This window comes from Dromaius novaehollandiae, chromosome 3, assembly GCF_036370855.1.
Source record: "Dromaius novaehollandiae isolate bDroNov1 chromosome 3, bDroNov1.hap1, whole genome shotgun sequence".
Lineage (NCBI taxonomy): Eukaryota > Metazoa > Chordata > Aves > Casuariiformes > Dromaiidae > Dromaius > Dromaius novaehollandiae.
Genome location: NC_088100.1, coordinates 97803547 through 97875253, shown reverse-complemented (window position 1 = coordinate 97875253; position 71707 = coordinate 97803547). Strand labels below are relative to the sequence as shown.

General features: G+C 39.2%; 3 protein-coding genes across 4 annotated transcripts; 2 read left to right on the top strand and 1 right to left on the bottom strand.

The window, feature by feature from the left end:
* The first annotated feature begins 12114 nt into the window (after positions 1 to 12114).
* RHOQ (ras homolog family member Q) lies at positions 12115 to 38691 on the top strand. Of its 2 annotated transcripts, none has more exons than XM_064509564.1 (5): positions 12115 to 12463; positions 12742 to 12800; positions 29308 to 29472; positions 30299 to 30394; positions 31081 to 38691. In XM_064509564.1, the coding sequence occupies exons 1-5, from the start codon at positions 12322 to 12324 to the stop codon at positions 31111 to 31113; spliced, it is 495 nt and encodes a 164-aa protein (XP_064365634.1). In that variant the 5' UTR covers positions 12115 to 12321; the 3' UTR covers positions 31114 to 38691. The 2 variants fall into 2 exon arrangements, with proteins under 2 accessions (XP_064365634.1, XP_064365633.1); XM_064509563.1 differs by having other exon boundaries at positions 31077 to 38691.
* Positions 31414 to 55709, bottom strand: PIGF (phosphatidylinositol glycan anchor biosynthesis class F). The gene is made up of 6 exons (XM_026121195.2): positions 55638 to 55709; positions 54990 to 55240; positions 53306 to 53397; positions 52380 to 52496; positions 43775 to 43883; positions 31414 to 31796 (listed from the first exon to the last, which is right to left on the bottom strand). Exons 2-6 carry the CDS (start codon positions 55215 to 55217, stop codon positions 31683 to 31685), a joined length of 660 nt encoding a protein of 219 aa, XP_025976980.1. The 5' UTR covers positions 55218 to 55240; positions 55638 to 55709; the 3' UTR covers positions 31414 to 31682.
* CRIPT (CXXC repeat containing interactor of PDZ3 domain) lies at positions 55682 to 62403 on the top strand. The gene is made up of 5 exons (XM_026121194.2): positions 55682 to 55752; positions 55978 to 56043; positions 56476 to 56530; positions 57238 to 57341; positions 60051 to 62403. Exons 1-5 carry the CDS (start codon positions 55737 to 55739, stop codon positions 60113 to 60115), a joined length of 306 nt encoding a protein of 101 aa, XP_025976979.1. The 5' UTR covers positions 55682 to 55736; the 3' UTR covers positions 60116 to 62403.
* The last annotated feature ends 9304 nt before the right edge of the window (positions 62404 to 71707 follow it).

Sequence of the window (71707 nt, the reverse complement as noted above, 5' to 3'; positions counted from 1 at the left end):
GAACATGTGAGAAGACTTCCACTTTCAATTTTGCAGTTTGTGAAATCAAAAACAAGTCCATTTTGACTCAGGAGAAAAACAGCTCTCTAAAAAAGCATTTTGCTTGGTTCCAACACACTTAATCACTGGTTGCTGCAGACATTTTTCTGAGGGGGAGTGTGGGAGCTGTCTGTGCCTGAAATCCTTTTGTCCCTCTCTTACACTGCTGAACAGCACAAAGGTTGTGTAAAATTTATTTGTAAAGTGAGATCTGCTTTGCTTGGATTCCTCCACAGACCAAATACAGACATCACAAAAGCTGATACAGCTGGGCTGACTCATGCCACCTCTGATTTTTTTCCGAGGTCTGTGACATAAGGTAAGGTCTACCTCGGTTTTATCTCCTTGAGCTCTTGTTATTGCCCAGTGTTGACTCTCACTTTTTTATGATGGTTTCATGGGTGTAAGAAGCAGTGAATTTGGTAGCAGTGCACTTTTGCATATTCATCTGCAAGTGAAACAACTGCATTCATGAATTTATGAACTGCTGAGGTATTTCAGCATTCATAATTTGGCATGAAATATCAGTTTTCCAATGGAAACTGTATTTTCCTGTTATTCTTTAAAAATTTTGTTTTAAATGCTTGAACTGATCTTTAAAAATTCTTTTCTTTGCCTACATCACCACATCATTTTCCAGGCATGCTGGGGGGATGTTTATCAGGTTATGAAAGTGAAAGGTTAAGAGGGTTACAACCACCATTAAGAGACCAGCTATGGTATATAGTTTACCTCACAAGATGGGACAGAGTGAGAGGCATGCATCTACTGTTTTCACAGGCACCACTGATTTTTCACCCCTATTATCCTGTCAACATTACTGAGATGCCACAGCATTTCCATCCTATTTTGGAGATGTAGGACTAAAAAATTAAGTGATAAGTTCATGCCTCGGTTTTGACATACCTTGAACTAAAGGATTAGATTATCCATAGTCCTAGATCAAAACTTCAGCTTCACCCTGTCTTTCATCCACACACAGTTGGGATCATAGTTTTAAAGAATAGTCATGTACCACTCAAAGAGCCCACGTAGATACTTCTGAAAATGCAGGTGTAAAATATGACAGTGAGATCTTCTGAGTATTTTGGGAGAATTATCCTTCCTTTTCTAAGGACATAAATAAAAGCTGGGCTCTGTTGTAAACTGCTGCTGGGTTTGAGGCTTCAGACAGTTATACATACATTTTCAAAAGCTAGTTACTTTCTCTATGTATATCTGCTAAAGAATTCTGCTTTTCCTTAGTGCAGTGTTTTCTGACTGTCATTTAAAACAGAATCTGTAAGAGCACTAAAGATAACAGCAAAATGGTGGTGAATCCCACCCCATTTGAAAGAACCAGTCAGCAGGAAACCACTTTCTGTGCCAAAAAAGTAACCTACCATCTCCTCATGCATCTATTTCATACTAGAAACCTCAGGACTCAGTAGTTCAAGTTTTCTCTCTCATCCTGAACCATGAACCAACACATTGCAAAGATGCTCTCTCAGCACAGTATCCAGGATGCCTCTTTTCACTATTGATTTCTATATGTTGGGTCAGTACTGGGACACAGGAACATTTTAGCCTCTGGCACTTGGACAAAGTCAGGTAGGGAAAACATTCTGTGGGCTTAATAACATATATGTGACCAAATACTGTTCTCTGGTGCGTAGCAGCATGGGTAAAATTTAATTATAATGGAATTGTTTCTAGGAAATTGGGTTAGTGTACACGCATAAAGGAAGTGTCACTGTTAAATGCAGCACGTTTCCAAGGAGAAGGTGTGTCTGTGCTATAGTAGTTATCTACTATGTTCCCTGAAAGACCCTCACCGCAGAGATGAATTGTTTGCATGATAGATACATTGAGACATTTGTGTAGAGGTTGGAGTTAATATTGCCTTGTTATGCTCTGTATTTTCTGGTTTCTCTTAGGTTTAAATTTTGTTGAACTTGACTTTACGGGAGCAAGTGAGCTTATAACTGAGCAATCTTAATTATGTGTTGGGAAGTCTTTTCATCAGAGAAATATATTTAATAGAGACATGTTTTTTTGTAGATCTTAGAGGTTCTTTAGGTGATTGTAATAACTATTGCAACAAGGACATACTGAAATGAATTAAAGGGAACCCAGTGATTCTGAGGCATTATTCTGCCCATTGCATGCACATTGTTCTATTGGAAAGGGGGTTATCACCACTCACTGAAATATTTGGAAGATGAAGTTATTGACAGTGTGATGAGAGACTCTTCAAACAGTGTGATTCCACATTGGTGACAAAAAACACCTAAGAAAAAAATGATGGTTCTCTCCTCTTCTCCCTCCCCCCCCGTTTCCTATCAGGAAATACATAGCCCTGGTTGAGAAAATTTCCAGCGCACTCTTCTCTTCCAGCCCTATTAAGCCATTAGCATTTTAGAAGCTGTTAGCACTTAAAGAGTTTCTCTTTGCTGTCTGATACTCTCTAGTGCTGCGGACGTGTTTCACAGCAAGCGGCTTACAGTCCCATGGATATGTTAGATTCCCCAAGTCTGGATCTATATCCTCAGGTCTGTTTTTGAATTCACTTCAGTGTCCTCTACGTGCAAAATTACATGAGAAGCAATGGAAGAGGACAACCAAGGACTGATCCTTTCCCTGCTAGTGAAGTGGCTTCAGATGCTGGAGCACAACCAAGAGGGTGGACTGCAGGGTTCCCAGACTTTCCATCCCACTTCTCCCATTCTCTGCCACCTACGCCCATTTCTCAGTATTTCATCCATCAGCATTCTTTACCTCCACATGGCAATAGACTTTACAAGCAGTTTCACTAGGAAACTGTTGACAGGCATGGGTTAAAATACGGTTAAATTTTCCCATGTGAAGCATTCCCAAATTAAGAAAGATGTTTGCTTCAGCATTTGGCCTTAAAATTGAATCTTCATCATGTGCAGATTAACTGGTGTTGGGACTTGGTTTCATTTATCAAGCAGATCAAGAATCAGCTTCAAAGATTAGGTCCAGACTTCTTCAAAGTTCACAATCTGATCCAGACTTATCAAAGGTTGAGAATATCCAGAGGTGAGCTTTAGACAGAGACTCATTTGTAATAAAGGGAATTTAAAAAGGTATTTTTCATATATATTAACATATATACATATGTTTAGGGCTGGAGGATTTGTTGGCTGATTAGTTGTTTTTTGAGGGGAGGAGAATATTATTTTACCAGAATTAATAAACACTGGTAAGAAACAAAGGGAATTAATTTGCACTGGAATTAGTATATAAGCTAAAAGTGAGATTAATGGCACTTAAGCCCTGCAATCACAACGATTACATCTATCCTAGTAAATTAAACAAGGCCAGGGAATATTCCTGGGTGCTAGAAGTCTGTTGTCAGCACTGCTACATCCCTGGAATGGTTCCTGGGGTAGTTCTGGCTGGAGCAACCAGGACTCTTCCGGAGTTCCCCAGCACCGCTCAGGAGTCAGCCTGGGCAAGGGAGCATTCCCAACACGATACAAGACAGCAGTGTCATGGACATGGCCAGATCATGTCTGATGGTCCCACAGCTGGAGAATAGGCGCAAGCACAATTTAGTTTACTTGAGGAGTTATAGCTTGTGGCCTTTCTGGCTCCTCAAAGATTGCTTTTATTTAGCTAAAATGAGAGGTTGCTAAAGCTTTCATTTTGCCCTCCAAGAGCCACAACCGGGATAATCACAGGCATGAGCAACAAACTGAGACAAAACAACAACAGTGATTCTGGTGTCCTCTAGAAGTACGGAGAAGTACAAAGCAGGAAACCTATTCTCTCTCAGGTTCATTGTACAATGCCTTTAACTTCCAGTAAGGCTGGTAGAACTGGAGGATGTTTTGTAACATACAGGAGATGCTCAATTTTAACTTTCCAGAACTCGGTGTTTCAGGGCATTAGCTTCATTCCAAAATACATGCTAACAGGAAAGCCATGTGTCCCTATAAAAATCCTATCCCATTCTCGTAACAAGAATGCCTCCTCTGGTCTTTGGTATGGAGCCAACGTCCAGGATCTCAGTTCATTCTCCCGTTTGATACACTGTGCTGGACTGTACAATCTGGAGCACTGGAATGAGTCAGAGGTGTATATTCCTCAGTGTGACTGCAACCATGAAAGGGATGTTTGGATACTACGGTAGTGTGTAAAGCCACATAGGTAGCATAAAGAGAGTATGTTAAGTGCATAGAGAAAGTGCTTGCTTGTTTACTCCTCTCTTCCATGCCTGGGAATGGTGGTGACTGTAGCTGCATAAAAAGTCCCACTGAGAGACAGATTTTATTCCCTACAAAATGTCTAGTGAACTGCAAGTAATTAAGTCATCAAGTGACTGATGGAGCTGCTGGACTATCCCTCTGGTTGGGTGTAGACCAGTTTCTCAAAGGCAAAGCAATGAAATAAATCTTCAAAAATCAAAGATCTCCATGTAAGTGTTGAGTTAGTAGACCCTTTTCATGCAGGGAAAGCACATTTGAACACCATTTCAAATGTTTTCTGTATGTCACACTAGCAAGATTTTTTTTAAAGTGTAATATTGTATAGTTTACACAGGAAACATCAGGAAAAGCCCAGATTTTTCAAGAAACCTGTAGAAGGTAGGTGCCATAATCTCACCAAGTTTCCAAGAGATTTATTCCCTCTGGTGTTTTACATCCCTCTGTAGAAAACTGCAATTTATGTTGGCCTGAATTAAACAAAAACTTAATTTTAGGCATGGGCTTAGGTCTGTGGACTTCTCATATTTGAAATTAAGTAGCTACTCAGAGGTTAATTGACTGAGAGACTGTTGTTCCCTTTTTTGGTTGGTTGTTTCTCTTTCCTTTTTTAATATATCTTCCACCACCACTTTATCATCTCTCATTTTCTCTTTCATTTGTCTCTCTCCATCTCCATCTTGAATCCTTCACCCTGCTTTTGGCTATCCCTTCTCTTTTTTCCTTCTTTTCTCCTTCAAGAGTCTTCTTTTCCAGCTGTAGCAAAGTAGTGTTTTATTTAATTTCTTCTTTAATATCCTAAGAAGGGCTAGCAAAGAGCATGCCAATGAATTTGGCAGCAAGCACTAATTTGGGAGGTATTGCAGGGGTCAGCATGAGATAAATAAGCCTAGAGAAATCAATGTACAGACAGGAAAAAAAAAGGAAATGAGATCTCAAGAAAAGTAGCTGGAGAAAAACAATTCAATTCACAGCTATTTCTTAGGTGAGAGAAACCCAGAAAGCTGACCATGTAACTGCTGTTTGTATCAGCTTGTTCCTGTCATTTTTAACCTTGACCTCACTCACTTACTCTCCCTTTTGCATGCTCTGTGCTGGTTGAATTTTTTCAGGGATTGGATCATAAATTCTTCAGGAGAGAAATTGTTTTCTACTCTATATTTGAACAGTGTCTATCCAATTCAAACACTCACCTTAATTAAGGACACTAGACTCTATCATAATACAGTATAATAATTAATTAATGTGACAATATACCAGTCTCAAAATCCAATGTATTCTTGGGATGTATACTTAAAGGAACCACAGTCCAGAGGTGGACAGTACTTGTTAGGTGCTTTTACTTAGGCCATGATGTTGAAATCTGGGCACTTTTCTGGGCACTGAAAACTCTTACAAACAAAGAGAATTCAGGTAAAAAAGATATTATTGAGTTAGAAGCAAAGGCTTATGAAGAACATGAAGAACTATGTTTACTGTAGTTTGGCTTGCCATGAGTATGAGCGAGGACATAAGCTGTGCAGAGGATGAAAATGCAGTTTTATGAACACTTTTGAGGGTTTTTTTAAGACTAATTAGGAATGTGACCTGAAATTTTTGAAATTCTATAAAAGAAATTTATAGAAAAAATGGGCATGATTGAAATGTTCAATTATGTCACCTTTTCATTTATGTTACACTATATTCTAACACTAATACCTTAAATTGAAACCATAGTGATTCAGAAATGGAAACACATGGATGCTTTGAAACTGCCAGAACATTTTTCTGCCTTTCTTAAAACATTTTCATGGAAGTTGCATCATTTAAAAAAGTATTTTAAATCACCTCAAAGGAGCTGCCTTCTCAGAGAAAAGAGTTCCACTGATGTATTTCTTTTGACTGTCTTTAAAGCTCAGGCACTACAGTTATTAAGAAAAAGCCTATAAACTAGTGTTGGTGACACTTTTCAGTGTCTGGTGCCGAATTTATTTTTAAACATTGTATCTCATTGTCACCAGTGGGTTCCAATCTCAGTCCTGGTGCCATTGTTTTGCTGCTGGTACGCCACACACAAAGTTAACTAAAGACTACCATCAGTATCAGTGAAATTTAAGTCAGTTACATTCATGCGAAGAAGGAAAGAAATTATTTAGGGTGATTAATATGGTATCACAAGCTGTAACAGCATAATGTAATAAGATGAGACAATTTAAGAGAATAATGAGAGCGCGTTCCTTATAGAGGACCGTACTTGGGTGCTCTCCCAAGTGAAAAAGTGGTAATTCCATCACTTGCGACAGTCAGCACTGTTCCAGGACGAGGACCAGTACGGGTACTCCAAAAAGCATGTGTGCTCTCGCAATCGGATGACTTCAGCAGATGACCTAATATGTGTCATTCTTTCTCATTCTGATTTTATATATTGTATGCCTTTACTCAAAGACCGTATTCGTGAAGAATGTTATGAGGGAAGCAAGCACAGTCAGGAGCCTTTAAACTGGGAGGAAATTAGTACCAGTGCTCTTGTAAAAAGAAAAAAAATATGATAAAAAAATATTTGGAATGGAATATATACTGACATTCAGAAAAACTATATCTGCAGCTATTGAATTGCCTATCCATTTTTAGCACATTAGAAATAGGTAATTTGTTTCCTCTATACTTATCTGTAAAACATAAACATTCTCTGCATTACATAATCTTGGATAGACTAGCAAAATTGTAATGATATGATTCATAAATTGTAAAAATGGTGTTCTTGTTCTCATCACATGACAACAATAATTCATTCTGATTCAAATACGGGCTGGTATTATGTCTGTTCAGTATTATCTTCTGCTGCTTACACCAGTGAGGGAGAACTCTCTTTGAAAATGAGAAATTGATTGGGCTAGCAGGTAATATGCTGCAAACAGGGCATTCAGATGACATTGCCCTTTTTACTGACTTTCATAAAGACTGAACATTTCTTGTAAGTTTAAAAGTTTTTTAGAGAATCATAAGCCATGGCTCCAATATTGCAAAAACAAGCATGCTTAAAAAATGAATCATCTGATTGGCTTCTGTGGGAATGTTACTCACGTATCACTTTGAGATTTTGCTGGGACTGGGCATTTTTATGTGCATTTCCTCAAATACTGACTACTCCCATGAAATCACTTCACCCAGCATCCACCTCTGTACTGAGATGTGTGGCCACTATATAGTGGTGCATGATTCGATGTCGAAGTGAGACTGTACAGGTTGTCTAGCAGGATGAACAAGAGGATTTGGACAGAAAGATGCTGGAGTGTACGCAGAACACAGAGTGGCAGCACAACTGATGAAAATAATAATACTGAGTAAATTTAGAAATTAAATTTAGAGATGTATTAATAATTTAGATAGACAGATTTATCTTTTCAAAATTTCTTAATCTTAGCCAGATTAATGATACTGCCTGGTTCCATAGACCAAATAGGTCTTTTGTCGCTCTCACTAAGGCCTGATTGACTGCATCTCTATCCCTGGAATTTTTCTCACTGCTAGTAATTCACATTATGGACTTTATGATTCTACTTCATGGTCCCACTCCATGTTCTCATTTACAAAAGTTGGTATATCCCCAAAATTGCCTCCCAAGAAACGTTTATCTTCTTTCAGCTAGCCACTTGGTCATCTATAGGATTGCACTAAATTTGTTTCCTCATAGAATTCCCATAGTTTTTTAGAGCTTCCTCTCTGTACATCTTTCTCCATTATTGGCCTGAATATTCAGCATAAGGCCTTATTTCTAAAGGCAAACTAGCTATGTTTCTTCCTCTCAGGGAGTGCTCAGCCTCATATAAAAAGGTCTTACAGAAATCCTACAAAGCAAAATTTTCGTTCTGAAAAGGAAAAAAAAATGACTGCCTAGAATTCATTTGCAATGCTGAGGCAACAGTTCAGTGCATAAGTTAGAACTAGTCACAAACTGTCCTTAGAAATGAATTTTTTTGAGAAAACGCAGAGATTTTTCTGAGCTGTTTTCCATTTCCCAACAATTTTATAGTGAGCAAAGAGACATAAAAATACATTTTAAAAAGACCACTAAGATAATAAGTTTCCTTTTAACATTTAATGCTTGTTTATTTTACTACCTTATGAATGAAATTAGGGAAAAACTATTAGATTTAGCGTCTTTAAATAAAGACATTTAAAATAGCATTTGCCATAGGTAGGTGATTATTTTAACACGATTTTTATGTTTGTACTGCTGAAAAATGGAATACTCAATATTATACATAACAGATTGTTAATCTATTTGAAAGAAGGATGTAATTCCTGTGAAGGTATTGTTTTGCCAAAATAAAGCTGAGTTGAATTCTACTATAGAGCTAAGTCAGTTTACATCAGCAGAGGCTTTGACATGTTCTTAGGGAGCCACTGAAATTCAGAAAAGATTAAGAAAAAAATCCATTTAAAGGAATTCTCAGTGAATGTATTCTCCTTATTGTTCTACTCTCCTTACTGCATCACTGTGCATTTTTCAAAAAAGCATTTGAAAAGGGTGAAAAACTAGTACAAGAAATACTCTTGACCCAGGAAACTACAGGCCGCTCAGCCTCACCTCCATCCCTGGAAAGGTGATGGAACAGCTCATTCTGGATGTCATCTCTAAGCATGTGGAGGAAAAGAAGGTGATCAGGAGTAGTCAGCATGGATTCACCAAGGGGAAATCATGCTTAACCAATCTGATAGCCTTCTGTGATGGAATGACTGGCTGGGTAGATGAAGGGAGAGCAGCGGATGTTGTCTACCCTGACTTCAGCAAGGCTTTCCACACTGTCTCCCATGACATCTTCATAGCTCAGGAAGTGTGGGCTAGATGAGTGGACAGTGAGGTGGACTGAGAACTGGCTGAATGGCAGAGCTCAGAGGGTTGTGATCAGTGGCACAGAGTCTAGTTGGAGGCCTGTAGCTAGTGGTGACCCCAGGGGTCAGTACCAGGTCCAGGCTTGTTCAACTTACTCATCAATGACCTGGATGAAGGGACAGAGTGCACCTTCAGCAAGTTTACTGATGACACAAAACTGGGAGGAGTGGCTGATAGACCAGAGGACTGTGTTGTCATTCAGAGAGACCTGGACAGGCTGGAGAGTTGGGCAGAGAGGAACCTCATCAAGTTCAACAAAGGCAAGTGCAGGGTCCTGCACCTAGGGAGGAATAACCCCACGCACCAGTACAGACTGGGGGCTGACCTGCTGGAAGGCAGCTCTGCAGAGAAGGACCTGGCGGTCCTGGTGGACAACAAGCTAGCCATGAGCCAGCAATGTGCCCTTGTGGCCAAGAAGGCCAATGGTATCCTGGGATGCATTAGGAAGAGCATTGCCAGCAGGTCGAGTGAGGTGATCCTCCCCCTCTACTCAGCCCTGGTGAGACCACATCTGGAGTACTGTGTCCACTTCAGGGCTCCCCAGCGCAAGAGAGACATGGAACTACTGGAGAGAGTCTAGCGTAGGGCTATGAAGATGATTAGGGGACTGGAGCATCTCTCTTATGAGGAAAGGCTGAGAGAGCTGGGCCTGTTTAGCCTGGAGAAGAGAAGACTGAGAGGGGATCTTATCAATGTATACAAATATCTTAAGGGGGGGTGTCAAGAGGATGGGGCCAGACTATTTTCGGTGGTGCCCAGCGACAGGACAAGCAGCAACAGGCACAAACTGAAACACAGGAAGTCCCATCTGAACATGAGGAAAAACTTCTTCACTGTGAGGGTGACAGAGCACTGGAACAGGCTGCCCAGAGAGGTTGTGGAGTCGCCTTCTCTGGAGATATTCAAAACCCACCTGGATGCGATCCAGCGTAACGTGCTCTAGGTGACCCTGCTTGAGCAGGGGGGTTGGACTAGATGATCTCCAGAGGTCCCTTCCAACCTCAGCCGTTCTGTGATTCTGTGATTCTTTGCAGATGAAACAGCCTGAGCATTTACAGTTCTGTCCCCTTCAGGGCAATTTCTTAGAGCAGTACAGGCCATGGGGCTCTTGTGAGGTTTTACGAGGTTCCAGTCCCCTGGCTACACTATTCACTGTGACTGTGTGATAAGCCAGGCTGGTGAGAGGATCCAGACTTAGCATTTTAGTTTACCAGTTCTGTGTCTTCATTTTCTCTAAATATTTAGTGCAGTCCAATTGGCCATGCATCGTCTAAGAGAGATGGGGGAATAGAGGAGAATGATTTGTCTGAGACTGTGCAAGTTCAAAATCATGATTACAGGAATGGTGAAGCAACACTAGCATTATGCAAGCACCACAACTGAGGAAGTATACTTCCCATTTACTGTGCAGGCTGCAGCCCGGTGTCTTGTTGCCCCAAAATGCAGTGTTAGTTGCTCTTGAATGTATCCTTTGCACTGGCAAGTGCAGCAAAAGGGATGTGGATGTCACCGGGGCCACTCACCCATCTGAGTGTTTACATGCTTTCAATTCCCTCAGGGTTACCTAGGTACCTCTCAAAGGTACTAAGAGGTAGCATGAGTCAGATTGCTATCAAGCACTTATCCTGGACCTGCTCCCAAAACCCATCCTGAAATTGCTGCTCATGCAAGACATACCTGCTTATTAGGCAAAGGTGCTCTCTGGGAGGCGAGCACACCTGGGTGCTGAGTCCTGTGTTTGCTCCAGCTGACTTCTCCGTAAATCTTATGGTACTGCCTTCCATTTATAGCTGACGTATTTTCTGGAGGGCTAAGAAAATACCTCCCGGTATCATAATGAAGCTGTCTCTGCTTAGTGGTGTGGGTTGACACTGTTTCAGGAAGAGAGAGAAACAGAACAGTCTTGGATGTTCTGCTTCAGTGGTCTGAAGCCATGAAAAGTTTGACTGACTAAGCTGAAAAACTTGCAAAGCATTAACCTTTCTATTTTGGCTAGATTTGAAAACACATTTTATTGAGTTTTCAGATAGGAGTGTGCAATATGGGATTTGCATTTATTTTCTGCATCAAGCATGTTCAGGTCAAATAGAAACACAAACTATATTACATAGAGGTCTCCTTGTGCTTTGCATTGCTATGCTCTGTCTCTTGTTATAATTAGTTTGGGCTTATAGCAGAAATCTCAAAATAAATACTGACTAGAAAAGGCAAATGTTTTCTGTTAGTGTAGTCCACATCACTTGAAAATGTGAAGTTGACAACAGAGTGCTGGGGTGAAATCTCAGTGTTATTGAATGGCCTGAGTTTTGCCACTGTTATTAAAGGAAGCATGGTTTCACCCGTAATTCTTCACGCAGCGTCTGTTTTCATTAGACCTTCCTCTGTGGTTCTTCGGGCTTTCAAATATATACTCAGGACTGTTTAGACCACGTGGTAATGTTCACAAACACGTATCCAGTCATGAATTTCAGACCCAAAGACAATAAACTCACTGCTGAAAAACAATCATTTATTTTCCCATCGATTCTTTTCATACTTACCATCTCAGCTACAGGCTAATGCCACAGGATGTGATTTAAGTTTTCTTTGCATCCACGGCGCTGTGATGCGGGGAGGGGGGGGGTTAGGAGGTTAGGAGGTCAGCGCTGGAAACTGAGTGATGCAGCACTGCCAGGTGTCCAGCGGCTTCGCTTTCGTGGGGAAGGAGACGCCTGCAGCGCTGCAGCCACTCCAAGATCGCGTCTGCCGGGGATGGCAGGAGCGGGGCTCTGCCGTGCACGCGTGGGTGGGCAGCGGGGCGCCGCCGGCAAGGGGTGACCGCGCACCCGAGCCGGGCTGGCCCCGGCCCCGGCGCCTGCCGAGCCGAGCCGAGCCGAGCCCCGCCGCCTCCCCGTCGCTTTCAAATCTCCCTCCGGCCCCGGGCGCCCACGCGTGGGGCGCCCCGCCGCCGCCGCGCTCCCCGCCCCGGCCGCGCCCCGCCGCGGGGCCGCCCCCGCCGCCGCCGCGCCCTGCGGGCGGCGGGCAGTTCCCCTGCGCGCTGCCGCCGCGGCCGGGGAAGGCGCTCCCGCCGGGCCCAGCACGGCGGCGGCTGGCGGCGGGGCCGCGCCCGGCGGGGGCGCCCGCTGAGCGGCGGCGATGCCGGGGGGCCCGGCGCGGCGGGGCGCGCCCACGGGGCCATGAGGGCCGGCTCCCGCCATGGCCCATGGCAGCGCCGCGGTCATGCTCAAGTGCGTGGTGGTGGGCGACGGCGCCGTGGGCAAGACGTGCCTGCTGATGAGCTACGCCAACGACGCCTTCCCCGAGGAGTACGTGCCCACCGTCTTCGACCACTACGCAGGTGAGCGCCGCCGGGGCTGCGCGCCGCAGGGCCGCCGCCGCCCCGGCCTCGCCCGCCGGCGGGGTCCGAACCCCCCCGCCCCGCAGCGTCTCCTGGAGCCCGGCCGTTTAACGGTCGCTCTCTCCCCCCCGCCCCGCAGCGTCTCCTGGAGCCCGGCCGTTTAACGGTCGTTCCCCCCCCGCAGCGTCTCCTCGAGCCCGGCCGCTTAACGGTCGTTCCCCCCGCCCCGGTGCCCCGCGGCGGCGTTGGTAGCGACGTGCGTTGTTTCTCCCTTGCAGTCAGCGTCACGGTCGGGGGGAAGCAGTATCTGCTGGGGCTGTACGACACCGCCGGACAGGTGAGTCCTGGCCACCCCCGTCCCCGGCGCGGCGCGGCTCCCGGGGCGGCGGCGGCGGCGGCGCCCGGGGCTGGCTGTCTCGTTGGACGGACTCGCAGCGCTCGCCGGGACTAATCACCCGCTTTCGCGTCGGGCCGCGTTTTTAGGGCGATTGGTAAAAATACGCTTTAAAAGACAATCATCGATCAAACTCTTATGCCCCAGCAAAGGCAGGCGGCCGCGGTGGACTTTATTTTTAGTTCCGAGCGGGCAGGTCCCCGGGAGCCCTCGTCCGCCGGCGCCCATTGGCGCCCGGCGCGCGGCCGTGGGTTTCCCATTGGCGGGTAATGGCATCACCCCGCGCTGCGGGAAGGCATTTTGTCTGGGTCTGCTTGTTACGGCATTGCAACACAGCACTCCCGGGCCTGAGATCATCCCGAGTCGGAGTCCCGGCTCTTCTGGCTCGCCCAAGATGGGGAAATGTACTTTATTCAGCAAACAACGTCAGGTCGGATAGGAACCCAAAGTACTGCAGGCTGGCTTGTTTACGCTCGGCAGCTCTTAAATAACTAAAAAACCTTTTCAGCTGCAAAGGCGGAAGAAAATAAAATGCAATTCTCAGCTACTGTATTTTTTTTCCTGTTCTCCAGAACTCGAATGGCTTTGTTAAGATTATTGCAGGCTGTTGTGAAAGATGCTATGTCAGCATGGGTCTTAAGCAGTTTTAATGACAGATTAAATGTTTGATGTTTGGAGGGCTCCCTGATGTTGTGGTTACTAAAGGGTTCCACTACTAAAGTCTCCTCTTGGTTAGCTTAACTTTCACTGCCCTAGCTGCTGGCACAGCACTGGCTCTGAGGTAGGGTACTCGGAGCTCTTTCCAGATGGCTAATGCTGCAGTCTCCTCAGGAGATGCGGAGCACAATACAGAACGGCTGCATGTTTTTTTGTAAAGTTGTGTGTGTATTCCTCATATTCAGACTTCTTTCAGTGCGAGCGTATGTTTTGATCTTGCATGACCTGTGACATTAGACATGCCTCCCTGTTGTAAAGAAAGAGCAACTAGTCAAATAATCTCATTAAGATAATTCCATAAATTTTTTACCAAGTTATTCCTATACTTAGTTGAACAGCTGATGTCTAAACTACCTTTTCAGATCTGCATATAGCCTTAAGTAAGGGAAGGACCCTTAAGTAAGGGAAGGTGCCAGTCTTTTTTGGGCCTGAAATCAGTAATAAAATTCATTCGAGGAGAAGTATGGGAACCTGCCTCATTTCCAGAAAGCTGCTATCTGACGGGTGAGACTGTTACCAGAAAGAATGGCTTCATGATTGTGATCTCACCGATACAAGCACAAGCTAGTCAAATTCCTACAAACCAAGCTCATTTGTTACTACTGTCACAGTTCTGTTTCTGAGAAGCAAATGGTTCAATATTCAGCTTGTTGTGAAATATTGCTTATAGTATGCTACAAAATAAGGATCTAATGCTTGGGCAAATAATGCATTTGGTAAATATGTATCTATTCTTTTTTAAAATGAGCATTCTAAAATATAATAGAAGCTAGCACCGCTGCATGTATGCATAGCTTGTTTGTGGATGCTGTCTCAAACTGCTTGTGCTGGCCTGTTTCTATTAATGGGAGTGTGTCTCGTTAGCTATGTGTAGCCTTAACTAAGTCATTTTTGTGGTATCCCACTCTGTCTGAATGTGCTGAGTACAAAACCAAATGATCTTTGGCCTCCCCTAAAGCTAGTAGGATAAACTGTCTAATTTGCAGCAAACCGCAAGTGAAGTTATTCCTGTTACACTGAGCAAAACTTTTCAGTGTTAAACTGTATATCCAGATCATGTACAAAATTAAGGTAAGCTCTTTTAAATTACAAGGAGCCAAAATCTTAAGTTTAAATTACAGAATAGTCCCCAATATACCATGGACCAGGTCTTGCTGTCCAAATTCAGAGGAGCCTTAGCTCATGTAGGGTGTTTTAGTGAGGCTATCTTTTGAAATATACCTAGTCTTGGTAAAACTCCCCTTCTAAAGTTATCCCAACAGTTGAGGTTTAAAGGAGTGAGAGAGGGTGGATGGGTGTGCCCCCTGTGTCTGTGCGCCCCTCAGACTGTGTGCGGGTGCATCCCCTGTGTCTGTGGCCTGGAAGGAGGGCTAGCGGCCTTTTATTAGTTGGGATTTTCTGTTCAGTGGAGCTGGCGGACAGAGAGATGGTGAAGGCTCAGAATCTCTGTGAGGAGGAGAAAGCTGGGGATAGGATACCCTGTGGAAAATCTATGGAAAAATGAAAAATCAAAATGTGTAATCTTTCTTGCAGTGCTCTTATGTGGTGGGCCTCTCTCCCTTCAAAGCAAGCGGAGAAATTATCAGAGGCAATGGTATTCAGAAGGTGGCAGGGAATGGGGACAACAGCTGGCAGTAGGTACCCAGGGAGCTTAATCAGACCTGCAGTGATAATAAAATTTTTACCATTATCCTTGTCCTGGTTCAGAAAATTTGGGGAACATGTGGAGTCTGGGGCTGCCCACAAAAGCCCCATCCCAACATCAAGAACAACTGAGGAGATTCTTGTGAGGAATCCTGTAAGTTTTATTATCCCTTTCCATAAAGACCCCAGTCCATCAATTTTATTTTTTCTACTGGTTCATCACAAGAGAGTTTGCTGACAAGACCTTTTTCCCAGAGCCACAGGATAACAGAAAACTTACTTAAAAGCTTTATATATACATATATATATATATATAGTGTACTTATATAAAAAGAAGCTGAAAAGGCATTAGTTGATGGTGCCTTCTCCATGTTGATGAAACAGTATGCTTCATCTGGTACATGCCTGCTGTTTGTACAGACTTTTGTATAGCTTGGATTCTTTACTGCTCAAAGTCCTAGGAATTCTGTGCCAGCATGCATCAGTAAAAAGTCTGTTTCAGTGTTTTTATTTCTAATGCTTTCACCCCCAAATAGTTTTGTCATAAAATACTGGCCTGATAGTACCGTTTTCTCAAAACTTGGCAGCATATGATTATGGTGGTATCTGAGCAGTTCACAAACTTCAGTGCATTTATATTCCTAGCTCCGGGCAGAGTATGTAGAGTCTACCATTTTCATTTTGTGGAGGAAGATGAGTGAGGCAGTAAAGTGAGGTTCAAACTAGGACCAATTCCAAATTAATGCAGGAAGCATGTAGCAGAGCAAGGGTTAAACACCTTTTGATTTCTAGCTGGTGCCCAGCAGGCTCATAGGCCTGAAATACTGACTTTTCTTACCAGACTGTGGGTCTCTTAACTTGTGTGGTTCTGCATTTAGCAGCTTGTGATAGATTTTTGTTTGGCAGAGGGGGCTGTAAGCTTTCGAGTTCATGAGATCCAGTGCTCGTTTCTAGCTTGTTTTTTCTCAATGTATACAGAATCACACACAGTAACTATACTGATCACATAATGCCTTACAACTTTATGAATTTAAAACAGGTTGAGAATAAATCTAGTAAAGTCTCATTTATTTTGGGTTATATATATAGGGGGAATGACACTAGCAGGTCACAAACTGTGTGTGTGTGTGTGTGTGTGTGTGTGTGTGTGTGTGTGTGTGTGTTAATTCAGGCAAACTTTTTTTCTAGCTGAAAATATTAAGGTCCTGGTTCAGCAGAAAATAGCCAGTACAGCTGCTAGACAGTGGAAGCTCCCAGAGCCTGTTTAGTTTTGCAGCTGTGGAGGCTAAGTCCTGCTGCAGGGAGGCAGATGGGAATGAGGTCCCAATGGTGGCCATACCATACTTGAGAAGACATTCCACAGGCAATTCCTCGCAGAGGTGGAGCCTGCAGCTCCTTTTAGCCTTATTGCTGTACATGGCCGTTCACTGAGACCAATGAGACTGCATGAATTTGGAGTAGGTCATAGTTTGTCTGGATCTCAATTTACCCCCTTACTCCTCCTCCCCCACAAAATGAGAACTATAGACCCTACCTCTGCCCAGAGCTGACGGTATAAATACACTGAAGTTTGTGAATTGCTCATGATACTGATGCTTGGATGCCTTTGGCTTTGTAATAGCCTCTTCTGCTCTAAGAGAGTAACTGTGTGTGTCAGTACAGATCTCTATGGATTAGGGGTACATGGCAAAATTACCCTGGGAAGGGAACCTTGACTTCATCAGGAGTCTCGGAGCTCTACCATTTTAGAGTACTTTTGAACTAGTAATAAGTGATTATCATTTTGATCTTACATAATACCAAAAATAATACCCTGATACTGCCAGGTTTCATGATATTAAAACTTTGGGAGAAAGTTCTTCAAGGCTTTACAAAGAGAGGTGTGCTGTTTGTACCCTTGCCAAACCCCAAATGATCTGAGTAAGTGGGAGGTGGGAGGACACACAGGATTTGCCTCTTGGCAGTTCTACTCCATAGCGAAGGATGCTACTCAAAATGGCACTTAAGAGTCCATCCTCCTCTCCATCTCTTTTGATATGGGGTTTTCATTTACAGCATGGTCCCTCTCCTCGTATGTGTGCTGACCCCATACTCCTGGAAGCCTTGCTCTGTGTGTGTGCTTTGCTGTAAAGGACTGTCAGTAACTGGAGGGAAGACAGGCAAGATGCAGGAGCAGAGCTCCTGCTGTGCTGGTCCTGGTGCCCCAGGAAGAGAGGCATGGTAGGGCTGTCTGGTGCAGGTTTGGCCAGATGCCCAGCATCTGGGCAGTACAGAGTGGGGTACAGAAGTAGTAAAATGGCCATTACTGTGGTACAGTGCATAATAATAATCTTTCAGTATCACTTAAATTTACTGTTATGATACTAGTACAGTCTGTTTATGTTGCCCACTGCTGATTAAAAATTCTTACATGCTGAAAGGGGACGAATGCTGAAGTAAACAGTGTTCCTGGAACGTCAGCTTTCCCACTTTTGACTATATCTCTGCCTAAAAGGCCTATTATGTTTGTAGGGCAAGTTGTACATCTGATACAGTAAAACCCTTGGTGCCTTCTCAACCCTCACCAAAACAGTAGGAGCAAAACTGAATATGAGATCAAGCTGCTTCTTGGTTTCTCTCAGCTCAGATATTGGTGGCTACTGTTGTAGCTGCAGCCATCTTAATTCAGGTACTCTGACTTTTTTGCTGTAACTTAGTCCCTGATGTTAAAAGCAATTTTCTATTAAAGCTGGTCAGACTGTTGAGGTGCATAAAGCTAATGCAAATATTGTTAGAAAGATCACTGCCTGCGTTAAGACCAGGCTTGAAAACAAATGATTATAACTGTAAATGTGCTTGTGGGAAAGGGGAATGGATAAGAGTATGGTTACAAAAATGTATGGTCACAAAACTTGCAGTGGTTGCTATAAATAAAACAAGGGATAGCAGTAATCCTTGTAATCCTTGCTGGCTATTTGTCTTGGCTTTGGTAGGTAGCCCTGGTCTAGTAAGTACCAATTCAATATCCCACAGAAGGGAGAGGCAGCTGCTGATCATTTTGGCTGCTCTGTTGTGAAATAGAATTTTCTTTACTTACACCACAGCTATTTCTTCTGTGTTGTATATACAGCTCAGCTGTAGGGTCACAGACAAACGTGGAGCATGCGAGCACGATTCCACGGAACACAAAGCCTGTGGAGTTGTAAATATTTAAATCTATAACATGATTTTGGCAGATCTAAAAATTAAACGTTGGGAATTAACATTGTTTCCCCATTGAGTTCCCCCTTGCACCTCCTTTCTCCCATTTATATTTTCCCTTGCTCCCATTATATTGTCACGGCCAAGCTGGCAGCTACTGCTGGGAACCTGTGAACTCATTCTAGGCCAGTGCTCTATCCTGTGAATAGCTCAGCCTCTGCTGAAGCTGGTGTGTGCTTAAGGATGCTGCCAGCCATGTAGACTTAACGGCCCTGCAGCAACAACTGGATGTAAGCAGATTATTTTAAAGTCTGAATGTGCCCTCTGCAATTTAAGCTTTTCAAGGCAAAAGAAAGAAGTGATCTATGTGGGCTTATGATCTGTATGTTGAGAGTTCTGTAAACAAATACTTAAGCAAAGACATACTTTCTCTTTAAAAAGACTCTTGACTCTGGATCTTCAGACTGACTTTAAAAATGGTTTTTGAATAATATTAATACCAGTGCAAAGTTTACATTCAAATACCTCATTGTTAACTGTGATTCACACTTTAAAAGTGTCATATTTTTCTTAGAAAGATAGGAAAGTACAGTTATCATGAGATGGGGAGACTCAGGATGAGAGATACTGCTCTAAATTTCCAAAAGCATCCACTAAATAAATGTGCCAAACTCAAGACAGTTATGTTTAATTTCCACAGTGTGAAAAGCCCCAAAGCACTTCTGAAAATCAGAACTGAGTTATCATAACTAAAATGTAAGGGCTGTGTTTGAAAATGAAGATCTAAAATGCCTTGGCCAAATTAACAGTAAGTTAATGGCAGAACTGAGTAGAGAACCCAGAGCAAACCAAGTGTGAGAGGTTCTCTAAAACTTCACTTTGTGATGTTACAAGCACATTTTCATGAAGTCCACTGATCTAGAAAGACTCTTGCTAAACATTGATTGTGTGGTCAGGTAAAAATCCCTCTTTTCTGGGTTAAGAGTCAGTAAATATCCCTTAATGTGAAACAGAGTTCTCTCTGAATTTCACTCGTTTATAATTTCTTTGAGATACAGTGACACCTCTCAACATTCTCCAACTATCACAGTCCAAAAAGGCAATACTGAATACAAACAATAACTATTGCTCTGCTAATGTAATGTTACTGCATATCCTCTTATTTCCTGGCTTCATTTTAAGATGATATGCACACCTGTAATCATTTAATTATCACATAATCTACAACTGTCCTGAAGGAAGCAAGAATGATAAAATGAGACAACTGTGTATAGGTGGTAAAAGCTGGCATAGTTTTTCTGATAGAGGACATATGAGACCTGTGGAAATTTTTGGAAGGTCTGTAGTCATACTTCTTGACTGAAATCTGTTTCCTTTGGAAAGGACTCTTCATATTTCAGTAAATATAAAAAGTACCAAAAATGTACTACTTTTCATTTATAGTCTTAACTGTATCCTGAGCCTCCAAACTACCTCTTAAAACAAGCTAAATCTAATTTAGAGTACAGCCTCCATAGCTAAGACCTACTTTCTCCTAGTCAAAATACTTTAAGTCCTTTTTTCATTGTTTCTTGCCATGTATATTAGGGTCTGATCCAAAGCTCTGTGCCAGCAGGCACCCTATTGCTGATTTCAGTATGCTTTGTTCCAGATCCTTTATTGAGAGCATATGGACAAAATGAACATAAAACTTAACTTCAGCAATACTGACGGTTTGTCAGTCCCAGGCATTCAAAATGATGAGTCAGCTGCTCTATCCTCAGACACCACTGTGAAGTACCTTAAAAACTATGAAATAAAAATCCTTTGAGACGTTTTCTTTTGCCCTTTGCTGTGTATGTTTTTTCTTTAAGCCTTTGGGCTTTGTGTGTCAAGTTTTCTCTATACCTGTGGGAGACTAAAAATTTATCTTTCATTTTAAGGTGAAAAGGATGTGATTTTTCTTCATATAATCATGAGACTCCAGGGACTCAAGCTTTAAAAAAATAATATAAAACACACTGATTTCAAGTCCTGCAGTTTTATTGTGAATTACAAAAGAAAGTATTACTAAAATGGGTAGTTTGGGACAGAGCTTCAGAACATTTTTGACCTTTAAATTAGGAGTTACGTTTCTAACAGAACTGTCCCTCCTCTAATTAAAAAACACAAAATGGGGGAGAGGAGGGAAATTGAACATTTTTACTGCTTTGTTCTATGTTTTTATAAGCAGTTTATTGGTTTGGATTGGTGATTGGATGATTTGTGTTAAGAAAAATGTGTCCAAATGCCAAATGACACTTCCAGCAGTTCTGAAAAGGTTATGTGATTTGACTGGTTAGCTGCTACAGTTATCATTTCCTTTTAATGTTGTTCTGTACTGCATCAATTTTGCGGCACATGTGCAATAATTCTTTGCAATGGCCCGCACTTGCTGGTGGGTTTGTAAAAAAAAAAAAAAAGAAAAAAAAAAAAAAATCCAGGTGGCACTATTATTTTCCAGAACAGAGGAACATTAATCAGCATCCTAGGTGAGCTTATTACTTTAGATAAATCAAACACAGGCTGAACCTGCCTCAAGCAGCTTACACTTTAAATTAGATGTAGCAGTGAATGCTGAAAGATCATCTGTAGGACCTATTGCTACTTCCTTGTTGGGTTAGATTTCCAATCGGGATGGAGAAGCTGAATGAATAGTGGATAGATGCCAGGAATGATCTGGGCTGCATCTTTACTTGTCTCCAGCAGACAGACCAGCCATGGGTAGTGAGATGGCTTACATATTCTTCACTTAAGAAAGACAAACCCTAGGCAGTTTTCCAGTTGCCTTTTCATCTGCTGCAGCGAAATCACTGGGTGTTTTACCATATTCCTCACTGGAAGCTGTTAGCCCTGTGCTGTGCGCTACTGACAAATCAGGACTTGACATAAACTGTGTGCAGAAGACTCTTAGGAACTCCTTTAATTCCAGAAAGTCTTTCATTTATAAAATGTGTGCATGATGGCACTGGTACTCTGTCACTGTGTGTCCTCTTAATAGTCGCACGATGGGATTTAATCTTGAGGAATCAGTCTAAACTCTTACTCATCTATCTTAAAAAGCTGTTTCTCAACATTGGACTTTGGAACATGCTTTTGGGTTTTGTTTGTAGAAAGTAAAAGAGAATGGGATATGTAACTGGTCAGTCCTGCTTGTCCAAACAGGGTTTATATAGTTAGTTAATGAAAATACATGTTTGATAATGATATGGATAACTATATTAAACCATCTTTATTCCATAGAGGCAAAACAGATTTCTTGATGGTCATATCCTTCTGTAAGAATGCAGTGAAAGGACCTATCTTTTCCAAGAGCAGATTCTGCAGAGGATCTGACCCGATCCTCTGGCCCAGAGTACATTTGGGGATTGGTTTGTTTTTTTTCTGATTCCCCATGAGGGAAAAGAATGAAAACTCCTGATTGGTCCATGGCTGCAGTCACCAAACCTGGGGTGAATTCCTTTCCTGGAGAAAGTGAAAATCCAGTGTGGGAAGAATGCTATTCGGAAGTTCACTGACTCTGAGAAAGAAACCAGCACAGCAACTCACAACAGCCATGCGATTTTTCATGGATAATGAGTGGAAGGGCTTGCCAGCACCAATTATTCTGCTACTTCTTAGGAGTTCCACATTGGATCAGCAGCTGATACAGGTGTTTAAGGGAAACTGTGCTTGCTGAAATTGCTTACAGTCAGTTGAATCCATGTTATGCTGTTGCAGACTCTAAAATAATAAGCCTTCAGAGAAAATTCAGAAACTCCTACTTTTAGAAAGCCATGAAGAAGTCAGCAAGGTCAAGTTACTGTTGTGATAGAGAGGAGAGAGGGAGTGTACTGTTAAAACTGTCTAGGCAGTAGTTTAACATCATCACATGGCAAAATGCAAGAATTAAATGGTATTTGATTCCACATTAAACAAAGCTCAATCTTGACCACTTAAAGGCAAATTATGTATAATAAAGGGAATATTCTGCCCTTCTTGTCTTTAATATTCAAAAAATCATCTTAATAAGCTCCATCTTCCAGCTAGTTATTTCTCTCTCTATAAAAAAGCTTTTCAGACATGTAAGCAGCTGCATAGTCCTCAAATATGCTGGAAGGAAACTTCTATCAAAAAAAAAAAAAAAAACTGGGCTTTTTCAATGTATAATTCATACCTGCTTTGAACAGTCCTCCTCATAGGAATTTAGAGATGGATTTAGATTAGCTTACCTCATTTTTAGAATACAATGAGAGAGCATTACCCTGTATTCTTGCAGCCTTTTCTATAAATTACAAATAGATGATGGACCCAAATGAGCAGCTTTCTGCATTCCTTGGGAAACCTTTGTTAACCAGCCACAACATGCTTCATTTAGAAATGCAAGCGGTATCCCCAGAAGCCTGCAAAGAGATAGAGGGTCTGTAGTATACCTTTTCCCAGCAGCCAGGGAATAATCACCAGATCTTGTTTTGCATGTTCAGAAGCTAGTGGCTGCAGACTTTATGCAAGTGAAAAAACAAGCATAGCGATCAGTGTAATAAGGCTTTGATGGTGACTGCAGAATTGGACAAGCAGTCATTTTATGGCAATGCTGTGTCAGACCAAATTGCAACTTGCCAAATGGGCCTGCAGTAGAGGTGTCTCGTGAGTGGCAGTACCAGGATGACGGCGTGCCACCTGCCTTTGCTGCAAAGGGATATGGAGTATATGTAGGCTGCGCTGAAAATGTTCACAGTTTTTGCAGCCAGGGAAGCAATTTGTGCTTTGTATAGGGCCGTTACAAACCACTTCCCTCTCTCTCCTCCCCCACCCATGTATCTAGGAGAATCAAAAACCAGAGTGTGATTCAGCTGGTTAAAATCTGTTTCCTGGTCTGCTTCTGGAGTAGACAGTTGCTCATGGAGGCTTTGCTTGGTGCTTACGGCAAAGCTGCAGATCAGCCTTTAGTTCCAAATAAGCTGTGGGAGACTTTAGGATTTGCTCACTGGGATAACTACGAGCTGCTTTTAAGTCCCTGGGGCACGTTAGACACAACAGCGACTATGGTTCAGTCAGTATGTTTAGTATTTCCCAGAATATTGCAGGAGCCATTTTTGAAATGGAAATCTCAGGGAAGAAAACTATCAGCAATGCAATCTTGAAGGATAGCTTTGAAATGCACTCCAAAATGGTAAAATTAAAGCACAGCAATTCAAACTGAGAGAGGACCTTTAGATGGTCATGACCAAGCTCTACTATGAAATGGATTATAACTTAGACCTATAGCTGCGATTTTGCTTCACAGAAACCAGCTCTAGTTATGTTCGCATGCCTCACTAAGACCCTTTGAGCAGCAGTAGTCTTTACCCTTCACTACATGAAGGTTGGATTCCTCTAGCAACACAGCCTGATGTCTATTTTTGGCTTCCCCTCTAAAAACAGATGGTTGGGAGTGAGAACCTCCTCTTATGATTGCTGTTGTAAGCTGTGAAAGCAACAGATGGTTGCTAACACAGAGATCACAAACCCACAGTTGTCAAGTTCCAGCTTTTCTTCCAGAGCAGTGCAAGCTTTACCTCCTCCCTGCCCCCCATCTTATACCTTCTTAGGATATAAAAGAAATACACTTATCCTTTTGTTATAAGACTATGTCAGTATTACGCGGAGATGTATAGTTAAATTTCTTTCCTAAATTGCAAGACACACAAAATCCTTAACTTCTTTGGTTTCATAAGAGTACAACAGACCAGGCCTGGATTAAAACATAAGCACAACACACCTTGCCACTAATGCTATGACATTTAAGAATTTGGTTTCTCTTATTTGTTTAAAGAAGCCCGTCCTCATATTTGTGAGAGAAAAATCAAACAGATCTAGATTAAAATCTTTTGATGACCTTTAATAGCAGATCCAAGAGGTGTATATTTCCGCAAACATCTTGTCAAGGTGCCGGAAGGTATTGACTACAAAGAAGGCTTCTCTAATTATCTTTCACCTCTCCAAATGGTAGAGAGAGAGAGACCCTAATATCATTCCAGACGAGAAAGAGGCCTGTGGTCTCACTTCACTAAGAGAGGGGTAAGGATCACTGTCTCCATCACTTTAACTTGGTCAGGGGGAAAGGTGATATGATAATACAGGGGAGCTACACAGGCTCTAGTAATGTGAGATCTCAGGTATGACTGCACCTCTTATTTCAGTTTCATAATAAATAGGAGCAAATACTGCTTTTTGTGGGTCAAGAAGGTTGCCCAGAGAATTACTGGACTTCAGTGTGTCTTAATTTATTTTTAAAAAATATCCCATTGCACATAAGCTATGTACATCAAAGGCTTTTGGAGTACTTTGCAAAGACTAATGTGTTATTAAGCCAGTAAACCCCTATGGGGCACCCTAACAGATGGGAAGATGCAAGTAAAGAGAGGATAATAATTTACTCAGGGCTACAAAATATGTCAGTGGCAGAGTTGGGAATACAGTTTGTGTGTTTTTAACCATGCCTTCCAGCTCACATCCATGGAAATGGGCAAAAGTATTAATTTAAAATCAATTATATAACTTGCTCGAAATGCAGCAGTGCATCCTGCTTTCAGTCTGAGCAAACCCTTGAAATGAAGAACAATATTCTCCTGCAGAATTGCAAGACTGTTCTTCCGTCTACAGGCAAAAAGTTCCTAGAGACCTCTTTTTCTGAGCAGCTAAAGGTCAGGAAAAGAAACAGCCAGGTTTTGGATGTGCTAAAACAAATCCATCCAAACATCCACAGTACAGTGAAATTCAGTGATTCAGTATTCCAATACAAGGCAAAAGAAAAACCCAAAGAGAGGTGGATTATTAGGTACTATACCAGATGGAAAAACAGACATAAAGGAGAGATTTTAAACAGCTAAAATAGAGGAAATGCTAGATTTACCTTTAGAAAATTAAAATCGGGGAAAACAAAATTTTAAAAGTATGAATTTCCTTTCTTCCCTCTTACCAAAAAAAAAAAAAAAACCAAAAAAAAAAAAATAGGCCTCCCCAGTTTGTAGTTGAGAAGCTGAGACAAATCACTAGTTCCTGCATCTTGTAGGAACTGTTCCCTATTGGCAGCTGTCTCGAGGTATCACAGTGATACCAAAGGACAGTCTTGTTGCAATGTAATACCTTTTACAGGGTGTCCATAAAGGACTGAAGCTCTGTATAACGTTAATTCAGCCGATACACTTGCATCCAATGTGCTGAAAGTTGTTATTACAATTCTTATATTTTCATCATGTTTTCTTATCTGTATTCATCTGCTTCAGCAGATGGCAGACAATATTGTTTTAAAGTCCCGAGTATATTGGAGAATGAGCTACCTCACTACACTGGATTTTTTGAGAAGTGTGCTGTACATTATTGATCCTCAGTGGATTTCTTGCCCATCATATTCATATTCTTAAAATATTCCAGTTAAATTTTTAAAATGTTTTTAATGCCCCAAAATACATGCAGTGCCGCCCCAAATTAGATTGGAAATTTAATTGCTGTGAAGTGTGCTGTGTGCACTCAAATTGGAATTTATGTTGACTGACTCGTATAATTAGATTTTGCCATTGCATTTAATTTTAGAATAAAGTACATTTATTTCATTTACACTAGATTCAGGAAATAAATTATAGTTGAAGCAATCAGATTTTTGCCGGCTTCTCTAATATGCAGTCTAAATTCATATAGTATTTCTTATGCTTCTACTAAGTGCAGCAATTATTTATGTCTAATACATGAGAGAAAGTTTTCAGTTTTTGATTATTATTTCTGAGGGTTGTTGAGGAGTGGAATGAGTCTTCTTTAGCATAGATGGACTACTAGATGTTGGTAATATTTAAGCCATGATCTGCCTTAGGAGGATCCAGGACTAGTCTAATCATCATAGTACTGAATGTGGTGGGAGGCTGTATTAGAATTATGGGTCACATTAAAACAACTGGTGGTAGGCCACTATTAGTATCAGTATGAACATAATTTTTGTAGCATAGACAGGGCTTAAATAAGAGATGCCTGACAGCATTGACTTGTTTCAACCAGCAGCATTGGTGGGTGTAGCCAAATTCTCTGATAATTTAAGTAAGCAGAAGTGTAGTCAAGTTACTGTAGTGAATACCATGTACAGCTCTGGCTGTGGTACATAAAGCATCCAATCACACTGTAGCTGTCTTCAGTTTAACACTGTAATTACACAGCATGGACCCGTAGCTGGCCCACTGCAGAAGGAATGGGATATAAATCAAAAAGCATATTAACAGATGCAGGAACAGGAAAGGAGTTGAGCAATGCACACTGCTTAAAAAGCAGTGAAATTGTTCACTTCCAGATGTCCACTGATAAACACTTAGGAAGTGAGGTGCAGTACCAAGATGTGGATGAATGTACAAAGATTAGTATCCAATAGGGCTTAAAAAGACAAACTAAATATGCAAGTTTTAAAGTACGTCATGCAAATGTAATCTGCCTTTGAGATCTGAAAATGATTAGTATTTACCATGCATAAAAGGTCTGTCTGCAACTTGAAATGGATTAACTAGGGTCACTGGACTAACAGTAATTTCTGGTGACAGTGAAATGCTTTCACCATTCCAATATTTAATGCAGACAGTGCTCTAATTACTGTAACCCGGGATAAGACTTTGTAGTGAAGGCAACTCTTTAGTGGTGGGAATAAATTATGATTGTAAACTAGGATTTCTTTCAGTTACTTTTTAAAAAAAATTTTTTTAGTTACTTTTTCAGTAATACCCAACATATGATTTAGTAAAGCTGAATTTGAGAGTGATTGACTGATCTGCCTGCATGTTCTTGCATACTATATGAAGATTTTATACTCCAGGGACGAGTCTAATTTGCAGTTGAGAATCTTCTTTTAGGATTTTGATCTCCACTTGAGAAAACAGAGTAGCTACCCTGAGCAGGCTCTACCTACATTAAGTAGTACAAGTGAAACATAAAATACACACTTAAAAAACTGAATGTTGAATAGTTTCGAGTTCTTGTGATTTTTTTAAAACTTTATTTCTGCCTTCTGTGGTAAATACCACTTAGGTTGCAGCCGTGATGACCAGGTTTTTCTTGTGGAGCAGGATAGGAGCTGACATTAATAGAGAAACAACTGGTCTCCAAAAAGGCCCATCAAATATTTCATCTACTGTGGTTGCAAAATTGTGTAACCATGTTTACAGATAAGCATGGTCTACCTTATTGACAAAACTGTAGCACATGCAAGACTGGCTGTGTCTATATAGCCAGAGTTACACATGAGAATATGGATTACAAATAAGAATATTCTGAAAACAGACACTGTAGAGTACTGGCAAATGACCACCTCCTTACACAGGCACACTCCTAGAGTGTATGTTCTCATATGTCTTTTCTCCATTTCATGACAGGAGAAACGCTCTTTTCCCATAGGTGTCCCCTTCCAAAAGAAAAGATGGTCTAGCAGAAACTATTCTGTGGAAGTTCTCATGTGTTTTCTGAAATTCTAGTGATACAGTCTTTCAAACTTAACAGTTAGTCAATGAAGGCCTTTTTGAGGGTGCAACTGTACATTTAATATTTGTTAATGTGACAGTTGCCAAGGAAATGAAAATTGAATTTTCTGGCTTGTTTCAAACATGGAGTTGAATTACACTTCTGTCTTTGCATTTAATGAACAAATCGTTCCAATATTTGTGAGATTTAATTAAGATGGGGAGCTTACATGGGGAAGAGGGAGGCAGCTGCAGCCCACTGATTAACCCTGCACTGGTGTTTGCTGTGGAAAAGAGATTCCAAAACCAGCATTCTTTGCTGTCTGTGCAATGCCTGGGCTGTATCTTTTTTATTTATGTTAAAAAAAAAAAAAAGTGTGAGGTAGGAACAGCAGGGCTGTTCAGTGCCATAGACCAAAACAAGCCTTGCAGAGAGAAGATGGGGCTTGTTCCCTCCTGCCCTTAGCCAAAAAATGTGGTGAAAGCCACTTTCCATCTTTCCTCCTGGAGGGACTCTTCCTATTTTACAGTAGGGACAATGCTGCTAGGTACTTCTGTTGCTAAGGTATTCCATGCCTTTGCAGTAAGACTTTAATGCTATGGCTGTAAATGACAGCAATAATAACCTTTTCACACTTACACACCTTTATCCTTCTCCTTGCCCTGTAAGAGGGTATTAATGTCTTTTGGGTGGCCTTTTCCTCTGATAAACACTATCTTGCTCTTTAATTTTTGCTCTGTAACACACACTTGCTCTTTAATTTCTGTTCCTTCCCAATGTTAGCTGGGGTTACTATGCTTACAGAAAGCAGAGACTAGACAAAGGAATTGCCTTCTGATCCCTACCGTGTCTGACCTGATCGTCAGCAATGAGACGGTACAGTTTTCAAGCAACAGAAAGAAACTTCTAAGGAAGGACTTAATATCACCTCAAGTCAAGTTCCAAAAGAGAAGAGGCCCTAGGTAAAGTGCATTGAACAGCTGTAATGTAGCCTAGCCTAGCCTAGCCTAGCCTAGCCAGATTGCTCTATGGCAGGCACATCTGTTTATTTCTCTTTGGTCAAACAAATCCTAGCCTTTGCTCTGCAAGTATATTTTAACCATAAATAAACCTTTTTTTTTCTTTCTTTAAATGAAAGCTTTTTAAAGGATAGTCTTCTGTATATCTTATTTCTGTATATCTTATTACAGAGGTAAGTTGCTACTGCTGGTAACACAGCCAAAGGGTTTTTTTTTCATATTTATATTCACATATAATTACCTTCGTATGCAGATTTTGCACTAACAGCCACACCAACTAAACTAGAATAGTTGTAAACAGTCAAAGTTTGCTTCAGCAAACTTCCTGAAATATGAATACAGTTCCTGAATATAACTGTTAAAATGAACAAAAATATAAGCAACAGTTTAACATTGCAGATAACAGAATTTTTCTTTCTCAGGAAGACTATGATCGTCTGAGACCTTTATCTTATCCTATGACCGATGTCTTCCTTATCTGCTTCTCAGTGGTAAACCCTGCTTCATTTCAAAATGTGAAGGAAGAGTGGGTACCGGAGTTAAAGGAATATGCACCTAATGTACCCTTTTTATTAGTAGGAACACAGGTATATCTGGTTCTCTTCTACTTTATTTAAATATTTCAGATCACTCTATCGTGCCCTTTCTTTGGGCTTGGAGTGCTAGCAGCAGGACCTGAGCAGCACCTCCTTTTGGCTTTGGAGGAACTACTCTAATGAAAAAACCTAGATCTGTGGTGCTCTCTAATGAGCCCCCTCCATTTTGTTAAAACAAATGCATTGCTACATGAGTATGGAGGGATCTTAAAATGGGTTGCTAGATTGGCTGCATTTTGCTATGTGACTTTATAAAACGTCATGGGACTTACCAAATAAAAATGCCTGTTCATATTAATGTGGTACTGTTATATGAATAAAGATTATTCATGTAATAACATGGGGAGGGGTATTAGAATTACTTTGGTCTGCAGCTCTTGGTCAGATCCAGTATTTGCTGAAGCTAAGGAGCAAGGGGAAAGGTGAGATAATTTCCTCTTGCTTTTTGTGGGCTGTGAACTGGACTTCAATTACAAGGTGACCCACGTTGCTATTATGTTTGTGTAGTCTTGCTGTCACTTCTGGATATACATCCTGAGATAACCACATCTAATTGAAAAGCTGAATTAGGAAATAAATGTTTACTCTTTCTGGATTAAAGGTAGTTAACAGCCTAAATTTCCAGGGCTTTTACATCAGTAAGGATCCATGTTCTGAACTGTAATATGACTCCATTTTTTATACAAGTAGTACTGCATTAAATAAATAATTTTGCATTATTTTTAAAGCAAAAAAAAAAAGAGGGTATCACATAGCTTGCAGACTTCTGTTTAAAATGAGTATAGTTATTGCACATGACTGCAATCTTTCTTGCTAGATTGATCTTCGTGATGACCCAAAAACTCTGGCAAGACTGAATGATATGAAAGAGAAGCCTGTATCTGTGGATCAAGGACAGAAGTTAGCAAAAGAGGTAAACTGGATACTCCTAAATGAAACTGAGTAGCAAAGAAACAAAAAACCTATTTCCAGTTGACTTTTTCCTTCTTTATTGTTTTGCCCATTTCTTTTACTTGTCAACATATGAAATCTCATGACTGCTTATCAGTAAACAAGATTTAACTATATTGTTGAATAAAACTAACAAGCATACTTATGTAATAGCATTTCCCTATTAGTAATGGTTCTAACTTTGTATGTATAAACGCAGTAAGAACTACGTAAGCACGAGTCGGAGATAATTAGAATGTTGGAAGCATCTTCAGGAAATTACTTCAGAATGCTATACCACCCTTTTAACACACTGGGTGGGCTCTGTGTATCAGGACACTTATAAAGACGTATTTTTGAAACATAAATTGGTCATGTAATTCTTTTTTTGCTATTTACATTAATTATCAAAAATGTCAGAGGTTTCTACTGCCAATCCAAAGAGCTGCTTTAACATGCTTCCTTCTGAAACTAAACCAAATAAATTGCAGATCTGTGTCTTTTGGCCAATCTTCTGTTTTGTTAGAGGGGAAACCATGCTGAGATGACTTTTCTAGATCACAGCCAAATACTGAAGTGTCACTATTGAAACAAATTGCAATAGTTGCAGATAGATCTGAATAGCTGAAATATATTGCTATTGAACTAATTTATTTTCTTGACAGATAGGAGCCTACTGCTATGTGGAGTGTTCAGCTTTAACACAGAAAGGACTGAAGACTGTTTTTGATGAAGCTATTATAGCCATTCTAACTCCAAAGAAACACACAGTGAAGAAGAGAATAGGCTCAAGATGCATAAACTGCTGTTTGATCACGTGAGATACATTTGACAATGGCCAGGCTTACTGTGAAATTCTACTGACTTTAAATACAGTGCATTAAGTACACAGCGAACTTGTTACAGGTTTGAAAGCTAAAACTATGATTCTGCCTTCTGCAACCAGTGAAATCCAGAGGAATAAAATCAAACTCAATGAACTTGTAATAAGAAACCGCCACATCTGTTGAAATATTTTATTCAGACTGGAAGGTATAATCTCTCAGGGTTACATAGTCTACAGAAAGCAACAACTGCACCATGTTGAAACAGCATCCGTGTGATGCTATTGAGTGGAGACGCTTGGCCCGAAATATTCAAAATGAATTTGGATAGTCTTTTGCTTTGACTATAGGTACATATATATATATAAAAAAATATATCTCTATAAAACTTTTGCACAGTCTGTATGGAATCTGCACAAAGAAATACCTTGTCTCTCTTTGCTCCAGTTATCTGCTTTTATATGTAAGCAGCTTCCGGTTCCAATGTATCCACAAAGGTGCAATAATCAGACCAGCCGTATAGCCAAAGGTAGCTCCGAGGGAACAGGAAATGGGCCATACCTGAGGATAGCATACCAGGTAAAAGCAGACAATGAGAAAAACGTTTGTGTTTTTTTTGTACTTCGTGAGCACAAGTTCTCAGTGTAATCTAGATACTGAAGACGACAGAGTCTTATTCTACTTTAAAGCTTGACATGCTTTCCTAAAAATGCCAAAAGTGTAACAATCATACGTACATCATCATGAACACTAAATGCTGTTATACAGTTTTTAATTAATGTGCATTAAAATGTAACCAGGCTTCTGGCTATTGCAGACTTTAGTTTGATACTCCCAAAACTATGTGAACTACTTAAGTGTATATTTCCTGGAGAGTTCAGCTAGATTTACTGAAAATCTAACTTCCCATTCTGCTGCACACATTTGGAAACTAGAGATCTCTTTGTAAATTCTTCTTCCACCCTCCCATGGCATTCTGAAATTGTTAGAGCTGTGTATAAATGAACCAATTTTCAAATAAGACCATGTACTGAGATAGAAATAGAGATTTTTTTCCTTTTGGTCTTGAAAAGTAGGCAAAGGGATGAATTCCCCTCTGGCTAGCAGTAGGAAGGGAATATAAGTTTGGAAACTGACTGAACTATCTTGCACCCCATTCAGCAAACACTTAGTAAGCCAATTATGTTGAAGACTCCAAGAAGGATTCATTTCCTAGTATAAGGACAGGGAACTGACTCAATATAGACGACTTGCTTTCACAAAGCCTCTAGCATTGAGGCAAAGAATTAATGGGATTTCCCCCATCCAACTTTTTAAATTAGTGCTGATTTTCAGGGAGGAGGGATTGAAAAGAACTTTAACTAGTCTGTCCTCAGATGTGGCAGACATTACTAGTCAACTATATATTGCATTCAATGAAGTCCCAGCTCAGTTGGCAATTAAAACTGTTTATTGCAGAATAAACTGTGTTCCCATCACTCCTCAAAATTCTCTTTTACATATTCTTTTTTCCAAGGACAGTTTTACAGCTCCTGCTGTTCAGTGCATTTTCCTGAAGCAAATATGCTCACCTTTCTTCCTTTTTTCCCCCTGTTTTTAGTAAGGGAATGTTCCCACCTTCTGCAGTCCTTAAGGGGACTGAGAAATGCACTAGACATTAAAGAAAATATCCACATCTCAGTGTCCAGCCTTCTTCTCTACTTCCTTTTAATTTACAGTTCATGAGTATCAAATCAACTTACTCTAAATGGTACTTTCCCTCCTTTCACTCATTTTTCTAGCTCTGATTCCTCTCTTCACTTCATTATGGCTTGGAGAAGTATATTTCTTCATATCCTTTGATCATAGGAATTTTAACTAGGAGTTAGAGTAACTTTTTTTTGTCCTTTGCTGTTTTGTCTTCACATTCCTTAGCATTTGCAGTTTTATGTTTTTTGGAGGTCTTAAGGAGTGTAGCAAAGATGACTATAAACAAGGTGCCTTAGGTACTCTTTATTGACCTTGTTTCATTCTTCTATTTTTGGCCATTGCATTTCTGCTATTTGTGTTTGTTGCAGAATATTTTGGCTGTTGCCTGTCAAACCAAAGACTTGTTCGTTTTCATTCATTTAACAGTGTCATTATAGATCTTCTATAAAAAGCCTTGCGATATTTAAGCATGATAAGATACTGTGCATATTTAAAACTCACTTGAGTTTGTGGCCTTGGCTAAACTTATGCTTCAGGTGGATCTTTTCAACTTTTAAATGAAATGTAATCAAGTTATTTCTAGTCTTTTGCAGGCCATTACATATGTCTAAAGGACAAAACAACAAAAAAGCCCCTGCAGAGATAGGATGTTTACCTTCGCTATGAAAGCTGCTCACTCAGTAACATTTAATTGAAACATAATTCATGTTTTCCTATCCACTGGTGAAATCAAATACCTCTTTAATAACCACAGAACTATTGACAAAGGCTTCATGACTTAGCAATCTAGCAATCTTTTTTTTCTTTTGCATCAAGTTCACTATCTGTGACTGATCAATAATCCTTCATTAAATTTTACCTACATTAGGTGAATCTGTAGTTGCCTATCTGCTTTTCAGAAGTATAGCTTGATATTGCTAGGACTGTTTGAATCTTTTGTGTTCCTTTAGCTAATAAATCAATATCCCTGATAATCCCATAGCCCCTTTGTCTTTTGGTATTTTGTGTATAGTGGGCCATTGTTGGTATGATTAAAAGTATCTCTGATAATTGTTGTAGCTTATTCCTCCTGACTGAACTACAACTTGGGAGTATAGTTTCTGAATAGTTCTCCTGAATTATATAACTTTTTTATATTAACAGTGCCTCTGTCTGCCTTCCAAAGCATTCAGTTCTTGCTTCTCTTTTTAAAACCAGTATTAACTCACAGAAGTTTCAGACTCTGTCACTCAACACATGACCCTCTGACCTCTGAAATCCACCCCTCACCAATGGCGGCTGGCAGAGATAAGGGGCAAAGGAGAGAAATCATACATCTTGTCTCACTGACTATAAAAGAGGCAAGAAACACTACTCATCTCTTCTAGTGGCACAGAAAGGAAGGGTACTAGGCCATGTACTCAGTCTTACTATATTGCTCAGATGGCCCAGAGCAGTTCTGAAGGCAGTTTAATTAGCCTTCTGAGGCCAGTTGGCCCTCCCTAAGCACAGGGGTTAAAACCCTGGATTTAAGAGAGTTGTTATCCTTATGCTATTTTCCTCTAACCCTCAAGGAAGGGCAGAACCCCCTGAAGGTAGTGGTATGAGCTTTACACCTTTCACTCTTGACTGCTGGAATGGCCTTCAGGCTGCGTATAGCCAGATGCACCCAAAGGTGTGTCTAAAGCAGCAAGTTACCAAAGGGCAGACTAAGATGTGGCACATCAGCTGCACTGAAATAAGAGTCCTTGTGTATGCTTTTTACTCTGTAGTAAATGCAGTGTAACTTGTCCATCAATGAAATGGGGCTGCTTTATTTTGCATTAGCTTCTGGCCTTATTTTCTGAGATCCAATAACTCTCTGCTTGACCTTTTAAAATTGACTTATTGGTCAAGTTTTGCCCTGTTTTCTGTATTACATCTTAAATTTGGTTTGGCCTCCCTGACTCTGTACTAACTGCCTCTGACTAAATGATAAAATCTAAATGGCTACTACCCATCTGCCTATTCAACAAGATTCCATTCCACATGTTTAAAGTATGCAATTCGTAATCCATACCTTTCACCCTTTGAGAACTACACAGCTCAATTTCTCCTACTTCATGCTCCCTTCTGCCACCAAGGGAACTGACACTTCTACCCCATCACTGATGCCACATTTAGGCTGGGTCAGCAGCAGGTATATAAGGTACTAAGCAGCATCCCTAACTGTACTTTTTTGAGGTGGAAGGAGGTTGTTTTTGGAGAGAAGAGTGTGGGGAGCAAGGAGGACAGGACAGAACATTCTTCAGAAAACTACTGTGAACTGCCTTGTCTATTCCAGCAGCTGGGAAGCATCACCTAGCACCCTGACAGTCTGATGTGAAAACAGTCAGTTTACATGTCAAATGCATGTGGAAAAAGGCCAATTCTAACAATATGTGTATCATTACTAGCAATCTGAATAGTTGCTTGGGAAAAACAAATGTTCACATACACACTTAACAAGCACAAAAATTGCATTCTAAGGGATGAAGCATGGGCCAGCGGTTAATGCAAAACAATTTCGACTTCTATTTGCTTCAAGGAACAATTTTCTTTGCACCTGTTTTTTTGGTTTTTTTTCTTCTTCTTCCATCTGGCTGTGGTGATAGTATTTAACAGGGATTTCATTAGGCTAGCTGAATAGGCACTACAGAACTGCAAAGCTTCTAATATAAACTGGAACTTATTTTAAGAAAAAGGTCTCCAAGCAGGAATGCCAGCCTTTCAGGACACAAATGAGCTAGGCTGCCAAGTGTCCTTTGGAACGCCAGCTGTGAGAATGCTCAGCATCTTGCATGGACAGCAGAGCATGCTGCAGGATCACAGCAAAGTATCTAGCTCTGCAGTACTATGCACCTAGTTAGTTAAATCAGAATTCTGACTGCATGATAGTTTTGCCCTCTGTTACAAATGTGCAACTTAAATCTCATGCAATGGGAATTGCATATACATAGATAAGGATATAAAGGCCAGATTCTTATAGGCCAAAGCTGACAGCAACACCCTAGTGAAGTTGTTTAACATTATATAAAGGATACAGCTGACTGCTGGAAGTTTAATAATATACATGCAAATATAGTGGGGCAATCTACTGTACTTGTTTTTTAGTAAATTCGTTCCATTCTCTAGATGAGTGCTCTTCTCATACTCCTGAACTGTGATTTTTTTTGTGTGCTTACTATTTCAAAAGATCCATTTCTGTCAATTAAAAAGCTATGTAAGACCTTTAGTAAGTTTCCTTTAAAAACTGAATAAATGAGCACAATTACTTTCCCTCCCAGTTTCTAACATGCCTTAAATTCTTGATTGTTTAATCCATAGTGTCTTAAAAATGTCACTACATGCCTTTAATCTATTTCGGTTGCATGCATATTTAACTAGAAGGGTCTTATCACACTGTACAGAATGTGTGCGTTGACAAGCACATGCTGAGGAGAGGAAAGTGTGAGTTTTTTCAGGCTGGCATTTGTAACTAGAAGTTGTTTTGGGGGGTTTGCGTTCTAAAGTCATAGAAAGCGTAACTGGCTTTGATCTCACCATTAAAGGTTTACATGAAGAAAACATACCATTAAATAAACAATGATGACCCCACTGAAGTGGAACAAGCCTCTACCTCTGTTTAAAAGAACACTGGATACTACCCTGTCTGCTCACATAAGGCAATTGCCTTAACAACAGAACTTTTACAGTAGGTAATATATCCAGAAGCAAGTACAAGAGTGAAACCCTCCAACCTCTATTAAGAGTAGCAAGGCAGTGCAAGAATTTGTAGTTGTGTTTCAGCTCCTTCAAATGACTAACAACTGTACCCAGGATTCTCCACAGATGCTTTTTCAGGTTACAAATGTTTGTGAGGTATCTAGGCTAATATTTACAGTCACGTTGGCTAAATTACATGGTAGTCAATCAACTCACTTGTGTAAAATCAACACTACATGCTATGTTTTAAGCATATAGTATAAAGTAGAAACAGATGCTTTGATTTCACTTTTACTTAGTGATACGAAAACACCTTAGGCATAATATTGTTTCAAAGTCACTTTTTAATCAGTACTAACAGTTACTATAGATCAAAACTACACCACGGAAAAAACACAGGGGCACGTGTGTGTATGCGTGTGTGTGCGTGTGCGTACACAACGTGAACACAGGAAGATGTTTTAAGAATCTTGTATCAAAATATGCAATCAAACCAGGAACTTCACTCTTTCTAAAGTTCAGTTTTTGTCAAAGAGGAATGGGATGTCTGGAATACTAGTTCTATAGCATACAAAGCATGCTGATAAGGTTTTAGTCTTTAATTATACCATCTTGTTCTGCAACTAAATTATCTCAAGCTACGCAAAGAGAGGATGTGTCACAATGCATCTAGTAACACCTAAATGATTTCATTCTGCTTCTGTGATGTCAGTACAGTAGTGCTTTATGGTGCCAATTCTCAGATGACACATGAAGCTAAGATCCTAATAATGTGCAGTTATTAAAAGTACAACATCAACTTGAAACAGTCTGAAAAGTTACCTATTTTTGAGTGGTTCACACGACCTTCTTTAGTAAAGCACACTTTTTCCATTTCAGATGTCTCCTTCCCCTCTTCCTTTACAAGACTACCAGACATACAAATCTGATTCTAAAGATTCCATAGCACTTTTTTTGAGCACAGATTGATTCAAATGCTAATATTTACAAAGTGCAATGTTAATTTGCCCATGTTCTAACTGTTATTTCATCCATGTTCTGGGTAGCCTGTCATGTCTGTGCAGCACTACTAGTGTTAGCAGTGACCATGTTCCACCTTCTCGGTGACAGTACTTGCACAGAGGGTAAAGTTTCCCCTCACTGATTTCAGGATAGTTTTATGAGCTCCACAGTAATTAAGTAGTGTTTTGTAAAGCACCTATAGAGAGCGAGAGTGTGCGTGTGTGTTTCTGAAGACTGTGAGCAACTGTAGCAAAGGAAACTATTTCCTATTTCTTTGCTAGAACTGTCCTAACTAATCCTAACCCTTACATTGCCACTACATATCAGAGGGCTGGAGGCAACAAGACATGCATGCACGATCCTTTAAGTCCTTTGAACAACATCTAGGATAGCCTAATTTAAATGATAACAATTAAGTCTCACAAAACTATTTTTAAAATTAAGAATTTGATAGTAATCTCAAGACATTTGTAAATCCTTATTCTACAACTGACAACTGTAGTAAGCTGAAACATGTCCTGTAGAGGATGTCTTGAAAAGTATTTTGTTTTTTACAGTAATGTAACCTTAATGTAGAAACTAACTTGCTTGCATTCTTGGCAACTATTTTTACATCTTTACCTTTGCCTCAGATAGGTATGCAGAATTACACCTATAACAGTAAGAACTGCAGATTGAGTAGGTCTACTTAAACTGTTTTGCATAGTTACAAAAGCCAAATTATATATAAAATTTACTTCTCTTTAAAGATCAATGGAATAATGAAGCACAATCAATCATCAGGATACCAACCAACTTTCAGTAATATATATTTCTAACAAAAATGCTTTATATTTCATTTCCATTTTGAAGCATTATTCAGACAATGAATATCATTTTGTTTCCAAAACAATATTCTGTTCCTATTAAGTTTTATTTAGAGTAAAAGTTGCTGTATGCTAAGAAAAAGAATGCATTTTACATTATTATTTTTAAATGTAGACAGGCCCACTAGTCTGAATATCCCCTGTATGAAATATATTTTTCAAAATATAAACATGGAAAATAAAATTTTTCTGAGACATCTGTTTTTATCTTGGTTTTATTGTATGTGTGTAAAGAACCAGTATGGTTTCCTTGCTTTATGAAAAACTAAGGATGAAGTAGCATTCTGATTTTAGCCATTAGCAGACCAATTGGGACTCCTGATGATGAATTTCGTATCAAGTTCACTCTGTATGATTTTGAAGTACTTTAAAGTGACAATACATTATTGTGAAAGATATATCAGACAAACTGATATCAAGCATGATGTAAAGGAATGACTGCCTTGTCATTTTTCAGTTCTGTGAGACTGTGGGAAAAGATTTTAGCATCAATATGGACAGCTGAGGACTGGCAAAAAATGAATATAATGCTGCCCTCAACTGCTCTTTTTTCCTTTCTCCATTTCCCACAAAGCATCCACAGAGTGATATCAGAAGAACTGTCATATGTATTCAGACAACACGTGCCTCACAGAGAAGTGTGGGCAGTTTTAATACTCCACTGGGAGTCCAGCATACTCAGTACCCACCTTCTTTCCTTCCTTCAACCTCATTGTTTGTTTCAAGTGAGTGACTACAGGCTATTTTCAGTTGAAGCAATTTCTATAAATAAAACTGTCACTTCACATAAGTGCCTTTAAGAATGAAATGCTCTCTGGGCTGGACTACGGTCAATTTAAAATTAGACACTAGATTTGACAAAGCATCTGCTAAATCCTGATCAAGCAGAAATATATGACAATTCAAGATATGGTGCTTAACTCCTTGTATGAGCCTCAAGTTGTACTAGATTGTTCCAACAGGGCTAAATCAATAGCAATAGTACTTTTCACTCCAAATCCATTTCTGCACCTGCTGAACTTCAGATGTTACTGCTAACTTTTGGCAATTCAGGGCCACAAACAGAGCCCACAAGCAGCAGCAGCAGCAGCAGCAACCCCCTCTGGTTTGCCCTGTCATACAGTGTTTCTCCTCAACTAATTTTGACCTGATTTTTGTAACAATTTTTTAGCCTTGTCTACAATACCACTTAAATAATGAATCGCCTGAAGTTGAAGGTACAAGTGCAGCTGTGTTTCCATAACACATTTTGTTACTCCATAAATACTTGCCATAATAACTAACAGAAACATTAGAACCATACTTTCTGTTCTAGAGCAGAACCATTCTCATTACAGATTTTCTTCTCTAGTTATTTTTGTTTGCAACTAAGATTCTCAAACATGAAAAAGAAATCAACCACCAGTCAAACTTGTTCTTATATCAAAAACTTGTTTCCAGTCCAAAGAACAAGCTTCCATTCAAGCACCTTTTTGAATCTGAGAAGGGTAAATCCCAGAATTACAATCCTCGAACTCTCTACTTTTTGGCTAATATGGGAAACAGCTGATGTCAAAGGCTTGACAGCCTAATACTTTGTTCAGACACATGCCTAGAAGTAATCTGGCTTTGACTGGGCTGTGTTTACTTTTATGCCAACGTGGAATATAGGATCTGCATCATTTTTCAGACCTTGCTTGGAACTTAATCTGTAGGTGTATCCCTGAGCATATCAGATGGATTAGGCTCCACACAAAACATTCCCAGCCCATGTCTTAAAAAACTCCCTTTTTCCTCCAACTATGTTTAGTCAGTACATGTATAAGTAATTTATATCCAGTAAATTCAGGACTTAGATCAGTCACTCAGGACACTGACAATCTGCATAAAAGGTTTTCTTCCCCAACCAACAAGATCTGCAACAACAGCATATTCCTGTATCAGGGCCATTCTTATTTCCCCTGCTGTAGGCTGAAGCTGAAGCATTTTCTGTCATTGCTATAGTGAAAGAATTTGTCATGAGTTTCTCTGATCGTCCAATATCGGGCAGGAAAAGGAATACTCTTGTAACAGAGGTTTTGTTACTAGTGGCCCAAACTTCTGAAGAACAAAAATGTCTACTGACTCAAGATTTCTGAGGCAGCAATGCAGAGCTACTACATCGCAACTCGAAGGCTGAGCTGTTGGATCAATACTCAGTGGAGATAGAAAAATAGATGACCCATGTTAATTACTGCATGAAGGTGGTGTTTCCAGAAAAGCAGATTCACATATCTCAGCTTGGCTGGACTGGAAAGCAGTGTTTCCTGGGCAACTATTGCAAATGCCTGGCCTGGACACATTTTCTTCTTCTGTGCTTTGGTGACCAATATTTAAGAGATCACAATCACAAAAATATCTATCAACAGGTAATTGTCAGCTTCCGCAAGTCATGAATAGGAAGTCTTTTGTTCTCTAACAAGCCACTTTAGAGAGGTTCGTATCTGCCCTGAAGATGTGTTACCATTTTGTTGCTTCACTAGATTGCTTTGCTGAGATAATTTAAGTTTAAAAGCTGCTTTACATTTTTAAAAGTGTTTCTTCTATTTTCCTTTATACAGCTGATCTTAAAAAAATTAGCACTTAAAACTGCAGTTTTCAAAGGTTGTTGAAGTGACAGCCTGCAAGACAGGTAAGCAAGCTTCTCTATGGCTCCTCTTGAGCAGCTCAGATGACAATTAAAGAAGTGATCAAGCAGTTCAGACCCAAACTGGAAAGTGGAATTTCTTTCCCCACCCCACTATTGTAAACCCTCCAAGGTAAAATGTAGAGGGAAGAAATGATGAGAATATAATGGAGAAAACAGCAGCAAAAGCTTTGGATCTAGCCACAGGAAAACTGCTTTAACACATAAATTGACAGTCGGAAAGTACCTCCCTAGCAGACTTTGGTATCAGGAGTATGTCAGAAAGGAAGGTGGAGATGGTGAAGGAATAGGGAAAGACAGACATACAGTTTCTGTTGCTGTCTGAATTCCGTGGAGAGCATTCATGCCCAGAAACAACCAATGACAAGGTATTTGAGGTTTCTGCAAATGCTTTGCTGGTCAGATAGTCTCTTTTTAGGTGTCTAAATATAGATTCCAGAGCCCAACTTTAGTCAGCCATGTTTGGCTTGCATTGCCTTTGAACTGTTTTCAAGCAGAAAAAGCTGCCAGGCCATTACCAAACTTGTGTCTTCTACTTGTGAGGGAGGTAATGGACAAGTGAAACCAAAAGTGAACTGTACATACAGTATCTGTCTTTATTTATTAGTGTCTTTTGTTCACCAGAGCTTATTGATTTTTATATTTTGCTTGTATCTTTGGTGCATAAGGTATTGCACAGTAAAGTTTCTATACACAGCTTATTAGCAAAGTCTCTGAGATTTTTGCGTACGTGTGTACACACAGGCATGTATCTGTGTCTAAAAGAGAAAGAGTATGCACAAGTGCAGGTCGGATTCATTTGTCTAGGCATAGGTGCTCAGTGCCATTTGAGATATCCTGCTATTGTGCCTGGCCCCAGCTACTGTTCTGAAAGGCCCTGGGTCTCCCTTAGGTCCTGTTCCATATCCAGCAGTCCCATCTGATTCTCTTGGTTGCTTCAAATGGCACTCAATATTACATTTAGGTTACCGAGTAATGCATGTATACAGACTTACTCTAAATTCTGCCCAATATTTTCTGCAATTATTTACATACACAACTTTTTACCCCAGAAAACCAAATTCTGTACTAAGAAATGCCATTTGAGTAACTCATTTGCAATGACTTACACCAAGCAAAGAGAAAAGCACACGCATTTTTGGACTTTTTTGACACGTGAACTATCATGCACAAAGCAGGAAAATGGACAACACGCCCTTGCATGTCTACATATATGGAAGTTTTTGAATCAACTGTGTAAGTAGTGATTAAAGCACAAATGACAGTGAGTCAAGACATGTAACAAACCCTGATGGAAGGTATGAGAATAAACTGTAACTTCCTGGAAGAGACATGCCATTTTAATATCTTAGCTGAAAAAGTGCTTGCCTCTCATTGACACAAGAAGGTGAGTAAGACTTTCAAGATAAGAGGCTGCATTTCACTGATTCTCTTGGGTGACATTTGGGAATCTCCATCAACAATGGACTAGTGCCATCAGATACCTTTCTCAGAAGAACATGCAAGAGAAACATCTTGCAATACTGAGAACAAGTGTTTTTAGGGAAGAAAACCTGCTTTTATACTTAATATATTCACCTATTCCTTTACTAGTATTTTTGAAATAGAAATTTTAGTATCTCATTATACCTATGTAAAGAAAAGCTGGTCACATAAAAGTAAGCTGATAGCTGCTTATGGAAGACAAATTTCCAGTGTGGCTGTGAGCCTAATGTGTTTGCAAGATCAGAGACCAAAAACATGTTGCCTGTTACACTGATTTCTGAAAGAGACCAATGAAATGATTGCTTCAGAACAGGCATGGTAGATACTACTCAGTTGAGAGTGGATGAGTTTGGTAACATGAGGAAAGAAAGTATCCATTGAGGACGTTTAGGGGAAAAAATGCTACTAATGTCATCATTTTATGGCAATTACAGACTTTGGTTATATTTAGTGGGAGCATTTTCCCATGCCAATAAAAATAAGAGAATAGCACAGACACTTGAACTTGTAAGAACGAAATCTGCAATGCCAGCTTCACATTTTTTACTGTGCAACTATGAAGCTAATTCTTGCCAGCACTTCCTCTGAAATCAGAATGTAAGTTTTTAGTACAAGGCCTTAGCCACACCATTTCCACAAATCAAGCTGAATCCATTTTAAATGCATTCCTGTTTGGTGCTTTCATGGAAGATAAAGGGGAACTAAAACACTAGGAAACCTTTTCTTTCTTATGGGTAGGGAAGAAAAGATAAGATGCAAGACTGAAGGTAGACACTCAGGGCAATCTTCATCATTTCACATTTCTCCTTCTACTTGTACAGCTTCTTCATATCAAAATCTCTAAATGATAGCTCTATTTCATGATAAAAGTTGCAAGCAACAGACGCACTCACAAATCTATGAGGGAAAAAACTATTAAAATAGAGGTTAAAAAAATCTGCATTTTACTTCTGGTATACATGAAAAATAGATGCTTACAATGACATTTTAAATACGGTTTGGCACAACCCTGTAGAAGGAGTTTATCAATAAGTCCAAAATACCTTTACAGTTTCAGAGCAATTTTTGTATAGCTTGCATATCTGGAAGATAAATATATATATATTTATAATAAAGGTGTAGATACTAACCTGCCAAGGCCGATCCCAATCAAGAGGAATAGGAAATGCTCCAAACCAAGCTCCCAGTATACTGCACACTGTAGTAATCTGCAGACTGTTATCCCAGATGGACATAGCTCTGTAAGAATAATGTGTTACAGTGTTTCAACAGCAGCAAAAGTCACCATATGAGAATATTTGTTCTACTATTTCTACCAAGTGAGACTACAAACAGATATAAAAATGAACATATTTGATAAATAAGATGCAGGTTTCTCCTAACAGATACAAAAAGGGACAAATAGTTCTCACTTTTCAACGCAAAAACCCAACAATTCCCATGTACATATTTTCCTCACTGTTTTCAAAATAGGCTTTGGGAAAAAGATTATGAGTCACTTTCCACTTGTGTCATCTCAAAACCATAAACACAGAGAAACAGCATACCATCTCTGCAGCACTTAGTCCCTTACAAATAAGGCGTTAGATATTACACATGAAATCTAGGTTTTCAGCAGGCAAACCTAGCATAAAAGACTGCACATCGCAGTTATTAATGTTAAAACTGCTACTATTTACTAATAGCTCTACTAACAATATTGCCAATATTAAGTGCAAATTCAAGACAAAGGCAAACACTCTCAAACTATTACTTACAGTTGCTCACTGATCTCTTTAGATTAAGGCATCAAGTATGTTTTCTGAAACAGATTTTATTTTTGCCAAAATAAGCTTGCTTTTTTCATGTGATAATATCTCTATATGTTAGTTTCTGCAATCAGACTAAAGAATATTTTTATAAGCCATGCAAATGATAATAGATGCTAGTTATGTTCCAGTTAAGATTCAGTTTGGTGCTAAAATGCCCTGAAAGTGTTTCTTCTGTGTTGAGCTAAACTCAAATGAGAACCTGGGGGTTGATCCTGAACTCCATGGTAGAATGGTAAACTACTTACACTGTTTACACTGAGCCCTAAACTGCACTTAGCACTGAGTTATGACACAGTTGAATGAACTGCCCTTACTTCTGCTGATCCTAATTTACAACCAATCTGCTCTAGCCTCGGTTTCTTTATTTTACATTCCCACTGCCTGAGGTTGTTGCCTTGCCCCATTCTAACGACTCATCTGACCACTGTAATATGTTCTGTGAAATGATCCATGTCAAAACCCACCACTGCCCTAGTCTAACATGAAGGGGGATACATTCTGTGAATAATTAAACTTTTCTTCAAAAGAGGGAAAAAACATCTTTTTGGAATGATGCCGCTCATTGAACACATAACAGTTGTTTCGTCCTCATACCACTTACTGTATCATTCAAAGCAAGCTACATAAGGTACTGAATCAAGCTTGGACATTAGATACAAAGTATGCTAGGTAACCTACAGTGGCAGTTAGAAAAAATACCAGTGCTAAAGTAGCCTTGAGCACCTTACCAAGTTCCAAGATATGGACCAGATGATGCAAAAGTTTATTGCTGCCAGAAGTTCCAAGCAACATCCATATTAGGAATAATGGTTTGGTATACAAACTAAAAAGACAATTACAACACATGGCAAATAATTTCCAGAAAAGATATCATAGCAATGTCTTGGAGCAACTGATGCCCCACTGCTAAGGCAGGTGCAGAAGATGCTTTGGCTCTATATAGTCTCGAAAGATTGGCAGTATTTAAAACCTTCTTTGCAGTTCTAAACATCACTTTGCATATAGAACAGATCTTAAATATTTTTGTTAGTCATGGCTGACAACAGGGTGAAGACTCAACACGCTTTCCCAATTTATACCTATTCTGCATTCAAGGTTTAAATGATCCTTATCCCCACCTCTCCAGTAGAGTGAGCTGAGAGATTGAGAATGGAGGCTTACTTTATCTAGCAGGAGTAACAGACAGAATTAATGGGATACTTTATACTGGATTTAATGCAAAACTAAGCAAATTCTCTGATGGGATTTGCATGCTCACAAAGAGTATATAAGCACAGAATATACCTTTTCTTTTTCTTTTGAAGCCAAAGTATGGGACTCTTTCCAGGTTGGCCACATGCCAATTTTAATAGCTGGAAAGGTCTGGCAGACTTCAGGTGCTCTCTCTAGGACACACTGATACAGAGGACATTCTGTCTAGCCTTGGAGACTAAGGCACAGCAGCCACAGATGATGTGCCTATCCTAACAAACACAACTTCACAGGCAGCGTGAAAAAGAAGGCAGAAGTATCTGCAAGTTCCAGCAATGCACCATAGTGTGAGGATGCTGCCCAGAAATACAAAACCATCCCATGGAGAGCACAGCACCTAGGGTCAGATTCCAAGACAGAAGGATTACACAGGCTGGATTTCACAAAATATTTGTAAGGGAGAAGATGAAGGGAACAAAAGCAAAGAATATTGCAATGGCACCTGTATTCTTGAATTGCATTCAAGATTTATTTAGAAGAGAAGAGGTGATTGCAGCACAAATCTGGGGGGAGAACAAGGAGAACAAAATAATTTTGCACAGCTTTCACTGAATATCTTTAAAAAATCATTAAAGAATCTTTATGCTAAACGACTTTTTTTTTTTTTTAAACCATTGTGCAGTTTTTATCTGCAGCATAACTTTCTTAAGGAATTATAGCAGGACTTTAAAACAACCGCAACTGACCAATTTTAACAAATAAAAAAAAATACGTATGTATTCAGAACAATGCCTTGGAAGAGTCTTATAAAAGTGGCATACACTCTCTAGAAAGCTGACATAGGACCTGTTCATAGTGCATCTGATTAGAATTCTTTAGGCTTATTTCCTACTAGCTGGATCCCTCCCACTTCAATATACCAAACTTCTTTTCTGCCCTGTTGAGAAAATAGGTATATAGAAAAACACACCAAAAACAACAAGCAGAAGTAAAAAGTTGAGTTCTCTTGGCCCAAAGACAAAGGAGTCTGTATCATTTTTTCATGGACTTGTCATATATGACCCATGAATAAATCCATTTTTGCAAGTTGTTCAAGATCGTCATGGTTAACAACAGAAGTCTGGAAACTTTACAGAATACTGCTGCCACAACAGATGACAATTTTGAGATGTATTTGGGGGTGAAAGAGTTTCTTGCTCAAGGCATCCTTGAGAGCTTTGATCTCCTATTAGTGGTTCTCATGAGTTCATACAGGGCAGTGCAATTCCCCATATAGAAATACTTCATAATAAAATAAACAAACCATCCAGCAACACATAAATCTTAAACTATGATATGGCCTTATGACCTCAGCACTGGAGTACTAGATATCTTCCTTATATTATTGATATAAAGATAGATGAACTCCATGCAAAATATAAATTGCTTATTTTAGCTATAGACACAGTCTTTCTATACCACGCATTCATGAGATTTTTCTCCCTTGACATGTTTACTGCAAAAATTAATTTAAATCTTGAAATATTCCTATTGAGCTTAGATACTGTTTGGCTGAGCAAGTTAAAAATATCACAAAGATACTGTGGGCGTTGCAGGGAAACAAACAAACAAACATGAGAGGATAGTATAGAATTGTGTTAAAAAGTACAAGCATGGCTGCAAAGTACTCTTTCGATGACTACAACAATTTGAAATTTAAAATAAAAATTCACTCTGTGAATATTCCAAAACAAGTTTCCATCAACTGAAAAGAAATATTGCAAAGTAAATGTAATCTGCATATTGCAGCCCTTTAGCAACTTTACCTTTCACAGAAGGCTCAAAATTGCCTCCAAGTTCAAGTTCAGCTACACTAGTTGAAGGATGAATTTATTGCACACTGAAAAACTCCTTTGCATGGCCAATCATGGCACAGATTGGATCATCACAAGTATTAATGACTACAGTTCTCAGTTCATAGCCTTCTATCACTAGAGGTTTCAAAAGTTTTGAACAAGTGGGTTTCTGTTTAATAGTGCCTGAAGCACTTAATCTGTGTCATTGGTCTACCAAGTGATTCTTTCGCTTTCCTCAGGCCACAAACACTGGAGTAATTTGTACCAATTAAGAAACAAGAAAGAACAGCAAGTGTTCAGAATACAGTAAGGCACCATTCTAAGAGACAGGAGGGCTGGGTTCGAGGCCCTGCTCCAAATCAGGAAGGTAAGAGATCTGGATCCAAGTTGTGCCACATCTTAGATGTTGAACAAGCCTAGCTTTAGTCAACGGAAGAAAAACGATGGGCATTGTTAGGACTAGAATACTAGACAGATAGTAAACTCCAAACCTCACATACACTGTTTAGGTTGCAGGACTGGAAAGCTTTAACCCCAAACCTTGTTTAAAGAGTTCAAAATTTCTGACTTTTCTTAAAGAGTGTATGTAACCCACTGCTGCATATTGATATTGACTGCTCACAAGGCAGAAACTTTTTTTATTGTTTGCATGCAAGATAAAGGTCATACAGACTATAATGCAATGCAATGTTGACATTTTGTGGTGGAAAGAGGAACTGTTTTTCCTGCATTAACCCCATCCCTTTAATTTCTTACACTAGATTTCAATGCACGATCCTACTGACTTTGAATTTTTAAGAGGTCTTGACTTAACTAAAAAATCAGTTAGGAGTGTCTACAACGAAAATTATCAGAAATTATTTTTCAGAAGCTGAGTAATTGAGCAGAGAGCTGTTGGCCAGCAAGGGGAAGAAACCATTCACCACAGCCTTAAAGTAATGCAAGAACCAGGAGGATACACTGAGGGTTGACTGAGGTACACTTATTCCCCAACAAGACATCTTATCTGGTAAGTCTACATACATACTGCTGCACCATATGGAGATATAAGATTGAGTCCAAAAACAAAATGACAGAATTAGCAAGGCACAGTGCCCAAACAAAGAAGGAAAGTCATAGGTAGTTTGGCAACAGTTTGAACTGCTAATTCATCCACTCTGCAGCATCAACACGGGCTACTCAAATAAGACCTTACTTGTCCTCCAACGCTACCCCAGGTTTCTATGCAAATGAATGGTAAAAATGTTTTGCTTATTCTCTTTTCTGCATGGAATGTCACCTATCAGGAGGTTTGCAGGTATTCATTAACCTATTACAAAAATCCCTCAGTTGTGTGAGGCTAACAGCAGCAGCAGCATTTATAAACTTGGAGTTTTATAGCTTTTTTTTTTCTTTTTTTTTTTCTTTTTTTTTTTTTTAATATGAATGTTTTCTAAAGCTATTCCACAGGCAAAACTAGAGATGTTTAAGACTATTAATGAGCACAGATAACACAAAGGCCTTTTATGGCCTAAAATATTTAGTTGGACCTGTTAAATAACGCAATGCCTTAAGTGCTGTTTTAGATAATGCTTGCATTAAGAGGTTAGTTAACACAAGGAATTTACTAAGACAGCTCTTTGGTAGACAAGATCCAAAATTCGGCACTATGGCAGGACCATAATACAAAGCTGCACACCACTTCAATGATGTCCGCCTTTGCAAAGGACATTTCCAAGTCTATAAAAGTATGTAGTACACAAACAAGTAATGAAATAGGAGAAATGAAAACTGGATGGAGCCCTAAAGTTATGGCATTATACTATTTTTTTTGACAAGCTCCAAATACAATCTATTTCCTACTCAGTTCTGAGAGTTTGTTGGTGACATCTTGTAATCGCTGTCATACCAGAAATTTCAACACAATTATTCAGACTAGTGGCTAGAAACAAACAGCCCCCAAAAGAAGCAATAAAAGCCAGCAATTGCAAGCTGATTTCTAAAGGCTTTTATAGGCTATTTTAGCCAACAATTACTGAAAAGCTGTTCAAAGAACAGTCTCCTACTTCCATTAGTACCAACAACCATTTTTATAGCTTTTACTTCCCATTATCTGCTTGCAGCAGCACATGATAGTACGTGATCAGTGTCATGACATTGGTCACAACACTAGATGTCAGAATACACTGAATTCAGAGACAGCTGGTATAGACCTACCTATTCCCAAATGCAGAATTGGGGTGGGGGTGGGGAGGGGAGGTGAAGCTCTGTTTACAGCTTACTTAAAATTGGACTGGAATTTTTATGACAGAGAATACAGGAACTTACTTTTCTCACACATTCCACATGTACATAGACTACAAATACTAAGGTAAGAACCAATTGTTTGAATTCCTTAAAACAAAAGTACTTTAAAAAAAAATCTATTTGGTCCATCAAGTCAACATTTCAAATTCAAAAACGCACTCAGTTTAAAAACATGAAGCATGTGCAGTTTTCTGTCTGACCTACAATTGTGTTTCATGCAATTGTTTCTTGTATTCCACAATAAACAAACAAAAAACCCTCAACATCACCAAACTTTTATAATACAGATTAAAAAAATTGCAGTGTTACAGATTACATGTTATCATGAGACTAATGCCCCTTCTAGAGCCAAGGGGTCTTAAAGACTATCTTGTAATAACATTACTAGAAGTGATTTTACCAGCAGTGTCTGCTTTCAAAAGCTACAAGTGAAAACAGGGGATGCTAAGCATCTGTAAAGAAGAATAAGCACTTTGCAGAATCATCCCCAAAATATTTATGCAAAGCTGACTCAGCTGTACCTTAGCTATTATGATGCAACGGATTATATATAAAAAGTTACTTGAATGTAACTTTGAGTAGTCTTGTGAGAAAATACTATGCACATCCATTTTTCATCCTAGATCACCTTAAAAATAGCAGAAATTTTTCAAAACTATACAAAGCAATAGCTGAATAAAATTAACATCTTTCACTTTTTTTTATACCTGATACATTAAAAGAAACTGTTCTCTTTCTAGATTTCTTTTTCTGTAAGGACAAAAACACACCTTGATCTTATAAACACTGCACAGGAAAATAAGAATAACAAAAATAAATGCTGATGCTTACTTAAGTCTAAACTTGTTCTGAGTCTTTGTTTTTAAACAAATTCCTCTTTTGTTCTAAGCTATACTCTCAGACTTTCCAACTTGTTGTCCCAGTGCAATTCAATTCATTGAATTTTTCCAAAGCAAACAGGCTCATTGATCTTACCTCACCGTCCATTACCTTCACTAATGAGTCTCACCTCTTTCTGTGTGGTTAAGTGAGGGGACACAACCTGCGAATAAGTCATGCCTACACTCAGCTCATTTCTGACTCCAACTTGTTCATACAGTGAAACGAAAAACTACAGAATTATTTTTTTAAAGGAGCAGCTTGCTACAATGCATAAAAAATTCCTACGGTATTTATTTCTAGTCTACTTTCATGCGGAGGCTAGTCTAAGTAAACACCATTACATTAAATAAGCATTTTATTCAGATAACATTGCATGGCTCACTAGGAAGCAAGTAGTATGTGCAAGCTGTCATAATAAAAATGTCAAAACAAGACAACTCCTGCTTCCCATGCAATAATTATGCTGAAGTAATACTAAAACCAAACTAGGAAAGAAATAAATTAACATGTATTCAAAATCTATCCTGGCACAAAGGGAGACTGCTGTCAAACATTTGTCACTTAAATGCACCTGTTATGTCCAGATGCAAAATTCCAGACACAACTAAGTGAATCAACAATAATTTGTTCTGGCTAAAACACTCCATGTTGTTATTAAATTCTTACAAGGTGTCATTTCTATTACTCTATTCACTCCTTAAATTGAAAATAAAAAACTAGCATAACTGACTTGAGTGAAGATTCAAGATATTTTTCAGTAAGCTGAAAACTGATATACTGCAAAAGCCAATACATTAAACTATTGGAAAAAGCCTATTTTTGGATTTGTCTACACAAGTTTAAATCAAAAGTAACTCCTTAGGCCAGCAGGGTTATACAACTTTTTTACTTTCGTTTGAGATTAGACTTCACTCTTAGGACACATTACAAGGGCATTAATACTAACATGTTATTATTAGAACTACAAGCATATGCGGGGCTTTTTTATGTTTCAGAGTTCCAGTCTTTCAACAACCCTGTTATTTAATGGGTGAAAAAGGGTAGCAGAGACAGAATACTTCTGAAAAATACATTATCCTTGATACGTGCCGATATCATGGCTTTCAATAAGTAAAAAAGGCATACTTTACTTTAAACATACTCTTAAAAAAATTAATGCTAGAAAACTGACACTGAAAACAGCTTTCTTTGAAATTTGAAAGAGTGTGGATAAGGATTACATGCTTAAGACCACCGTAAATTACATATTATTTTTACAATTATATTCAAGTTAAAGATATCATTAGAATAATATTTGTTTTGCCTTGCTATTCCTACTTTAAAAGCTGCGTTTATGAGGGTACTACCATATCATGTGTAATCATGCTCCCTTTAGAGTTTATCCACAGATCTCTTCTTTATTTGACAATCATCATACTAGAATATACAATGGTTTGAAACCAGTCAAATGCTCATTTGAAACTTTACTTCTTTCAAATGCATCTAAAGTAAGATTTAAACTCTGGACCAGAAATAAAAAGCCAGTTTTCTAAATCAGTAATATCTTCAAAATAGAAAATAGTTTTCTTTGCCAGAAAAACTTTCACAACCCCTTAATTATGAATGCAAAAATAAGCTATCATTCAGGATGTTTTATTTGCTTTACAGGAAACTCCACGATATATCGTTTATGGCAGCTCCATCTATTTCTTCCATGGGTAAAAACAGAGAAAACTTAAAATAGAACTTACCCAGTTTTACTAAATACCCGTATCCATGCTTGAATGTTTGGTCCCAGCACACACAAGCATTGTAAAGTAGTAAAGGTAGACAGGAGAACTGCAAACAAAAATGTCTCAGTCACTGACCTACAAAGAAGGAATACAACAAAATTAATGGAGGTAGAATTGCTAACTTTATAAGAGTTCCAACAGTTAGGAAAAAACACTAGATCAACTTGAAAGCATGCATTTTTTCTTAAATTCATGTAAAGAAAAAAAAGGTTTTCTTCTTACTCTGCAGAACAGAAAAGAAAGATGGAAAGAATTCTAAATTTCCAAGAATTCTTTATTATCACAACAAAGTCTGAAATGTAGCAGCTTATTTTAAATATTCAATTCCTGTAACATTTTAACAAACACAGCAATACCTTACAAAGAAGGTTACTTTCTAATTGAAGTACACCCAGATCTTTACTTTATTGTTCTATATCTTTCTAGTTCGACTTAGTGGAAGCAACCATGAAACCAAGCCACATGATGTTACCACTATTCAGTAATTTATCGCCTCTCTCACAAATCAGCTAGGAGAGACGTGAAGCAGCCCCCTTTTTTTGAAATCGCCCCTAACAATTAAAATACTAATATGAAAAGGATGAAAGATACGAGAGAGACACATTTTAGAGTCTTAATAGAAAAATGACTAAATGAAACTTGGAAAATGTTTGTAACCATATATATGACATACACGTTTAACGTATGTCTGTATTTGTACATCTCCAAATATATAAAAATTGTAAAAGCCAGCTTCTATGAAAAATAGCCACTCTTCCTCCCCTAGCCAGGAGGTTATCCTTTAACTCTCAAAGTACCAGGCAATACTTAAGTACTTATACCAATATCTGCAAGAAGAATTGCCCCTTAAAGCATTTAGAGAAAGAAAGGTTCTTCCGACTTACTCAATAAGAGGAGCTCCATAAAGAACAACAATCGCATGAAATAGTATGCAAGACATGAAAAAGTATACACAGCATTTTAGAAATCTGGATATCTAAAAAAGAGCAATGAAATATCAGAATAACATTTCAAAAGAAAAGAGAACAATGAACAATGTATATAGTCAGTATCTTATCAGCAGCACCTCACTGTACCTATTTCCTTAGATATTTAATTTCAACTACAGCACAGTATGATTATATCCTGGTGTATTTTCTGACAGCTTTCCCCACGTTTAATACTTTAAATCATTAATTAAAAACATGATTACACTCCAATCTAAACATCTTTTCATATATCATACTATTATAAACCAAACCTACAAAAATAATTGGAAATAACAACAGAAAAAAAAAATGTATTGCATATTTGTTTCTGTTTTACATTTCAGCATTATATCCATTTGTTTAAAAAGCATCTTTCACAGAATGTACAAAACTATTTAGAAAGAAGAAAGCATGTAATTTATATAAAAGATATTCAGAATCAAATATAATACTTAAAACTACATGAAATAACATACACTGCATTTTGAAACTGCTATCTTCAAGTCTAAATCCTTTTGAGAAATGTCCATGACTTTCTAAAGCTACAAAATGCATATAATTTTTCATGAATGTAAACAACAGTTTCTAGGTACCCACTATATCATACAGAAACATGGCCATTTGGTAAACTGTTCACCAATGAAAGCTCATAGTCCCACCTGAAAACTTTTTTTTTTTTTTTTTTTGATATTCCTATACTACTTGGGATGAAATCTCACCTAAAAGCTGAAGCCTGCTTTGTTTTTTCTAAATTGCAGGTGGTTAAAATGCTTGTTTTCCATAATGATTTTGTATATTTCACTCCCCCTTCAGTCAGTAAGATTAGATAAAAGCTTTACAGGCAAAGTTATTACTTTCAAGGGTGCTTGACTTGCATAACTTTTTAAGAATCACTGTTCGAGGGCATTAAATTTTGTTTGATTCAGCAAGTGGGGAGCACAAACTACCCAGCTGACTTCTGAATGCATTTGTATTCCACCACTCCTGGAGAAGTTGAGTGCTGCTCCAAATTTGCTCTGTTTAGAAGTATTTTATTGGGATTCATACCTTTAATGCTTCTGTTACAAATGATAACTATAAACATTTATCACAGGTTTGAATGCTTCTGTATGCAGATTTAGTTGTTCAAGGAAATGTAACCATTTCAATGCTTTTCCACCTCATATTTTAAAATTTGCCAACTTGGTTTAAATTTTAGTGAGCTCTTCGTTTTCTATTTTATCACCCGTAGTGTTTTTTTTTTTTAAGTTTTTCTTCCTTTAGTTATTAGTAACTTCTAACTACTCAGAAGAAAAGTGTCTCTTCCTGCACCCATTCAGATTTGCCCTGATTTTTGCCAGCAAGCAAAGGGCTGAGACTACAAGCCACAACATATTGAGAAGGCAAAGGAAAGGCAAGGAATCATTCACCTGTACAGATTATTTACAGGTAGAGAAAACACTGTGAAAATACTGGAAAAATTCTCAGCTCATTCATGGAAAACAAGGTTTCACCGCCTAAAATTGTAACTTGTTTTCTCTTTCACATGAGATTATTTCAATAGAAGAATTCAGCTTCCCCTCAGTACTGCCTGGTAGTAATTTAAGAATAAAAATCTTACCTTGTAGGCAAAGGATCTTCTCTTGGGAAATGGATTTGGTTTGAGGATTAAATACAAGACTATGTTAAGGGCACTAACGGAAACAGAACAGACACACAGCCAGGTGAGGTGTGTTCCCAAAACCGAGAAGCTGTCCAAGAAGAAAGCCGGCACAGTTGTTGTTAGAATAACTGAAAAAACACAGAGTAGGTTTGTAGCCAAGAGCCTCTTTATTTCTGCTTCTTTCATTGTGCTCTCTAGTAACCAGCCACCTGCAAGAAAGCAAGCCTTCCTCAGCTACCGAAACGCACCAGAGGCTCCAGTCAGGGGTGTTTTTCCTAGCTGAAACACGCGAGGCAAAACTCCGGACTCGGTCTGGGGGCGAAGAGGATATTTGGTGGCAGAGGAGCGTCATTCATTCAAAACGAAACGAAACGAAACCCCACGCGGCAGCGCGACCCCTGATCGCACCGCCCACATCCAAAAGCCGGGCGAGCTACGCGGCCTCCCGCCGCCCCACGGAAATGCCGCGGTGGGCAGAGCGGCGCGCCTTGGCCCCCCGTACGGACAGGGCTTCTCTCAGCGACACCCGGCAGGGCGGCGGCGGCGGCCGAGACCAGGGGCCGGACAGGGGGGAAGGAAGATGGAAGGGGCCGGGCCTGCTCTTACCGGCGCGTCGCTCCGCCGCGGCGCAACGGAAGCCTGGCGTGCGCGTCACTTCCGGGGCGCGTGACCGGAAGCGGCGGTTTGTTGTTTTCGGAGCCCGCCATGGTGTGCGAGAAGTGTGAGTGGGGCCGGGGCCGAGATTGGGATTGGGGCCGGGGGGCGGCGGCGGCGGCGGCGGCGGCGGCGGCGGCGGCGGCGGCGGCTGTTGTTGTTGTTGTTGCGGGGCGGGGCGGGCTTGCGGCCCGTGCCGAGGTGTCGAGTGCCCGGCAGGCGGTACTGTTTGCCGGTGTTCGCGCAAGTCAGCTTTAGCTTTTCTTCTTTGTGCGTGTGTTTCCTCGTGTAGGCGAGAAAAAACTCGGTACGGTAATTACACCTGATACGTGGAAGGATGGTGCAAGAAACACGACAGGTACTTTGAATTTTGGGGAGGTTTTAACACTTCTCGTTCAGGTATCTTAAAGCCACTTGTGCACCTATGTCGTCATTCAGTCGTAAGGCTAAGAACGGTAATAGCTACTCTGTTTGGTTTGATTGTTTTTTACGTGCTGTAGTTTCCTTAGCATGTTAACTTAATCCATTGGGCATTTACTTGCCTTGAGCTTTTCAGTGCCAAATCTGGCTGAGTTCTCTCCACCCCCACCCCCCACCCCTGACCCATGTAGAGTGATAATACACAAATAGAACATAATATAAGGGATTCTGTTGTTCTGTGCTCTAATATTGTGTTATATGCTTTACATCTCTTTCTGACTTCATTTACAAATGCGTAAAACTTGTAAACTAAGCTTTTCCCAAACATGATTGAAGCTGGGAAACCTGCTTTTTAATTTTTCTTTTGTAGAAAGCGGTGGCCGAAAACTGAATGAAAATAAGGCTTTGACTTCAAAGAAGGCAAGGTTAGTGTTTAAACCTGATTTTACTTGGCTAAAAAAGTCAGTGTGCTGTGATTAAGACCTATTTCCTGCGCAACTGGGCAGCTACTCAAATCATGGCCAAAATATACTTTGTTTTTAAAATTGTTTGTGGGGATTGTAGCATGTTATTAGTAAATGCTTAGTAAAAGCATGTTTCTTGCATATTTTATGGGTGCTTTCTGCTAGATGAAATATATTATTGTTGTCCTCACAAAAATTGAATGTTAAGTTTGATGTTCATATTAGAAGAGAAGCTGGAAAGACTTACTTTCTTGCAAAGACTACCTCTACAGTCTCTTCAGCAATATTTAATGTCTGGGGGCCATTTTATTACCTTCTGCAAGGTTTAGTTTATTCTCTGCACAGGGGGCAAGCCATTGCTGGTAGGTGTTTAGCTCAAAATAGTCTAGTATCTTAATAAAAAGACACATTTTGTTTTCATAATGGAGGAAACCTCTGCTTACAAGGTTGTGGGAGGCTTTCTGTAGACTTTGAATGCACCCTATTCGAAACAATCTTTGTATGTCCCTTTTCTAAATCATAGTTTCCCCTGGAATTTCTGTTTGTGGTCTCTGGTTTAGACTTTTTACAATGAGGTAGTGGAACTACTTTACTTCATAAATACGTTATAAATTTACTTCATAAATTACTGTATAAATACAGTATGTTTCCTTTCTTCTTTTCCTCAGGTTTGATCCTTATGGAAAGAACAAATTTGCAATATGTCGGATTTGTAAGAGTTCTGTCCATCAGCCAGGGTCTCACTATTGTCAAGGATGTGCCTATAAAAAAGGTGAGATTCACTGAGTGTTGAATTACCCTAATTTGCTTTGAAACTAGTGAGTAAGTGGAACTTGTTTGGCCTTACAAAGAGAAGGCTAAGATGAGATTTAATTGCTATCTTCAGCTACTAATGGGAGGGTATAGAGAAGATGAAGCCAGGATCTTCTCTGAGGTGCACAGTGATAGAATAAGAGGCAGTGGACAGAGGTGAGAATGGAGGACATTCTAATAAGATATAAGGAAAAAACTTCCACTGTGAGGGTGGTCAAATATTGCAACAGGGACTCAGGTTGCAGAATCTCAGTTGGAGATGTTCAGAGCTCAACTTGAAAGACCATGAGCCTCCTAATCCCGGTTGGCTGGGCTTTGAGTGGGCCAGGATTGGGCTAGAGACTGCCAGAGATCCCTTCCAACCGAAGTTGTTCTATGATGCTTCTTCTAAAATGGTTCTGATTTCTAAAGCAGTAGAACTGAAAGAATAACTGTAACCTCTGTCTTGGTAATTGCATAGAAAACTGTCATCTATAGCAAGCTTGATTTTTTTTTTCTTAGTATATAAAAAAAGAGATTCTGTAAAAGTCAATTGCTTGATGCAGTCCCTTTTCTCCTTTCTACCCTCTCCCATTTATAATAGCTAAATCTAAAATTCTAAATACTAGCCTCAAAGAGCTTCTGATCTTGGTAAAGTAATAGACTAACCTAACAAAAATAGAATACTTGGGGAATAAAAGGCAAAGGGAAAAACAGATTCTGTTATGAAAAGAGTTAATAAAGTGCCTTTGAAGGCAAATTATACTCATGGATGTCTTTGTGCCTGAATTGTGAGTGTGCTTCTTGCATTGTAAGTCAAGCTTGGCTTAAGCTGCAACTAAAAATTGAAAAGAATTAAATCTTTATCCCTAGAAAGCAGGCTATTGCACTGTGTAGTATATAATATGTAAAATCTTTCTGCACTTATAAATCATGTATGAACAGCTACACTGAAATTCTGCTTCTATCTGGAAGCTTTCTGTCTCCTGTATTCACAACAAACCTTTAGGTTTATTAAAAATTGCTTTTCGTTTTCCTCAAGGAACTTTTGAACAATTTCAAGCAAACATGATATAGAAGTTGAGCATTAAGGATATAAAAGTTTTACCAGTCTTGTGAATTTGAGTAGGTAAGCAAAAGGGAGGCCCAAGCTTGTAATTCCCTGAGGAAAAAGCATCAGCATGAACTCAGTTATGTCATTAATTCCAAAAAGTCCATATAGCACAGACATGGACCAAACCAGTTCTTAGCTGTAGAGGCACATCTAACCAGTAGTAAATGTTTATGAAATGACATTAATTCTTTTACAGCTGTGCAGCGTGTTAGTGATTTAGCAGCCTGCTGTAGGACTGGTGTTTTTTCTCTTTGCTGGATGCTCACCAGGTGGCTCCCTGAATTCCCTATGAGGGAACCTTGTTCATTCTTAAATTTATAGTTGGTTTGGGTGGGCTTCAGGACTTCTCCTTTTTCTGCTCATGTATCTATCTGGGAAGAAACCGATCTCTTCATAAAAGTCAGAACTTTGACTGCTTTAGGTTCTAGTTCTGACCATCAAAAACCATGGTTGTGATGTGTTTCTTGAAACAGGTATGGTCTTATGACTTAGTGCTTCAACTGTTGTGTACCTCTGAAATCTAGAGACTATTCAACATTCCAAAATTTATTACTCCTCTCTTTAGACCTGGAGTTAACAGCCTGTGGGCTGGGTTTTGCACTCCTGAATAAATCATGTGGTACATTTCCTGCTGTTATCTTTCCTAATAGACTGTTAGATGTGTGTCCAGTATCATGATGTCAATATATGAAAGCACATGACTTGGGGTGAGGCAACAAGTGTAGTTGTCACTTGATGTTTTTTCATCTGCTGATGCATAGTCTTGTAAAAGAATATGTTGCCCTCCCAGACAAGAGACTTGGCACCTTTCTGTTTTAGACAGAATGCAGGAAATATTCAGACCAGCAAAAGAAAAAAACCAAACATCCCCTGCACCCCCCCCTTCCCCCCCCCCCCACCAAAAAGAACTCCAAACTTGTATAAACTCCAAACTTGTATACTTTTTCCTTGCTCTAGTTTTTCTGCTTGCTGCTCTTCAGTCTTAGATCAAAGTCCCCTAGGACAGCAGTGGTCATCTGTTCTTCAGTTCTCATGTATTCTTGGTGTGCAATTCTCTGTAAATAGCTTAATTACATGAAACTCTATTGCCAGCTTTCTCAATTGCCTGAAGTTTCCCACTTGTTAGTCTTTCATTTAGGAGTGAGCTTATGTGGGTGAATAAATTTTCTTAGCCTCATTGCTTTCTGTCCATCCTGGGCCTCAGTTTGACTACAGGACTTACAAAGTTTAATAACATGACATTTTTACCTCTTTGCCAGATAGGAGCCTTTCTTGGCTCTGTTTGAGTATTTCAGTAAAATGTGGAGGCTTCAGGCATTTTTATGTGCTCTCAAAATAGACCTTTATTTTTTTTAAGTGGAGGTATGTAGACATTTTCTGCAAATACTAATTTGTGTTAGAAGACATTGCTACTTTTGAATTTGCAGTATCTGGTGAGAAAGTACACAGTTTTTTTTTAATGAGCTTTCATTGATGATTATTTTTTGAAAAAGATCTTTACAAAAACAGAACTATGCTTTTGAACAAAACTTTAATGACTTTCAAATAACTTATGCACCTTTTGTGTGCTTATAGGCATCTGCTCAATGTGTGGCAAGAAAGTCTTGGATACGAAGAACTACAAGCAAACCTCTGTCTAATTATGTTGATCGGTCTTTTTGTGAACTTTAACTTCTGCATCTTTGTACAGTAACTTTTCTCCATCATTTGTGAATTTTACTTTCTAGAAGACAATACATCTTGGAATGGGATGAGAGGTGAAAAAAGCCTGATTGTTTGCCAAGAAATCTGTATGATATTTGAATTTTGTTTCAGCACTAATGTTAACAGTTATTTAAAGGTAATGGTTTGTAGCAACTGATAAAGTTCAAAATGAGTGAGAAGAGATCTTAGTGGATAGGCTGAAACTATACTACCATCGTAACGCAGATCCTTGAGCTTAATACTTTTACTGTTGTGTTGCTGTATCTTGAGTCTTCTGCTTGTCTGATAGTACTATTTTATGGATGTGTAAAATAAGAGTTTATCACCGTCTCAAAGTAGTACCTTCATTTAGTTCTATGCTTATATGTATTTATAATTATTCTCATCCCAAACTGTTAAGTCCTGCACTTTGAAGTACTGCTCTTCAGGTTTTAATATGATTGTCCTTCTGAGATTTATTTCTGTATACAGTAGTGTTGGTTAAATCACAAACTGTTTAACTATGAAAATCTAGTGTGTTACTCTACCATTTCTTACTTTTGCAGTAAGACTGATAAGCTATTGTCAGCCTCTAAGGAGGTTTTATATATGGCATCTAGGGGCCCAAGGCAACAAAATGAGCAGCAATTTCTAATGCCTGGTCTCAGGCTTGTCATTTCCTGAGTTAATCAGCCTTTTAAATACTCAGTTTGAAATTGGTTCTTGAATTCTGTGATGTAATTGCTTAAGTGTCAAATTTGAAAAATCAAAACACCCTCCCTTCTCTTCAGCAGTAGTTTGAGACAGGACTTTAAATAGGCATCTCTTAACACATGGGCCTGAATGTGGCTCTGCATTTCTTTTATCCCTTGGTTAATATCTACAGAAGAAAACAAATTTTGTTATGAAGAGTAGTGTTTACTGTGCACAAGGATTCTTTGTAGCAGTTTAAAGGAAAAGAATGCTACTCTAATATGAGGTGGAGTTTTAACTAAGACCTACTTAAGTGCTTACTCCTCTCAGCAATCTTACACTTTTGCAGCTTACTTTCAGCCGTAACAAGAAAACTGTCAATGGGAACTTCCCTATTAATAGATACTCTGGTTTAGGTTTTCCTTTTGTTCTGCTATCTATTACTGAGACAACTGAGTAAGTAATAGAGACTGCACAGTCTTTCTATATGGTTGTGGGAGAAAATAAAGAGTATTGGGGATATAGTTATTCTCTGTGCTCCTGCCACGCTGTCCTGTAAGTAGCCCTTGAAAGCGGGGTTGCTTGATGTTTCCTGTCATTCTTAACTGTTTGTTCTCAAGCATTTGCCACAGATTCTCCTGACATTCTGCAATTGCTAAAATAGTAATTCTTTTGAACAATTTATGTCTACTAAAAAGCTTTGTCAAGATGGAACAAGCTGGGTCCCCTCCAAAAGAAAAGGGGAATGCTGCTGCCCTTGATCTTAATAGCTTCACCTGTGTGAGCAATTGCCATTTTTTTCTGTCAGTAAGGATAGGGAAGTAAGTCTAGAATTGGAAACTCTTCTGACCTGTTACCATTGGTGAGCTAGTTGCTGTGGCCTTGAAGTACAATGGAAAACCACCTTTTCTAGTAATGAGATCTGAGGTGGAGCGTGTACAGAGGTAGAAACATAGGCACTCTACTAATTATATCCAGGAATGAGAGAAAAACTGAGAATGTGGAACCAGCAGCTACCTTCTGAGAAGCTTTAAGCCTTAAAAGTAGAGACCACTATCTTGAACAGCTCTGCCCTTTTAACAGCCCCAGCTGACATGCCCAAAATATGCGGATTATCTGGTGGTGACTGGCAGCCCGCAGACTTAATTTCCATGTGGCGGTGGCCGCTTGTTTCCAAACAGCTCAAGAAATTCTATTATTAGTGCGTAGTCTCTAACTTTGGAGTATCTTTTGTACAGATTAGGAGAAAGTGTCTCATGCTGGCTTCAAGTTTTGCAGCAAGTGCTTGTCAGTCATAGTCTCTTTTGCACTACCCTCTTGCTTGGTCACTACCTTTCTTTAGTCCCAAAATGGAGCTCAGTAAGGTGTAGCAGGCACAGGAAAAGTCCATTTTGAAGCTGTTTCTTCATTGTATGCACCCTTAAGTTAGTGCAGCTGTAAAAATGAAAAGAAAAGTTTTATGTGCAACTGATGCAAAAAATGGGGCCAGAATTGTTTGGTAACATGTTGTTTGTCTTGGGTGCAGCAATAAAATGTGAATGCATCTTTGGAAGTCCATGTGCCTGATTATTACCTTGAAAAGATAAAGAGCTGTCATCCATAAGGCCTGTACAGTTTTAAAAATGATTCGACCATCTGAAAAAATACATATCATCCGATGGTTGTGAAAAACACGTATTTATTATTATATGGAATTGTTGCTACAGAGGACAGTGATCCATAATACAGGGACCATGGCAACAGCCATGGGGCACAAATGAGACCATGCTTAGCGTGGAGCGTGTGTTCTGGAGGAAATCTTTCCTTCTGTCCTACTGGGAAAAATAGCTTGTACGGAGGGAAGAGATGGTTGTTTGAATTTGGTTACTGTGTGCTGGTTTTATGTAAAGAAGTTTCATTGAAGGACCTTGCTTGAAAGTACGCATTCCCTGACTTCTTTTGTTTTGTCCTTTGCCATTTGAGGGTATGTTCTGCGTAATTGGTATCCATTATGGCACAAGTAGAATAGGGTTAAATGTACGAAGACTATTAGAAGTGACAGCTGCAAACCAAGTCATTCTGATCACTTGAAAGGGTTAACCAGGGTTTATAACTAGACAGCTAAGTGAATCAGTTTTATGCTAATAAGGAACATTTTAAAAATGATTGGAAAAAATAAGTTTATAAATGGAAATCTAAAAATTTCCAATATATATATTTTTTAATTTATAGTCTACTCTGTAATATATTGGTAGGACTTCTGTGTTTTTCTGGAAGACTGTTTTTTTTCTTTTTTTTGTTATGTATATAATTCATTTTGTTTCTCTTAATGGAATTAGAAGACTTTCAGAATGTTTCCAATTTAGCCTTTGCCTGTATGAATTCAGATTTTTGGTCAAATTTGCTACAGGTGACGGTGTGGCAAATTCTGTGATATTAGAGAACTTTTCACACTCTCTGGATGTGTTCTGTAAGACTGGCTTGGCTGTTTTGCGGATAAAACATCCTTTCTTGTCTTCCTAACGTTTGCCAGTATCTTTATTTCCAAAGCATGACTCTGTGATATTTGAATCCATTGTACAAATTGAATGTTTATTGCACTCTGTAAATACTGGCTCTGAATGAAGCCTTATCTCATTTTGCAATTTATTTAAGAGTAATGTAGATTTAAATTGTGTGGTCTTCTGTTCATAATTATTTTGTGAATAGAGCTTTTATCTATATTCTGTTATTGTGCAGCTCCTTTTGCATGTTAGAATGTATCTCGGGTAAAAAAAAAAAAGGAAGATAATTTGGTTTTGGTTTTCGCTTTTTTTTGTTATAGGGAATATGAGTAACGGGCTTTATTTTTGGTCTATATATGCTTGGGATCTTCTGTCTGAAGATCTCAAACCTTTTCAGGCTCATGAGAGATTCAGTGTAAAACTTGTTGATGTAATGGTCAGCTTTTATGAAAGCCTCATTTCCTCAGAGAGCATAGTCTTGGAGACCCATTGCTTTAGACTTAGAGCACAAGCCCTCTCCTGCACCTCAGAGCTGCACCAGAGTTCAAGGAGATCTTGGTAAGCAAGTACTTAGAGTTAACATTTAAGCTTTTATGATGCTCTATTATGATTGAATAGTTGTATAAAAGCATTTTATGTTTATATTAAGAATTTCTTATTAGCGCTTGCTGCCTTTCCAGAGACATTACGTAATGAAAAGCAAATCTGTAGTGGAATGTTACCATTTTTGTTTAATGTATTCTTCTCAGTACATTAATATTCCCAGATGATCAGATTGTCCTCTAGATCACAAGTTACATAAGAGATTTGAGCTGCCAAATTCAGTTGGATTCAAATTTTCTTCAGTACTGCTGAATTCCCATACTGTCCTTGCTTTTTCTGCATGATTACTGGCTAGAGCAGTTATTGAGCCAAGTACAAGCTACATTTTGATACGGATGATTGAGAGAAAAGAAGGGATTAGCTATGGTGCAAAAAGCATTGCTGTTCATGTAGCCAGTGCCCATGCATGTGGCAGCCAATCAGATGAAAATTTTAACAGGGACCATTGAAGTGTCCTCATTATCTCAGGGCATTCTCACATTCTTCCCATCCTTCCCAAGTGTTGCTGTGATTTTACCCCGTTCATACTGCTGCATGAGCTAGAGAAAGGACCATGACTATTCTAATTTTTTACCTGTACAATTTTTTTCCCTCCTCTTAGGCTTATTCTATCCCTTCCTTTTGGAAGGATGTCAAGAAAAACGTTATGCCTTATATCCAGGGGTATCACTGACCTCTTTGCATTGACTTTTTCTTGAGAATGGCCCAAACTTGCACAAATGTTTTAGCAAAATTAAGAGGTGTACAGCTTTAAGACTATAAGCCTGTTCCACCTATCTGTTCTGGTATCACTTCCTATCATTAGCACATGTCTACACTGCCTCACAGCATGGCGCTAGTATTCCCTTTCTGTACTAGCTGAGCATCACTGTACACAGAGACACTTATGCCAGGACCCTTTGCCAATCTCACTGTTGCAAATTCTGGGGCAAGAATGAATAGTCCTTTTGTATTATCTGTAAGCATGAGAGGTATGTGCAAAAAATAAAAAATGATAGATAGAATTAAACAGCTGCATGAAGTGACACAAAGAAGTGTAAGTTTCCCTGCCAGGGAGAGAATCCACAGCATGAGATTTTCTTTGTTCTTTGAAAGACAGTAGCCAAGAGAAGGAGCAAGTTACACAGCTAGGGACAGTCAGCACTTTGTAGATGTCAAGAAAGCAAGTGTAAGGTTTCTCAGGGATATGATCAGACAGAAAAAAAGGCTTTCATGGTACACTTGGAAACGTACTGTGAGAAAGTTGGTACCTCCAAGCTTTCTGTGCTAAGAGTTCAAAACATGATACTGAAACTAATGATGTAACACTTCTGAATTTGTTTGAATACAGTTTTCTAGTGCCACAGCTGTATGCAGCTAGTAGTTTATTAAGTTAACATTACTAGTTAAAGCAGATATGCTTACTGTTCACATCAAGAAGTCTTGTTCTCAATGCCTTCACTGTGAGGGCAGTGCCTCTAGTTAGTAGAATGAGCCTGTGGTTTCATGTTTCTTTTCCCTGTGTGGTGGATCTGCTCTAACAGGCTCCTGTCTTGTCGCAGTAGCTGCTTGTTCCTGCCCCTCTGACCTGCACTTAGCTGGAGAAGTTCAACTATATGTATAGTTGCTTTTTAACCTGCATTGGTGAATTGGTGTGATGTAAAAACAAAAACGAAAGCTTCAGGGGGGGAAGTTACCAGAGCCAGTACAGAACCAGTTTAGGGTCTAGCCAAATAAACCATGGAACTGGTGCAACTCAAGTCCTCTGCCCAGCAGAATGAGAGGGTGTGAGCCAGAGGCTAGAAGTAGTGCAGATGGATGTTTTGGCAGAGTAACATGGAGTCAGAGTTGTGGCTTTTTATGTTTTCTGTGATGAAGTTTAATTTGAGATAGGACTTCTACACCGAGAATAAGGTTCTGGAGGTAGGAGACAAGTCATTAATTTTTTCTGGATTGAAACTGGGCTTTCTGAACTGCTGTAATTACATGTGTTGTAGAGATGGGCTCATTTTAATTACATGTGTTGTAAAGATGGGCTCATTTCTGTGATTTGCTCTGGAGGTTGGAGAATCCAGGAGTGGTCTTTAAGATGTTGCTGCCCAAGCATTGGCTTACAATACCAATTTTTTAATAGAATACTGTAACTGTGTTATTTAAGAGTGCTGTTGCAGCATTACGGGGTTCTCTTGCTTACGGTATCTTACCAGATCACTGGTTTAGAAAGGAAGTGCAGAACTGAATACTGGTGACAGAAGATTCACCCTGAATATCGTCAGAGAAATGAACACATTGCCATATCACAGCAGAGGTTTGCTATGAAGGAACAGTATTTTTGCTATCCTTGTCAGCAGAACTGGATGAACCATCTGATTAAGCATGGTGATAGCCTTTACAAATAACAGAGCCAAATATTTTTTTCGATGAGGTTTAAAAATGTGTCTTATAGTGAAGAGCAGTTGGTTTTGAACTGCTTCTCTTTCTCCCAGGCTTGTGTTGTTATGAAAGAAGTTATCATCTGAAATTCATCTGGAACTGTTTTCTTGCTGGCTTGCACTGGTGGGGTGAAAGGTAGTTTGCTTAGAAGGTCAGACTTACATGAGATACACACGTGCTCATCATGTCTGGCTAACACCAGCAGAAAATGAGTTCTCTGTTGATAAGGAGCACTTACTCCTCCCTTTTTAGGGCAACAGGAACAGATGTGTTAAAGGGAGCTGGAAGAATTTGTTTGAAATCTTGCCAAGAAACTGAAGGAAGGGCTGAGAGGAGTAATCTCCCTTTGGGTTTTGCTGGTAAAGACAATTTAGTTGCAGGGTTCATGAGGACACTTCAGAAGTGCCATCATTTTTTGTCTTGCTGTAATTCATTTGCGATGAATAGCAAGTAGATTATTCAGGCACCACTGAAATGATGGCCAAATAACTACCTAATTAAGCAGGCATTTCCAGATTGGCTTTCTAGTGGTAGAAAAGCTCTAGAAACTACTACTTCTCCCTCCTTTCTGTTTCTTTCTTTGCAACTGAAGGTGCAAACTGAACTCTGCAATGTTAGCAATTCATTCAGGGTGGTTTTCAGAAATAAAGCATAAGCACTTAGAGTAAATGCACTTATTATATGCTTGTCTGCCAAGAGGCATTGGAAAAGCAGATCTTAAGATTTTTTTTCTTCCTCATAACGGTTATGATGATTAAATATTAGTATTGTTAACTGTTTCAGTTCACATATAAATGCACAAAGCTCATGGTTGCCATTTTCTACTGGCTCATGGGTCTCATAGGCATCTTAAACATACCATTATTAGGCCATTCATCAGAAAATTATTCCTCACCATTACTTTTCTGTTACTGGTTTTGCTGGTTTACAGGGTAAAAAATGTTAAGGTCACAGATTGTTATGGACAGTTATTGGTCTGATACTTTTGTTTAGTAACACTTCAGTGCAACTGAGACTGTACGTGGAGAAAGGCATTCACTGCTTTCAGGGAGCTGGCATCTAGCTCTGTTCCATGGCCATTTTTTATTAATTAAAATTATTAAATGCTAATTGGATTAAATAAAACCATTACTCTGCTGTCTTAAATACCTCTCTTGTCATGGAAGGTTATTGGAAAAAGTGGTGACATGCAATTTCAGTGATGATTTACTTCCTTTTATGGCTTCCAAAATCATTGTTTCCTAAAGGATGGGAAGTACACAAAGGTGATGTAAGGGAAGATTTATTATACTGATTCTCAGATCTATTTATTTATTTATTTGTTTATTTTATTTTTAGGTAATCCCTATCTAATAAGATTTCACAGAAATCATTAAAAGGTCAGGTATATTTTGCATATTTCAATGGTATCAGCCTGAGTTTGCAGAGAGCCTGAAACAGTGATTTGGATTAATTGCTCTGTGCTTAAAATAGATCCTTGCTTGGATGATTGGATAGTAGTAGCATTAATTGCACTTGTTCTCATCAGAACATGTAAAATCTGCATTCAGAAGTTCACCAAAATGGCACATTTCTCAAGGAGAGTTTTTCCAGCCTGCATTGGGAGGGAGTGGATAGGTATGTGGATCAAGATGGATCTGCACACATATGATGAGGCTGCAATGAAGATGAAGGAAGGGGCATGGTACAGTCACGCTGGTAGTATCCTGTAGTGTTATTGTGGTGGCTCTGGGCAGAAAGGCTCCATGTGCCTGTTCTAGAAGTAGCTAAGAATAATGTGTCTGTTTTCTAGGGCGGTGGAATTTGTGCTTTAGGAACCAATATTCAAATTAATGTCTGTTGCAGATTATAAAATATTACAAATACTGACCTGTGTGAGTGACTCTATGAAGCTTTTATGAAGACTTTGCAGAGAACAGTGAAAGCAATTGAATTCTTAAGATTTTTCTGATAATACGCACCTCCATATTTTTTATTACATCCAGATTTTGTATTATAACTCCCCTTCCACACCTGCCTAACATACAGGCATGTGTTATTGCTGAACTTTGAATACCGCATTAATAAAAATAATAAAAAGGACAACCTGTATATGAAGTATAAAAATGTTTTTAAAGAATGTTGCACACATACATTACAAAGGAGAAAACTTTTTTAAATTATTGATCTCAGCTAAGTTCAAAACAAATGATCATGTAAACACTAGGGACATAAAATCACTTGGAATCTTCATGCGTTTTTATTCTATAAAAGATTATATGAAGATTGATTTTTTCAAAACCATGGGAACTGGATGCCAGGAACAATTTTTCAAAGGGTTATTAAATTTATTTAATAAAATAATTAAAAGTTTCAGATTGTTTGTATATTAGGCTAAATATGACATAAAGATTGTTTGGATGTGAATATATGGGTTACCCAGATTTTGACAAGAGCACCTGTCACATGCTAGATGTGAAATGCAATTTTATAAAGACTGCTCTGCCATGAAGTACAATCTGTTCCAGCTTTATTTCTGCCTTTATATTAATAATGAGAAATCAGTGCTCAGACTGAGGCAGGAAATTGTATTACTAGCAACAATAAAAGTGTGTAGTACACACATAGGTACTTCTGTCATTGAACCCTTTGTAAGTATTAATTTTTCTTCACAACACCATGAGAGGTAGATAAATAAGAAGCATTCAGCTGATTTGTCCAAGGCTACCAAGGGAGCTGGTATCAGGTTGGGATTAGAGCCCATTTAAAAAATTGGGGCATATGTATACTGCTGGTAGATGGCTTGTCTCTGCATGGCCTTGGATTGTAAAATATTTTTGATATCTCTGTGACCAGGACAGGCTAAGATGAGTTTGGTATGAGAGACTTTAATGAAGGAATTAGCTAATTCAGTAATCAAATAGTTTTTAGCACAGTATTTAAAGAAAAAAGGGTTTTTTTGCTGCTGTTTGTTTGTTTTCCTGGAAGTTCAGTCTAGCAATTTTTCCATAACATTTTGATCCCAGAGATCTTAAGAAAAATCCTAGTGCCACATTGTTGGTTGTGTGTTTTCTTCAAAAGTGGCAAACAAGATTTCTGCTGAGCTGGAATTACCATCTAGCAATAAATCAGTTACTTTGTGGGTATGAATTAGCCTGTTAACTGATGACTGAGCATTTGGCATGTATTGAATCAGGTTGATAGTACACTACTGATATACTGTGATATAATGCAACCCTTTGCAAATGTATCCTAGGAAATTGCTTCAGGTTAAGGAAAAGAATTAAAACATGTTTTTGGACCAAAGGGCTAAACAAATACAGCTTCATCCTCTCTTCTTTTGATTCTGCAGAAGGTCCACATAAAAACTCTATGTATTTGAGAGTCCTAATTTCAAGATGTGGAAACAGTCATGCTGAGGAAAGGACCAGTTCTGGACAATGGCTGTGCACATCCACTTACCCGTATTTCAGTGTAGTCCACTTAACCAAATTTCTGCTAGTGATTTTTAGAAATGGGCAAGTAATTGCCTCACGATTTCTCCAGTGGACTGGCTTCCAAATGGCAGCTTTCCAGACAGCAGTTCCTGAGGCACTGTGGCACTCTTGTCTTGCCATACCATCTGGGAATTTTAGCAGGCTCTTTAATTTTGCCAGCCAGAAAGAATAGAGGACCGTGTAGAAGCAGATTACATCAGTCCCCTATCTTCTGGCTGTTTCACTGGGGGAAGCACTGGCTGAGGAGACCTACTATTTTCCCTAAAATGTCCTTGGAAAGGTAGTCCACAGTATCCTTTGAAGCAGGACAGAATCTTCAAGAGCAAAGATTAGGGTCCAGATCCTTAAAGGTGTGCAGTCATCTAGCACTCACTGAAATCTGGTTAATGTCTGCAGATCTTTGGGAAATGGAGGTTAAGTTTGTCTTCTGTAGGTGTTGTTAGTTGTCACTTGGGATGAGTAAGTTTGTTTTCTTGAGAGAGGAGGAGTAGGTCATTTTGGACTCGAGCTAGTACAGTGTTATAGTGACATTATGCTGTGAGCAGTGAGAAAACACCTTGTCTCTTTTCATTTGGGTAACTATAACTTAAATATTTTGCTTTCTTTAGCAAGATTTTTAGGAGACTGTAAGGTGCTAATGAGAAGTGAGAACAAAGCTGTGAAATAGCTGTTTCTCATACAAGGATTCTCTAAACATACCACAAACATACCACATATCAGGTTATCAGTTTCTGGCAATTGTTCTTCCTGTTAGCACCATCAAACTGTGATTCAGAAGCTGTTTCCATTTAATTCTTGATTGGAGTGAGAAATTCTTCCTTGGATTTTGGATCTTTTTATAAGACTCCAAGCATGATGATGGTGACTGCCCTGCTTTTCATCAACTCTGAGCAGTATCATGTAGCTCATGTGTCCACAGTGATCTGTTACATGTTCAACCCCAGTTTAATATTCTAAAATCTTATATGTCTGGATAAAAGTTTGCAGGAGCAACATTCTTAACTTCTGAAGAACAGCTCTGAAATGAACTGCCAATATCTGTTTTCCAATAATTGATATTTAAATATGTTTCAGTTAATCAGAAAACCGCTATAGCACACACTGTGTATTCTTCTTTCCCGTAAGAATAGTTAGATCCTTTTATCTCTAGAATGGAGTTCATGGTTGAGAATCTAACTGAAAACAAGTCCCTTTCTTCATCTTGGGATTTAGATACTCAGGTAACCTTTGAGGGATAAGGTCTGGATTCAGCTTATGTAGCTTTTTGCTCAGCTTGTTGCTTTCTGAGCATCTCATGCTTCAGCCCCCAACAACGCACAGGCTTTTGTGCAGGAGAGCTGCAGTGCCCACCTCAAGGCTGAAGACCCCACTGCATGTGAGTCGGCCCAATGGCGAGGCATGGGAACAGCAGAGTCTCTTTTGTAGAGCTAGCTACAAAGGATGTCACTGCAGCCCCGTTATCTGTGTCATTAGCTGAATCAGCTTTGGAACACGCCTCAAAATCTCACTTTGTCAAGAGGGAGATGACAATGATATCTCTCACACTGGGATAATGTAGTTGTTCGTGACTTTTTCACAGCAGGCTCTGTGATTAAAAATAAGTAATTACTTACACTGCTTCTGCATGGGCATTCCATCAGGTTTCAGAGCTTCAGCAGTTGTAAAAGCAATCTGGTAAGCTGTTCCAGAGAGAGAGGAAGAAAAGTAGGATCTTACAAACCCTATTGCTATTGTAGATACTCCTTGCAAAGGAAGGTGAGATGCACCCCTACTGCACCCCATATACAGTCCATCAAATTCTAGCACCAAGTAACTAAATGAGCTCCTGTGATAGAAGCATTTCTTTACTGTTACTGTCTTTCCAAAGCTTTAGAGCTTGTGA

Excerpts from the sequence above, each read along its gene's own strand:
- PIGF (XM_026121195.2), bottom strand. The coding sequence starts at position 55,217 with ATGAAAGAAGCAGAAATAAAGAGGCTCTTGGCTACAAACCTACTCTGT. Across the intron at positions 53,398-54,989 it reads GAAGATCCTTTGCCTACAAG|ATATCCAGATTTCTAAAATG; the intron begins GTAAGATTTTTA and ends GCTCTTTTTTAG. Across the intron at positions 52,497-53,305 it reads TATGGAGCTCCTCTTATTGA|GTCAGTGACTGAGACATTTT; the intron begins GTAAGTCGGAAG and ends CCTTCTTTGTAG.
- CRIPT (XM_026121194.2), top strand. Across the intron at positions 56,531-57,237 it reads TTGACTTCAAAGAAGGCAAG|GTTTGATCCTTATGGAAAGA; the intron begins GTTAGTGTTTAA and ends TCTTTTCCTCAG. Across the intron at positions 57,342-60,050 it reads AGGATGTGCCTATAAAAAAG|GCATCTGCTCAATGTGTGGC; the intron begins GTGAGATTCACT and ends GTGTGCTTATAG.
- RHOQ (XM_064509563.1), top strand. The coding sequence starts at position 12,322 with ATGGCCCATGGCAGCGCCGCGGTCATGCTCAAGTGCGTGGTGGTGGGC. Across the intron at positions 12,464-12,741 it reads CGTCTTCGACCACTACGCAG|TCAGCGTCACGGTCGGGGGG; the intron begins GTGAGCGCCGCC and ends TCTCCCTTGCAG. Across the intron at positions 30,395-31,076 it reads GACAGAAGTTAGCAAAAGAG|ATAGGAGCCTACTGCTATGT; the intron begins GTAAACTGGATA and ends TTTTCTTGACAG.